Source organism: Elephas maximus, chromosome 3 (assembly GCF_024166365.1).
Source record: "Elephas maximus indicus isolate mEleMax1 chromosome 3, mEleMax1 primary haplotype, whole genome shotgun sequence".
NCBI lineage: Eukaryota > Metazoa > Chordata > Mammalia > Proboscidea > Elephantidae > Elephas > Elephas maximus.
In genome coordinates, this window is record NC_064821.1 from 216452832 (window position 1) to 216524920 (window position 72089).

At 40.8% G+C, this 72089-nt stretch overlaps 1 protein-coding gene across 2 annotated transcripts; it reads right to left on the minus strand.

The window, feature by feature from the left end:
• Window positions 1-11986: 11986 nt before the first annotated feature.
• Window positions 11987-43545, minus strand: TIPRL (TOR signaling pathway regulator). 2 transcript variants are annotated; one of them, XM_049881316.1, is made up of 7 exons: window positions 43317-43543; window positions 35663-35842; window positions 34907-35006; window positions 27818-27949; window positions 16142-16237; window positions 14079-14141; window positions 11987-12286 (listed from the first exon to the last, which is right to left on the minus strand). In XM_049881316.1, exons 1-7 carry the CDS (start codon window positions 43418-43420, stop codon window positions 12143-12145), a joined length of 819 nt encoding a protein of 272 aa, XP_049737273.1. In that variant the 5' UTR covers window positions 43421-43543; the 3' UTR covers window positions 11987-12142. The 2 variants fall into 2 exon arrangements, with proteins under 2 accessions (XP_049737273.1, XP_049737274.1); XM_049881317.1 differs by lacking the exon at window positions 16142-16237 and having other exon boundaries at window positions 43317-43545.
• Window positions 43546-72089: the final 28544 nt, after the last annotated feature.

Sequence of the window (72089 nt, forward strand, 5' to 3'; positions counted from 1 at the left end):
AATGATCGTGAGCATTTCCTCATGTATCTGTTAGCTACCTAAATGTCTTCTTTAGTGAAGTGTCTATTCATATCTTTTGTCCATTTTTTAACAGGGCTGTTTGTCTTTTTGTAGGTGTTTTTGCATTATCATGTAGATGTTAGAGATCAGATGCTGATCGGAAATGTCATAGCTAAAAACTTTTTCCCAGTCTTTGGGTAGTCTTGTTACTCTTTTGGTGAAGTCTTTGGATGAGCATAGGTGTTTGATTTTTAGGAGCTCCCAGTTATCTAGTTTTTCTTCTGCATTCTTAATAATGTTTTGTATACTGTTTATGCCATGTATTAGGGCTTCTAACCTTGTCCCTATTTTTTCTTCCATGATCTTTATTGTTTTAGATTTTATATTTAGGTCTTTGATCCATTTTGAGCTCATTTTTGTGCATGGTGTGAGTTAAGGGTCTTGTTTCATTTTTTTGCAGATGGATATCCAGTTATGCCAGCACCGTTTGTTAAAAAGACTGTCTTTTCCCGATTTAACTGTTTTGGGGCCTTTGTCAAATATCAACTGCTTATGTGTGGATGGATTTATGTCTGGATTTTCAATTCTGTTCCATTGGTCTATGTATCTGTTGTTGTACCAGTACCAGGCTGTTTTGACTACTGTGGCGGTATAACAGGTTCTAAAATCAGGTAAAGTAAGGCCTCCCACTTTGTTCTTCTTTTTCAGTAATGCCTTATTTATCCGGGGCCTCTTTCCTTTCCATATGAAGTTGGTGATTTGTTTCACCATCTCATTAAAGAATGTCGTTGGGATTTGGATTGGAATTGCATTAAATGTATAGATCGCTTTTGGTAGAATAGACATTTTTATAATGTTAAGTCTTCCTATCCATAAGCAAGGTACATTGTTCCACTTTTGCCTCTTTTGGTTTCTTGCAGAAGTGTACTGCAGTTTTCTTTGTATAAGTCTTTTACATCTCTGGTAAAATTTATTTCTATGTATTTTATCTTCTTGGGGGATACTGTAAATGGTATTGATTTGGTGATTTCCTCTTCGATGTTCTTTTTGTTGGTGTAGAGGAATCCAACTGATTTTTGTATGTTTATCTTGTATGCTGATGCTCTGCTGAACTTTCCTATTACTTTCAGCAGTTTTCTGGAGGATTCCTTAGGGTTTTCTCTGTATAAGATCATGTCATCTCCCAATAGAGATACTTTTACTTCTTCCTTGCCAATCTGGATGCCCTTTATTTCTTTATCTAGCGTAATTGCTCTAGCTAGGACTTCCAGCACAATGTTGAATAAGAGCAGTGATAAAGGGCATCCTTGTCTGGTTCCCGATCTCAATGGGAATGCTTTCAGGCTCTCTCCATTTAGGGTGATGTTTGCTGTTGGCTTTGTATAAATGTCCTTTATGATGTTGAGGAATTTTCCTTTTATTCCTATTTTGCTGACAGTTTTTATCATGAATGGTTGTTGAACTTTTTCAAATGCCTTTTCTGCATCAATTAATAAAATCATGTGATTGTCTTTTGTTTTATTTATGGGGTGGATTACATTAAGTGTTTTTCTAATGTTGAACCATCCCTGCATACCTGGTAAGAATCCCACTTGGTCAAAGTGAATTATTATTTTTTTTTATAACTTTTATTAAGCTTCAAGTGAACGTTTACAAATCCAATCAGTCTGTCACATATTAGTTTACATACATCTCACTCCCTACTCCCACTTGCTCTCCCCCTCTTGAGTCAGCCCTTTCAGTCTCTCCTTTCTTGACAATTTTGCCGGCTTCCCTCTCTCTCTATCCTCCCATCCCCCCTCCAGACAATAGTTGCCAACACAATCTCAAATGTCCACCTGATATAATTAGCTCACTCTTCATCAGCGTCTCTCTCCCACCCGCTGACCAGTCCCTTTCATTTCTGATGAGTTGTCTTCGGGGATGGTTCCTGTCCTGTGCCAACAGAAGGTCTGGGGAGCATGGCCGCCGGGATTCCTCTAGTCTCAGTCAGACCATTAAGTTTGGTCTTTTTATGTGAATTTGGGGTCTGTATCCCACTGATCTCCTGCTCCCTCAGGGGTCCTCTGCTGTGTTCCCTGTCAGGGCAGTCATCGATTGTGGCCGGGCACCAACTAGTTCTTCTGGTCTCAGGATGATGTAGGTCTCTGGTTCATGTGGCCCTTTCTGTCTCTTGGGCTCTTAGTTGTCGTGTGGCCTTGGTGTTCTTCATTTTCCTTTGCTCCAGGTGGGTTGAGACCAATTGATGCATCTTAGATGGCCGCTTGTTAGCATTTCAGACCCCAGATGCCACATTTCAAAGTGGGATGCAGAATGATTTCATAATAGATTTATTTTGCCAATTGACTTAGAAGTCCCCGCAAACCATGTTCCCCAGACCCCCGCGCTTGCTCCACTGACCTTTGAAGCATTCATTTTATCCCGGAACCTTCTTTGCTTTTGGTCCAGTCCAATTGAGCTGACCTTCCATGTATTGAGTGTTGTCTTTCCCTTCACCTAAAGCAGTTCTTATCTACTGATTAATCAATAAAAAACCCTCTCCCACCCTCCCTCCCTCCCCACCTCGTAACCACACAAGTATGTGTTCTTCTCAGGTTTACTATTTCTCAAGATTTTATAATAGTGGTCTTATACAATATTTGTCCTTTTGCCTCTGACTAATTTCGCTCAGCATAATGCCTTCCAGGTTCCTCCATGTTATGAAATGTTTCAGAGATTCGTCACTGTTCTTTATCGATGCGTAGTATTCCATTGTGTGAATATATCACAATTTATTTACCCATTCATCTGTTGATGGACACCTTGGTTGCTTCCAACTTTTTGCTATTGTAAACAGAGCTGCAATAAACATGGGTGTGCATATATCTGTTTGTATGAAGGCTCTTGTATCTCTAGGGTATATTCCCAGGAGTGGGATTTCTGGGTTGTATGGTAGTTCTATTTCTAACTGTTTAAGATAACGCCAGATAGATTTCCAAAGTGGTTGTGCCATTTTACAATCCCACCAGCAGTGTATGAGAGTTCCAATCTCTCCGCAGCCTCTCCAACATTTATTAGTTTGTGTTTTTTGGATTAATGCCAGCCTAATTGGTGTGAGATGGAAGCTCATCGTAGTTTTAATTTGCATTTCTCTAATGGCTAATGATCGAGAGCATTTTCTCATGTATCTGTTGGCTGCCTGAATATCTTCTTTAGTGAAATGTGTGTTCATATCCTTTGCCCACTTCTTGATTGGGTTGTTTGTCTTTTTGTGGTTGAGTTTTGACAGAATCATGTAGATTTTAGAGATCAGGCACTGGTCGAAGATGTCATAGCTGAAAATTCTTTCCCAGTCTGTAGGTGGTCTTTTTACTCTTTTGGTGAAGTCTTTAGATGAGCATAGGTGTTTGATTTTTAGGAGCTCCCAGTTATCGGGTTTCTCTTCATCATTTTTGGTAATGTTTTGTATTCTGTTTATACCTTGTATTAGGGCTCCTAGGGTTGTCCCAATTTTTTCTTCCATGATCTTTATCGTTTTAGTCTTTATGTTTAGGTCTTTGATCCACTTGGAGTTAGTTTTTGTGCATGGTGTGAGGTATGGGTCCTGTTTCATTTTTTTGCAAATGGATATCCAGTTATGCCAGCACCATTTGTTAAAAAGGCTATCTTTTCCCCAGTTAATTGACACTGGTCCTTTGTCAAATATCAGCTGCTCATACGTGGATGGATCTATGTCTGGGTTCTCAATTCTGTTCCATTGGTCTATGTGTCTGTTGTTGTACCAATACCAGGCTGTTTTGACTACTGTGGCTGTATAATAGGTTCTGAAGTCAGGTAAGGTGAGGCCTCCCACTTTCTTCTTCTTTTTCAGTAGTGCTTTGCTTATCCGGGGCTTCTTTCCCTTCCATATGAAACTGGTGATTTGTTTCTCTATCCCCTTAAAATATGACATTGGAATTTGGATCGGAAGAATTATTTTTTTTGATATGTTGTTGAGTTCTGTTGGCTAGAATTTTGATGAGGATTTTAGCATCTACATTCATGAGGGATATAGGTCTATAACTGTCTTTTCTTGTGGTGTCTTTACCTGGTTTTGGTATCAGGGACAGGGTGGCTTCATTGAATGAGTTTGGGAGTATTCCGTCCTTTTCTATGCTCTGAAATACCTTTAGTAGTAGTGGTGTTAACTCTTCTCTGAAAGTTTGGTAGAACTCTGCAGTGAAGCCGTCTGGACCAGGGCTTTTTTTTTTGTTGGGAATTTTTTGATTACCTTTTCAATCTCTTCTTTTGTTATGGGTCTGTTTAGTTGTTCTACCTCTGTTTGTGTTAGTTTAGGTAGGTAGTGTGTTTCTAGGAATTCATCCATTTCTTCTAGGTTTTCAAATTTGTTAGAGTACAATTTTTCATAGTAATCCGATATGATTCTTTTAATTTCAGTTGGGTCTGTTGTAATATCACCCATCTCATTTCTTATTCAGGTTATTTGCTTCCTGTGGTTTTCTTTTGTCAATATGGGCAGTGGTTTATCAATTTTGTTGATTTTTTCAAAAAACCAGCTTTTGATCTTGTTAATTCTTTCAATTGTTTTTCTGTTTTCTATTTCATTTAGTTCTGCTCTGATTTTTATTATTTGTTTTCTTCTGGTGCCTGTGGGTTTCTTTTGTTGCTCTCTATTTGTTCAAGTTGTAGGGATAATTCTTTGATTTTGGCCCTTTCCTCTTTTTGTATGCGTGCACTTATTGATATAAATTGGCCTCTGAGCACCGCTTTTGCTGTGTCCCAAAGCTTCTGATAGGAAGTCTTTTCATTCTCATCGGATTCTATGAATTTCTTTATCCCATCCTTAATGTCTTCTATAATCCAGTCTTTTTTGAGCAGGGTATTGTTCAGTTTCCAAGTGTTTGATTTCTTTTCCTTGCTTTTCCTGTTATTGATTTCCACTTTTATGGCCTTATGTTCAGAGAAGATTCTTTGTAATATTTCGGTGTTTTGGATTCTCCTAAGGCTTGCTTTATGACCTAATATGTGGTCTATTCTAGAGAATGTTCCATGTGCACTAGAAAAGAAAGTATACTTGGTTGCTGTTGGGTGGAGTGTTCTGTATATGTCCTTGAGATCAATTTGGTTGATCGTGGCATTTAGCTCTTCCGTGTCTTTATTGAGCTGCTTTCTGGATGTCCTGCCCTTCACCAAAAGTGGTGTGTTGAAGTCTCCTACTATTATTGTGGAGCTGTCCATCTCACTTTTCAATGCTGATAAGAGTTTGTTTTATGTATGTTGCAGCCCTCTTGTTGGGTGTATAAATATTTAATATGGTTATATCTTCTTGGTGTATTGTCCCTTTAATCATTATATAGTATCCTTATCCTTTCTGATGGATTTAACTTTAAAGTCTATTTTGTCAGAAATTAATATTGCCACTCCTACTCTTTTTTGACTGTTGTTTGCTTATATTTTTCCATCCTTTGAGTTTTAGTTTGTTTGTGGCTCTAAGTCTAAGGTGTGTCTCTTCTAGGCAGCATATAGACGGATCTTGTTTTTTAATCCATTCTGCCACTCTCTGTCTCTTTATTGGTGCATTTAGTCCATTTACATTCAGGGTAATTATGGATAGGTATGAATTTAGTGCTGTCATTTTGATGTCTTCTTTTGTGTTGTTGATGGTTTCTTTTTCCCCCTTTATTTTATGTGCTGAGTAGATTATCTTTATATATTGTCCTTTCCTCATATTTGTTGTTGATTTTGTGTCTGCTGAGTCTATATTTTTTTCTTGTATTTTATTTTGATGAGTAAGATAGTTTGTCTCCTTTTCGGTTACCTTATTATTTACCCTTTTCTAAATTTAAACGTAACTTTTATTTCTTTGTGTCACCGTTATCTTCCTCTCCATATGGAAGGTGTATTATTACATTTCTTAGTCCCTCTTTATTATTTTAATGCTGTCTTTTTTTATATAGCAACATCACTGTTACCCTGTTTAGAGCTTTTTTTTTTAATAATCTTGCTTTGTTTTTTTGGATTTCCCTGTCTGGGTTGACTTCTGATTGGTCTGCGCAGTGTTCTTGCCTTGGGTTGATACCTCATATTATTCATTTTCTAACCAAAGAACTCGCTTTAGTATTTCTTGTAGTTTTTGATTGGTTTTTACGAATTCCCTCAACTTATGTTTATCTGGAAATGTCTTAATTTCACTTTCACATTTAAGAGACAGTTTTGATGGATATGATTCTTGGCAGGCATTTTTTTTCCTTCAATTTTTTTCAATATGTCATCCCATTGCCTTCTTGCCTGAATGGTCTCTGCCAAGTAGTCCGAGCTTATTCTTATTGGCTCTGCTTCGTAGGAGACTTTTCATTTAGCCCTCGCTGCTCTTATAATTCTCTTTTTATCTTTGGTTTTGGCAAGTTTGATTATGTCTTGGTGACTTTAAGATCTACCTTACGTGGAGTTCGATGAGCATCTTGGATAGAAATCTTCTCATCTTTCATGATATCAGGGAAGTTTTCTGCCAACAAATCTTCAACAATTCTCTCTGTATTTTCTGTTACCCCTTCCTGTTCTGGTACTCCAATCACTCGTAGGTTATTTCTCTTGATAGAGTCCCACATGATTCTTAAAGTTGCTTCATTTTTTTTTCTTTTATCTGATTTTTCTTCAAATATATTAGTGCCAAGTGATTTATCTTCAAGTTCTGAAATTGTAGCTTCTACTTGCTCAGTTCTGCTCCTCTGACTTTCTATTGAGTTGTCTACTTCTGTAATTTTGTTAATCCTCTGGATTTCTGATTGCTGCCTATGGATTTTTCCAGCTTATTAAACTTTTCATTATGCTCCTGAATAATTTTTCTAATTTCTTCAATTGCTTTATCTCTGTGGTCCTTGGCTTTTTCTGGGTATTGTCTCATTTCCTTCCTGATGTCTTGAAGGGTTCTGTATATTAAACTTTTGTATTCTGCATCTGGTAATTCCAGGAATGTACTTTCATCTAGAAGATCCCTGGATTCTTTGTTTTGAGAGCCTGTTGAGGTGATCACGGTCTGTTTCTTCATGTCACTTGATATTGACTGTTGTCTCCAAGCCATCTGTAAGTTATTGTATTAGTTTATGCTTGCTTACTGTGTCGTAGCTTCTTGCTTTGTTTCATTTTGGTATACCCCTACGGGTTGCTTGAGTGAGCTAGCTTGATTATTTTCGCCTTTGGAGCTCTGGTATCCTGTCCCCAGCTGGCTAGAGCTGTTATCAGGTATATCAGTCTAGGAGTCCATTCAGTTTTCTTGTATGAATTCAGCTCAGGTTTCCAGGTAGCTGATCACCAAGTATGTGGTACAGGTTCTGTCCTACAGTCTTAGAGGGGCAGGTGTGATTGGCGTATATACCGGTATCTGATTGCAGCAGGGGCTCATGCTCTGAACAAGGCAGGGGGCTGAGAATGAACCCCCGAGTGTCTCTAAGGAAAGCGCATCCCTGTTCCCTAGAGCGTGCAGGTAGGCGGGTTCTGCAGATGGACCGTGGGCACCCAAAGTTTTTGGTTGTAAGGACTGGGAGGTACCAGTTATCTTTGGAACCCTGTCGCGGGTGGCTGGGTGACCTGAGTGGAGCTACCAGTCCTTAGGTCCCTGAGGTGGGTAGGTGGGGACCTTGTTTAATAGGCAAAGCAATGTCAAACATCAAACACCCACCTTTCCACCACACAGCTAAAATAGTTGGAGTTTGCCAACAAGGGCCTATTCTCCCGAAATAGACCCACACGGGTCCAGGCAGAAGGGAAAGGTGCTCAAAGTCCATGGACGGGTTATGTCTGAACAGAAGCTGCTTCTGTCCTGAGCTCCCCCAGTAAATGGAGCTAGCAAATTATCTTTTCCCCCAAATGCAAATTTTTTCCTTCCCCAAGTCCGGGAGGATGGCTCTAGGTGCTCAACAGTGCCTATCTCAGGCCCAGGGAATTCAGCCGCGGAAGCCGGTTTGCGGGGGGCGGGGGCGGGGGGTAGGCTTAAAATATATGCAAGTACTTAGCTTTTGCTAAGAGCACTGCTCTCCTCAGGTTCCGGAGGTGTGAGTGGGATGTGTGGTTGGCTGCTTCTCCCTGAGGAAACTGCGGCCGAATGCTCGTACTGGCCCGCCGCCACCGCCGCCATGGCTGTTGCTGCTCTGGGAATGGTGCCTGAGGGCTCCCCGCAATTCAGGTCCAGTGACTCCTCTCTGCTTCTGAACGGCCTCTTCCTCCCCCGCCTCTCAGTTCGTTTTCTAAGCTTGCCTTTGAAGCTCAGGGCTCCCAGCCTGTCACAAATATACTCGTTTCACTTGTTTTTTCAGGTCTTTGTTGTAAAGAGGGCTTGCCAGAAGCGCCTGTTTGTTCTGCCATCTTGGCTCTGCCTCTAAAAGTTTATTTTGACGAAGGCCATTTTATCAATTTTTTTCTCTTATGCCTTAGTGGTTTTCTTATCCTACTGAAGAAATTTTTGCCTAACCAAGGTCACTGAGTTTTTCTCCTGTTTATTTCCACTAGTTTTATAAGTTCAGGTTTTACATTAAGGTCTATGATCCATTTTTGAGTTAATTTTTGTACATGGTGAGAAGGTTTGACTTTTTTTGTGTGTGGATATCTAACTTTTCCAATACCATTTGTTGAAGAGTATCCTTTCTCTATTGAATTACCTTGGCACCTTTGTCCAAAATCAATTGACCTTATATATGTGGGTATATTTCTTGATTATCTATTCTGTTCCACTGGTTTATATGCATATCCTTACATGATTGCCACACAGTCTTGATTACTGTGTATGATGAGTCTTGACATAGGTAATCTGAGGTCTCTGGCTTTGTTCTTTTTCAAAATTGTTTTGGCTATTATAAATCCTTTGATTTTAGATTTTAGAGTCAGTTTATAAATTTCTAATGAAAAAGCCTGCTAGGATTCTGATTGTGATTGCACTGAAATTTGTACATCAATCTGGGGGGGTAACTGGCATATTAACAATAACATTTCATACTACATATGCTACTAGGTATGTTAGCATGTTAATCATAGTTGTTTTAAAGTCCATCCGATAGTTCCACCATCACTGTCATCCCTGAATCTGGTTGTTGATTGCTTTACCTCCTGATAATGGGCTGTTTTTTCCTGTGTGTGTATAGTAATACTTTTGTTGTTGAATGGCAGAGATCATGCGTGGAGCAGAAGGAACTGAAGTAGATCGTTTACACGTGAAGATGTGCACACTTCTGTCAGGCCATCAGTTTGTAGGCTGCATCAGTGTAGGCAAGAGTTCATCTGGGTTTGGACTGCATTGTTGCTATCGTCACCTTCAGCACCATAAGCTTCAAATTTCTCCAGTGGTCGACGCTGTTACCTTCTGTTTACAGTGCGCCCACCTGAACGATGGCCACCTCTCTCTCTCTCTCTCTCGTGCTCTTCCTAAGGTGAAACAGTTTGTACATTCCATATCTCCTTGGAGGGGCTTATCACTCTTTGGGATTCAGTTACTTGTTTGCCTCATGACCTTGACTCTCTGATACACTCAAGCAAAGCTGTATTTTGTAGATTATCCAGTTCTTTCTCCTTGTTAAACTGAGAGTGATGTTCTCTTGAGGCTTTCTACACCCTATTGAGAAGCAGAACTCTGACTACCTCTACTAAAGTTGATTTCTGTTATTCTAGCTCAGCATTATTTCCAGCATTGTACTTACTGAAATTTAAAATTACTTTCACTAGCCTGTCTCCTCTATTAGACTTTAACTACATGAAGACGCATGCTATTTCTCTTATTCGTTATTGTATTCCCCTATACCTAGTACAGTATCGGACACACAGTTCTCAAAACTAAATGGAATGATACATAGGACAGACGTATTTTCAAAAACAGAAAATTAACCCAAATACAGAAAACACTAAATAATTAAAACATCCAATAAAGTACTGGGGCAGGAAGTAGGATGGGAGGAAAGGAGAAACCAGAGCCCAAAGCTAAACTGGATGATTATATCCTGAGCTCTCTGCTAGATTTTTTTTTTTTTTTTTTTAATCAGCCTGCAGAATTTGGCTACAATGCTGACCAAGTGGACAAAACATAAAAGCACCAACAAGTATACCAAACCACTCTCCTTTAATTAAGCTCTAAGAATAACTGAAATAAATGAACAAATGAAACATAGATCAGTTATTCCTTATTGTTTATTTTCCTTTTACAAAAAGACACTTGGAACAAATAAATATAAAATGGCATAGGTCTTATTTAGCAATGGGGAAATACAGGTTTCTTGGTATTCTCCATAGTAATAAACTAAGGAAGTTTTCAGAAGTATACTCATCCTACCCCTCTTACCCTGGGGGTGGAGGCAATTCTTTTAATTCTCTACAATTGTTAACAATGGATTCTGAAAAAAAGTAATCTAAGACTGATTCAGAGACCAAGACATCTAAATCAACAAGTTAAAAAAAAATATGTATATATTTTTTATATACTGATTTACTTTCAAAGTAAAACCAAAATATGATATAGCCTAGAAACTCCAGCTGAGTACTTCTAAGTTTTTTCATTTCTTATAACTTGCACGAATAGTCTGTTCCATTCAAATCTGCATGGCAAATAAAGTAAAACAAAAAGTTGAGTACAAAATCTACACCAGCTGTACTAAGAGAAAACACTAATTTAAATATACGTATATTTAATACACAGCAGACATGCCACGTATTAAAGCCAACAAAATCTTGATTTTCTATATTTACAGGTGATAAAGCAAAAGGCAGATAAATACCAAAACCATTTATGATCAAATTTAGCTAATAAAAGACACTCTGCCCAGTTGGCTCACAATACATGATGATTATCCCAAAGTGTTTGTTGCATTAAAATTTATCTTCAGGCTAACACCTGAAGAGCTTTGCTAATACTTTCAATTAAATATTCTTATTTAATGATGTATCCATCAAGTGAATATAAGTACAACAGTAATTTCAAACTAGAAAAAAAGTGGTGAGCTTTTCCCCTGCCCTTTAAAAAAAATATTTTTAAAAGTCCATTTTAAGTAATTCTTTACTTGGTACTTTATAACCACTTTCCACTTTATGAAGACCATTTAGAAAGGCATAAGAGGATATAAACTGTTTAAATGGTCATCGTCAAAACAGCCAAATGGATTTTAAACTTATTTTTTTGTACTTTCTGTAGTACCTGGGTCCTGTACTAAATTATTACACTTTACTGGGTCCCCTATAATGTTAGAAACATGAATCTTAAAACAGAAAAACTGATTTTTATATTTTAAGATAAGCTTCCTCCTCCATACCTACCCCCTAAATATTCTAAGGAGAAAATTAATCTAATTGCCGTAGGGGCCGCTTTAACATTCGCTAAAAACAATCCCTGGTAAACTCTTCAAATTTTTTAGGACCAGTACCAAATTCGAGGCATCTATTTACTCTGAGGTTTTATGGAAAGTTGAAGTACAAAAATGTCAGTACAAGTAGAACCAAATGTAAGAAAAAGTACCCAAAGATGGGAAAAAGACAGCTGTGACACCCTGTCAGCAGTAAGCCATGGTTATGTGTTTCCACGGACATACTAGCCAAAAGACCTGGGGTTTTTTTTGGTTCTATGCCTAAAACTTTTTTCAAACTTGAAAAGCCAACTTAAATTTAGGGGGAAAATATATTTTTAAAAAGTTACGGGGGAAGATCATTAAGATCTGTGAATAACTTCCTACATGGCAAGTTACAATTCTCCACAGAGCAAGCAAACAATGAAAGGCCCAAGGTGAGGAGCTACTACATCAACAAGCACAACCAGGAGTCCTATGGAGTCACAACGTGCTGTGACTTGGGGATTTAAATTAATCTCCTTATGATAGAAGACAGTGTTTCATGATGTAAGCAGATTATGCCCACTGCTCACTGAGACATATACACAGCACTACTAATGAGGTCCCACTTTATGACAACTTAGAAATCTCAATTTAACTCCAGAAAATATAAATCTGGAATCCGAACTTGAAGACAGTACAAACATCAGTTGAGTGGAACCTGCCTGCAACAATCTTTTATTTTTCTTTCAAGGCTACAGAAAATCTGCACATAAACAAGGCAATTAATTTTCATAGTAAAAATCCCCTACAAACAGCCAAGATCTCCAGTCAGATTCCATGGTGAGTATATGGTGCACCACATTCTATTCCACAGGTTTATTTTCTTTTGAGTCTGCAGGGTTAAGATCAATTCCTTCTGGAAATATCAGCTTCTCACAAACCACCTCCTTTATCGGCAAATACTGTGATATTTCATTAGGTTCCGTGAAGAGGGAAGGTGAAACATGCTAGGAAATACATAAATCATATTAGTATCTTATATTCAGTGATCACATTGGCACATTTTGGAAACGTTTTGGTTCAAGCATTCATAAAGCATGACAGTTTTAAAATAAACCCCAAAACCAAACCCAATGCTGTCGAGTCATTCCAACTCATAGTGACCCTATGGGACAGAGCAGAACTGCCCTACAGAGCTTCTAAGGAGCAGGTGGTGGATTTGAACTGCCAACCTCTTGGTTAGCAGCCGGGGTCTTAAGGAGCAGCATTTAGTGCTCCTAGTAACAATAGGTATCTCCTGTTACTGAATCATTCAGGTTCCTCAAAGAACACCCGGAACCGTTGCCGTCGAGTCGATCCCGACTCATAGTGACCCTACAGGACAGAGTAGAACTGTCCCATATGGTTTTCGAGGAGCGCCTGGTGGATTCAAACTGCCGATCTTTTGGTTAGCAGCCGTAGCTCTTAACCACTATGCTACCAGGGTTTCCTCAAAGAACACAGGGTTATGTAATTTCTAATACTCCCATAAATGTCGTAAGAACTTAATACAGGTATCCCCCCCTTTCAGAAAGTTCCCTTTACTCCACTTCACTGTTAAGAAAGACCTACATTAGTGCCCGTTTTTGCTAACCTGAAGAAATCTGAAGAGGATTTTCACTTTTGTGAAAAAAAGGTGAAAAGCGGAAATAGGGTTAAGCATTTGTTTTGCAGCAAGCCACGAAGGAGGCAGTGCACACCCTTAGCAGTGAGAATGGCGTTGCTGAGCTCCTTCCCTGGGAACTACACTCAGCATCTCAGCTTCAAGCCGCCATAGCTTTGACTGTGAGCATGAGTGCTTTATTTTGGCTTATTTTGTGCATCCGTTAGCAAGATGCGTCCTAAGGTATCAGAAAGGCCTGTAAGAGAGCTTGTAAGGGTTTTGTGTGCTATTCGGTATGGTTAGTTTTTGGGTCTGGGAACGCTCAAAAACTTTTCCCATATAAATTAATGGTTATTGCTTCTTTGCTTTACGCCATTTTGGCTTACGAAAGTTGCACAAAAACGCTCTACTTTCAGATAGCAAAGGGTGGGGACCTTGTACACCTTAATCCAATTCCCTGTGCTTGCTGCTTTTGTATCTGGAAAGCACTGGCCTTCAGTTAGGGCCCAGTATGCAGTCTACAATAGAATATACATCTTTTTTCTGGATATATACTCTACACCCAGAGAAAAATTTGGATTCGTAAAGAGACGTAAGTATTAAGGGTAAAACAAGAACATCAAGTTTTCAGGGGAAGGAATCTCTTTCTAAGCAGCCCATTATAGAATCCTAAATTCCAAGGGAGCCCTTTACATGTCCCAGGGAAGCAAAAAATACAGCAGAATTATGTCAAAACAAACAAGCCATAATACAGAATCACCACATTTTAGGGAGGAAAAAAAAAAAAAAAGATCAGGTAGAAAGAAATTATAGAATGGTAAGGTAGTACTGAAAACATCCAACTGGTGTCAGCGGCAGCTCTACCACCAACCAGTTGTGACCTGGGGTAAGTCACATCTCTGGGTCTCAGTTTCTCCCCAGTAAAATGTGGAAACTGGATTGGATGATGACTAGGGTATCTAACAACCCCAGCTGTTCTTCTATTTGAGGTAAGCCCAGCAAAGTTATGCTCTGGTAGGATTTATCCTAAAGAGCTCTATTAAGTGAATGAACAGATTTAAGTATATATGTTCGGGGGGTGGGATGGGGTGGGAGAAGAACTCAATACTTAGAACATTATAACCTAACTACTAAAAACTGAAGTATAAATACTGTACCATTAAATTAGCAATTTTGCTCTCTCGTGATGTATATTCTCGTAACATGTAGGTCTTGTCGGCCTATGTTCAAAAAGAAGTCATAACAAGTTTATTTATATCGATTTACAAAATCTATTCTTTTAAACACAACTGTCTACATTATAGCATAGGTTGTAAGAGTAACGTGAAGTCTGGCAAGAATATCTTGTTCTACAGTGTATATATATATATATATATATATATATATATATTTTACTTACACTAATACCAGATATCTACGTAGACAGATTTAATAACTTCCACATCAGAGAAACACAAGCAAAAGTTTTATTTTGAAAGCAAACCAATAACATTACCTTGATAAGTGTAAATGAGACACACAAGAGATTTTAATATTACTTACTTCAAGTTGGGACTACATCTTTTCCCTAAATTATAGTATCATCTCCCTACATAATTGTGAGTACTTTTGTGTTCCAAAAAAACATGTTTTTAAAATTTTTTATTCTCTATTTCCACAAAATTCTTACCAAATTGTTTACTTAAAATCAATTTTTTGTTGTACTTCAATTTTTCCGTTTAAGATTTTATTACAATTTGGTTTTTTTAGTGAAACAGTTTTCAACAAAAGCTACAAAATTATACTGCCTTAAAATTTCAGTCATTTGTATAAAAAACAGATGAATGCTCACTATAAAAAAATGAAACAATATAAAGTATAAAAAAGAGTATGAATCATCGACAATCACGGCTCCTTGGAGATAACACTGTTTAATATTTAGAAATCTACGCAAAAACTTATATAAATAGGTTCATACTTGCTTTTCAAAGTTTAACACTGAAACATACATCTTTCCGAATCAATTAAACATAGCTCTCTCCCATCATTTTTAATAGTTACATATTTTTCTACTATATTGATGCAAAACAACTTACCACGCCCAACTGAAGGACATTCAGTGCTGTCCTCTCTCTCTTTCTCCTTGGCTCGCTCCCTTCCTTTATTTTTGCTATTATAAACAGCACTGCAGTGAACATCCATGTTCATTAAACTCTAGGTACTTGCCTGACTAATATTTGTGGATTACTAATTCCTAAAAGTCAGTACTACTGAATTAAAATGTAAACACTTTTAAAATTTAAATTTCACTCTTTCTGAAGGAAACCAGCCTGTTTTTAGTACTTTGCTATCATTTTTAACAAGGTCCATCCCAGTCATCTCATTATCTCAAGAAAAAGAAACCATCCTAACTTCAGGTTTTGGGAAAACACCAGTCCAATCCATCACTGGGTTCAAATCCCGGTTCTTCCTCCTACTAGCTGTATAACTTGGGCAAGTTCCTTAACCTCTCTGCCTCAGTGGCCTCAGCTATAAAATGAGGATAAAAACAGTATTTACTTCACAGCGTTGTTATAAGTTAATCATTACTGTGATCACTGTGACTAACACTGGTGGTCTCTTCTCTAACTCATCATTCCTGATGATCACAAATCTGAAGTTAGAAATTCATTCACAACAGATAACCAGCTATGAAGCTGCTAGAAGAATTTTCATAACTCAATTTAACCCTTTATTTTTTTCAACACTTACTTTAAAAAACCCTGTAGGTTAACAGTTCCTTCAGAAGCAGTACAATTCTCTATAGCACGCAGAGTTTTCAAACTATAGAACAGCTATCAAAATAACTATGCAATAAAAATTTCAGGAGGCCATGTGAGTGGTATTTCTAGTACCAGCACATTATATTAACGATATAAATACAGTAAACAGAGGTAAGAGTTAAGGTACAGTTTTATTAAACACAGATTTAGTACATTCAGGATTTAAAAAAAGCATCAGACCCTCCACTAAGGAGTGTCATTTAGAAAACACTTTCAGCCACAGGAACTTTTAGAAAAGAAGACGTAATGTTTCAATAACCATACACAATCAACAGTGAGTGTGAAACATCCAATTTATAGGTTAGAGGCATCTCCACATGATATAAGACAGTATTTGACTTCACATTTTCAGACTCCCAGTGAAACAGCATGAACAGGCCCAATATCAATTAGCATATTCATGAAATAAGAGCAGATACCTCATGGTAAAGTCTGGTGTCATTCATCCTAATAAGCACCCCATCAATTCTCAAGAAAAACCGCAACAACAGGAAAAAGCTAGAAGGCATTACTCTCTGAAAAAAAGTACATTATTGACATTTTAGTGAAGACTAAATATTTTAGTACTTTGCTAAAATAAAAATTAAGGGTTAAAAAAAAAAAAACCTTGAGGGTTGGTTAGCAGTATATAAAAGTCTCTGAATTAAGAGGTTCTTTGTCCCAGCTCCAACTAAGTTTCAAAACCTTGTGCAGGGATTTCCTGGGTGGCATTCAACTACTAGCCGAAAAGTTGGTGGTTTGAACCCGCCCAGAGGCACCTCAGAGGCACCGCACAGCCTTGGACGCCCTATGGGGCAGTTCTACTCTGCACACATGGGGTTGCCAGTTAGTCAGAAACTAACAACAATACTTCTTTGAGGGTTTAAGAAAATCTTGTACAAATTATTTAACATTCTAGTGTCAGTTTCCTACAACAGAAAAATGTTTTTCTACATCAAAAGATATTGAGGTTAGAAAGACTTAAAATATACCCAAGTAACATGAAAATTATAATGCTCATTTTTAAAAAGGCATGAGCAACAAAGGACAAAACAGGTAAGACGGACTTCATCAAAATAAGAACTTTTGTGCATCGTGAAGAGTCAACCTACAGACTGGGAGAAAATATTTGGGAACCATATATCCAATAAGGGTTTAATATCCAGAATATATAAAGAACTCCTACCTCAATTTAAAAATGGCTAAGGACTTAAATAGGTATTTCTTCAGAGAAGATATATGAATGGCCAAGAAGCACATGAAAAGATGCTCAATGTCATCAGTCATTAAAAAAGTAGATGCAAATCAAACCACAGTGAGATCCCACTTCACTCCTACCAGGATGGCTACTACCACAAAATACGGTAGATAGCAAGTGCTGGAGAGGATGTGGAGAAAACGGAACTCTCATTGCTTGCTCGTGGGAATGTAAAGTGGTGCAGCTGGTATGGAAAACAGTTTGGAGGTTCCTCAAAAAATTAAACATAGAATTATCATATGACTTAGAAATTCCACTCCCACGTATAGACCCAAATGACTTGAAAGGAGAGACTCAAACAGATACCTGTACATCAACGTTCAATGCAGTATTATTTACAATAGCCCAAAGGTGGAAATAACCCAAATGTCCATCAACAGATGAATGAATACACGAAATGTGGTACATACATACAACGGAGTATTATTCAGCCTAAAGAGAAATAAAGTTTTCATACATGCTACACATGGGTGAACCCTGAAAATATTATGCTAAAGTGAATTAAGTCAGACTCAATAGGACAAATATTGTGATTCCACTTATACGAAATATCTAGAACAGGAAATGCATTGAGACAAAATTTTATCAATGGTGACCAGGGGCTGGGGAGTTACAGCTTAAGAGATACTAAGTTTTTTTGGGGGGGTGATAAAAATTTTGGGGGGGAAATGAATAATGGTGATGGTTGCCCAGCATGGTGAATATGATTAATGTCACTAAATTTTAAGACTGGTTGAAACAGCAACTTTTTTGTTGATACATATTTTACCACCAAAAAACAAACAAGAAAACTAAAACTAAAAACAATAATTAGCCAAGATTTTTTTTTAAACAGTAGTACTAATAGAAAATTTCAACACCAGAAATGCCAAAATGAAAGAACAACTGGGTCCTCTGCTGCCACTCAACTTTTATTCACTTCACACAGAGTAACGATTAGAGGCCTTAAATGGTTACGTTCTGATTCAGTGCAACTGATTAGGCACTATTTCCTCTGGTCAAAGACTGGTTTATCAGAACATCATAATATGTCCTTGACAACTTTTATCTATACTGTATCTACGAATTTCTGTGCTCTCCAAGGATAACCACCGAAGAAAGCCAGAGACGGTGGAGATAGTAAGAAGGTGGGTCCTGGTGGTAGGGCTGGGTAAGGTGTGGGCTATTTAGGTCTTTAAAGAGAATATACCTGACCAATTACTGCATAAATACTTATTTTCTAACTGTCAAGTTCTTACTATAGCAGGTCTCGGATCTATAGAAATGAAAACAGACAATCCCAGTGTTCAGGAACTTTATCAACCAGGGAGACAGACTTAATAGGTCACAATAAACTGATTGGGAAGCCCCTGACACTGTGCTATTTATAATTTTTGAGAAAGACTGACTTACAACATTTCTTCGAATTTCAATATCAGTAACTAACAATTGCACTGGGCACAATGTAGGCAGCAATATTGTAAAGCAGAACCATCATTTCAGCATAGCACAGGGGAAAATCTAGGAATTAGGAGATCTGAGTTCTAGTCCCAATTCTACCATAGTTCAACTGTGTATCTGAGGGTAGTATTCTTCTACTCCCCACGTCTGTCAGTTTGTCATACTATGGTGGCTCATGTGTTGCCGTGATGCTGGAAGCTCTGCCACTGGTATTACCAGCAGGGTCACCCATGGTGGAACAGGTTTCAGCCGAGCTTCCAGACTAAGACAGACCAGGAAGAAGGACCTGGCAGTCTACTTCTGAAAACACTGGCCAGGGAAAATCTTATGAATAGCAGCAGAACATTGTCTGATATAGTGCCAGAAGACGAGCCCTCAGCCGGAAGAAGGCACTCAAAATATACCTGGAAAGAGCTGCATCCTCAAAGCAGAGTTGAGATTAATGATGTAAACGTAAATGGGACCTTCATTTGCCGATGTGGCATGACTCAAAATGAGAAGAAACAGCTGCAAACATCCATTAACAATCAGAACCTGGGAGGTACAAAGTATGAATCTAGGAAAATTGAAGTCATCAAAAATGAAATGGACCACATAAAGATTGATATCCCAGGCATTAGTGAGCTCAAATGGACTGGTATTGGCCATCATGAATTGGACAATCATAGGGTCGGACTGGTATTGGCCATCATGAATTGGACAATCATAGGGTCGGACTGGTATTGGCCATCATGAATTGGACAATCATAGGGTCTACTACGCCAGCAATGACATCTAGAAGAGGAAAGGTGTCACATTCGTTGTCATGAAGAACATGTAAAGATCCACCCTGAAGTACAATGCTGTCAGGGGTAGGATAATATCTGCATGCCTACAAGGAAGACCAATTAATACGACTATTATTCAAACTTACACACCAACCACTAAGGCCAAAGATTAGGAAACTGAAGTTTACCAACTTCTGCAGTCTGAAACTGATCAAACAAGCATTCAAGATGCATTGATAATTACGGGTGATTGGAATGTGTAAGTTGGAAACAAAGAAGAAGGATCAGTAGTTGTAAAGTATGGCCTTGGTGACGGAAACGCCACCAGAGATCACATGACGGAATTTTGCAAGACCAATGACTTATTCATTGCAAATATCTTTTTTCAACAACATAAATGGCGACTATACACATGGACCTCGCCAGGTGCAATACACAGGAATCAAATTGACTATATCTGTGGAAAAAGACGATGGAGAAGCTCAGTATCACTAGTCAGAACAAGGCCAGGGACAGACTGTGGAACAGACCATCAACTGCTCATATACAAATTCAAGTTAAAGCTGAAGAAAATTAGAGCAAGTCCAAGAGAGCGAAAATATGACCTTGAGTATATCCCACCTGAATTTGGAGGCCATCTCAAGAATAGATTTGGCACACTGAACACTAATGACCGAAGACCAGATCAGTTGTGCAAGGACATCATATGTGAAGAAAGCAAGAAGTCATTAAAAAGTCAGGAAAGAAAGAAAAGACCAAAATGGATGTCAAGAGAGACTCTGAAACTTGCTCTTGAACATAGAGCAGCTAAAGAGAATGGATGAAATGATGAAGTGAAAGAGCTAAACAGAAGATTTCAAAAGGTAGCTTTATAATGAAACATGCAAAGACCTGGAGTTAGAAAACCAAAAGGGAAGAACATGCTCAGCATTTCCCAAGCTGAAGGAACTGAAGAAAAAATTCAAGCCTCGAGTTGTAATATCAAAGGATTATACGGGGGAAATACTGAATGATGCAGGAAACATCAAAAGAAGATGGAAGAAATACACAGTCGCCATACCAAAAAAAATTGGTCAACAATCAATCATTTCAGTAAGTAGCATATGAAGAAGAACCGATGGTACTGAAGGAAGAAGTTCAAGCTGCACTGAAGGCACTGACGAAACACAAAGCTCCAGGAATTGATGGAACACCAACTGAGATGGTAAAAAAAAACAGACGCAGCGCTGGAGGTGCTCACTTATCTATGTCAAGAAATATGGATGACAGCTTCCTGGCCAACTGACTGGAAGAGATCCATATTTGTTTCTACTTGAAAGAAAGGTGATCCAAACAAATGCAGAAATTATCGAACAATATTATTAATATCATATGCAAGTAAAATTTTGCTAAAGATCATTTAAAAGGGTTTCCAGCAGTACATGGACAGGTAACCACCAGAAGTTCAAGCTGGGTTCAGAAGAGGATGCAGAATGGGGGATATCATTGCTGATGTCAGATGGATCTTGGCTGAAAGCACAGAGAATACCAGAGAGACGTTCACCTGGGTTTTATTGACTATGCAAAGGCATTCGGCTGCGTGGATAACAAATTATGCAAAGAATGGGAATTTCAGAACACTTAATTGTGCTCATGAGGAACCTGTACACAGACCAAGAGGCAGTCATTCAAACAGAACAAGGGGATACTGCATGGTTTAAGTTAAGAAAGGTGTGCACATCAGGGTTGTATCCTTTCACCATACTTGTTTAACCTGTATGCTGGGCAAATAATCTGAGAAGCTGCACTACATGAAGAAGAATGTGGCATCAGGATAGGAGGAAGACTCATTAACAAGATGAGTCACAGATGATACAACCTTGCCTGCTGAAAATGAAGAGGACTTGAAGCACTTACTAATGAAGATCAAAGACTACAGCCTTCAGGATGGATTGCACCTCAACATAAAGAAAACAAGAATCCTCACAACTGGACCAATAAGCAACATCATGATAAATGGAGAAAAGACTGAAGTTGTCAAGAATTTCTTTTCACTTGGATTGGGTCAAGGAAGCCTTTCTTCTGGAAACCCTGGTGGTATAGTGGTTAAGAGCTACAGCTACTAACCACAAGGTTGGCGGTTCGAATTCACCAGGCGCTCCTTGGAAACCGTATGGGGCAGTTCTACTCTGTCCTATAGGGTCATTATGAGTCAGAATCGACTCAATGGCAACGGGTTTGAATCCACAATCAATGCCCATGGAGGCAGTAGTCGAGAAATCAAATGATGTATTGCATTGGCCAAATCTTTTGCAAAACATCTCTTTAAAGTGTTAAAAAGCAAAGATGTTATTTTGGGGACTAAGTTACAGCTGACCAAGCCATGGTATTTTCAACTGCCTCATATGCATGCAAAAGCTGGACAGTGAATAAGGAGGACCTTAGAAGAACTGATGCCTTTCAATTGTGGTGCTGGCAAAGAATATTGGATCTACCATAGACTGCCAAAAGAACAAATGTATCTGTCTTGGAAGTAGTATAGCCAGAATGCTCCTTAGAAGCAAGGATGGCACCACTTCATCTCACATGTTATCAGGAGGGACCAGTCCCTGGAGAAGGACTTCATGCTTGGTAAAGTAGAGGGTCAGCGAAAAAGAGGAAGACTGTCAATGAGATGGACTGACACGGTGGCTCCAAGAATGGGCTCAAGCATTACAACGATTGTGAGGGTGGCACAGGATTGGGCAGTGTTTCATTCTGTTATACAATAGGGTCACTATGAGTGGGAACAGACACGATGGCACCTAACAACAACAGTTTTTTATTGTTCAGTACTGCCTCCATGGAATGATTGGAAATTTGTGGGATAATATTTAGTTGTCATAACAACAAGCTGGTATTTAGTTGGTAAGTTCTGTAATGCAAAGGATGACCTTATACGACAAAGCCTCACAAACTTTCCAAACATATACCCTAGTATTAATGCAGATAAAAACCGTATTTATAATTATCTGACCCTAGAGCCTAATTCCATCTTACACATATAGTCATGTACCACATACATGTTTGGGCAACATCTGACCACATATGTGTCCGTGGTCCCACAAGGTTATGAAAGAATTCAGAAATCCCAACTAGAGAGTGAAACGTAGGAAATTTAAGCATGTTGCATATATCGCACTGGACAATCTTGACGACCCTCAAAAACAAAGAAAAAATTCTCCAAAGTGTTAAGGGATGAGCTCCACTGAAGGCTAACAAAAATGCAAGATATGGATAAACTGCTAATGATGTGGACTGGGGACCAAACACAAAAGAAAAATTCCTCTCAACATGTTGATGATCACTACTAATGCATCGAGCTGTTTGAGATGCTTAAAGAAAGAGCAGGACCAGACTATAATACTGAGTTTAGAACTAGCTCTGGGTGGTTCAAGCACTTCAAAGAACATTTTTTACTGCATAATATCAAAGTGAGTGATGACTCTGCGAGTGCTGATAAGAAGGCAGGAGAACAATTTGTTGAAATCTTAGATAAACTAATTGTAGAAGGAGGCTATTTGCCCTAGCAAATTTTTAATAAGGATGAAACCTACTTATTCTGGAAGTGAACGCACAACGTCCAAATAACGTAAAACGTCCCATTTCACGGAACATATTGCGGACATTAAGCAACGCACAACTGGAAATACAAAATTTACTCATTATCCAGTAATGCAACTAACCTTGTAAATCAAGGGAAGATTATATATTTTGTTTTGTTTAGAACTTCATTAAGAGTTATTTAACACAGTGGAAAATTACATCCCCGATGGCAGTGCCACATGTGTCATCTTGGTCACTGCCTGGTACCTAACATCCCTGTCCATCTGTACTTGTATCTGTCACATTCACAGTGGCTTAATGTGCAAATACAAGTATCGCCTACTTCACTGTGTCTCTTGTTAAGTTCTATCAGCCATTTACATATTGAAATACATACCATTTATTCTAAATAATTTCCTTTTGTTTTATAATTAGGACATTATGATAATTTTTTAGAAAGTAGGTAGGTTACATATTCTATGAATTTCATTTCGGGGTAGTAAAAGGGGAGCCTTCAAGTATTTGGTAAAATAAAAAACAGAGCAACGAGTCTGCTAAAACAGAGAATCACAAACTTAGAGCAATTTACTGAACCAGTCAAGGTCTCAAATTACTCATCTATAAAAAAAAGGAGGATGTGGAGAAATAATCTCTCAGGCCCTGTCTCTTTGTAAAATTTGACAATTCTATATGTTTTTTTATATAACTACGTTTCTAACAAAAGCTACCCACGCACAGGTATTACAGGACTCTAGGTACCACGGAGAGGACGGGTATACTCCTGCCCAGCACACTCAGAATCTGGGTAAAGCGTGAAAGCAGAAGGGCAGCAACATTCGTTCCTGACTCAGTTCAGAAAGGAATTAACCATTAGCTGTAAAAGCCATTACAGAACACCACAGCACTGCCAGTATTGGGCAGACAGAAAACTTTCTTTGAAAGTTAAAGACTAACATACTAGCATGAAACCGATCCTCTTTGAAGACGTTACTAGAGCACAGCCCTGAAAGTGGTAAGCCCTATCAGGAACAGGAGAATGTTAGGGTCACAAAATTCTAACCTAGAAACAAACATTACTAGGAGAAATTAATTTAAAATGCAAAAGGAAAATTAATTTCTGAAATAAGTATCTTCCAATTAGATACAGGTAATGCCACTCACACAAAGTTATCAAAGTTCATGGTAAACTCATGAAACAAATCCAAGACACCCCAAGCCTCACTGTGCATAAAACCCTAAATCTACTCTTTCTCCTTGTGGGATCGCACTACAAGAAAGTCGTGATTTTTTAAAATATAAATTGCCTAGGTTTGGAATTGAAAACATAAGGTGGGAAAGCCGCTTTGAAACAACGAAAGAGTCCAGTAAGTTAACAGGAACCTAAGGGGCTCTATCCAACAATACCAGGAATCTGAAGTAAGACACTTGTTTACATAAGCAGCTTTCATGTTACAACAGCATTTCTTTTCAGAGTACTTTGTAATCATTATGTAATCATAAACAACCATTCTTCTAATTCTAAACCAATTCAATTCTTTTAGGAAAAAATCTTTGGCAGTTTTCCAGCCAAGGTTAAAACACAGTAAAAACACGACACTCCTGTCACCCTCAGAGGGTTCCAAGACCATTTTCAAAGTGAGGTGATGCAAAGGGGCGGGGGGGCACCCACATGTGATAAATAAGAAAAAACTCATTTCTGTACATATTCCCAATCAAACTTTTAGCGATAAAAAAATACAAGGTAGTCCTTAAAAATAAATACTTTTTTTTAGAGGTTTCTTGGAAAGTTTTGCTAATAACTAAAAGCATTCTGTGGTGGTATAGATTTTATTTGAAACTAACTGGGAAAACGTAGATTTTAAGTCAAGAAAAGCTCTAGAAAAAAAGGTGAATGACCTCCTGAAGAGAGCTCTAAGTAGAAAGCGGCTGGCAAGGGCTTTGGAGATGACCGCCATACTTCATTTTCTAATGGTGGCCAGTACTATGACAGGTTGAATTGATTAGCAGCTCTCAGAAACCTCAAGCTCAGGAAACACATCAATGATCACCTTATTCTAACACCAGGCGCCTTCCCAGTCTGGCTCGGGGGGAGACTTACACACCTGAAATGTCCATCAGGCACTACCTCCTCTAAGAAGCCTTTGCTGGCCTCTATCCCTACATGTGTCTTTCCATCTTTCCAGCCAACAAACATATAGCAAGAGTGCCACGTGGAGTCAAATAAAAAATACCCCTTGCCACATAGTGTTAAACAACGAAATCTCTCATCTAGGTAATTCTGAAAAACTGCAGGTTTCGGAAGCACTGTGGCAGAAGCACATTTACCTACATTCTGTTCCTTTCCTCCTGTCATCATGGAAGAAGTATCTTCCTCTTTTCCCGTCTTAGGCTAATCCCTTTACCAAGATCTAGATCCTAGGCATATGAGCAGGGACAGAGGGTCAAACTGATTCCCTTTGTGATCTTGGGCAAGTTACTTAATATCTCCTTACTCTGTAAAATACAGACAAAGATATTCACTACATAGAATGTCGATGAGGATTAAACAAGGTAATGTAGTTAAGTATTTAGCACCAACCAAAAACCAAACCCACTGCTGTTGAGTCAATTCTAGCTCACAGTGACCCTGTAGGACAGAGTAGAACTGCCTCACAGGGTTTCCAAGGCTGTAATCATTACGGAAGCAGACTGCCATGTCTTTCTCCTGCAGAGCGGCTGGTGGCTTCAAATGGTTGAAATTTCGGTTAGCAGCCAAGCACTTTAACCATGGTGCCGCCAGGGCTCCTGAGTATCTAGTACAGTGCCTCACATGTAGTAAAGGCTCAAAGACTTCCTCTTCCTCGCCTGAGACCTGACTGCATTCACCTTCCCCGCTCTCTAGAGTGGCTCCTTCCAGAGAGCGCATAAATGTACTAAAGTCTTCCCCTTATTAAAATAACAAAACCACATGCAGACAGCTCTGCCAACCTCTGGTCCTCTCTTAGCCATGTCTGTTTCTTCTTCTAGCTTTTTCTGAATGGCTGGTCTACACCTACACTTTCTCTCTACCTCCACATCGCTTATTCATCCTCTAACCGTGTAACTTAAACTGCTCTGCCAAAGTCAGTAACAATATCTTAAGTGTAAAACCAAAAAACAATTTTTAGCTTATTTTTTAGTCCAGTGAGAACCATCCCATTCCAAGCTTACAAGCCTTCTTTCTGTACAGCCTGGTACTGACCTTTATGCTCTCCTTCTTATCAACTTCTCCCTGAGCTTCCCAGGTACCACATTCCTAGTTTCCAGCTGACGCTCATTAAGCCAGTCCTTGCTTGTATAGAAGGGAACTTCATTTGTCCACACCCATTGACTCTAGGCCAGAAACTGTGACATTTATTTTATTTAAAGCACTATCTGGTACATTGTTAGAAAGGACACAATTCTAATAAAATCCTTCTGGGCATTCTTAAGGTAAACTAGGGAATAAGTAAGCACATTTTAAGACGATACTACCCTTCAGTTTGAGACTTTCTGACTCACACATAATGCATTTATGTCCATTCCCTCTCCATCTTCTTCCTCCACAAAAACACATTTGCTCCCCCATACCTATCACCCACTTAACAGACATCATCTATACAGCCACCCACCTGGGTACAAATGCACACTGAGATATGCAAACTCAGAGCGAGCATTCATTAGACTCAATTCAGTAGGTGGGCAGAAAAGTGGAAAGGTAGGTGACTGGATGAGTGGGTGAGTGAATACATCTAAAATGACAAAAGACAAATCAGAGGAGTTATAGGTGAGCCAGGGAGTAAGGCATTAAGAAAACAATTATATAATGCTAGAATAATGTTATGTGGCATATGGTTCAAAGAAAACTGTATCATTAAATGGTTTTACAACCTTGGATAAACTAATCTTTTGGCCCTCATCTATAAAATATGGAGCCTGAGCTAAATAATTTTCTAAAAATCCACTATTGTTCCAAAATTCTGTGATTCTACAGAAAAACTTGACTTTAAAACAAATTTATTGCTGCTTTTGTACCGTCGTCTTCATTTTTTATCATTGTTTAAATCACAACACTGACGATCACTACGCTCCAGGCACATCTAATGCTGGGGCTCCAGCTTTGACAGACCTTACAATAAGTGCTACAATTGAAAGATTTAAAAAAAGTACTTATTGAAAAAAAAAAAAATGGAAAAGGGGTGTTTAACTCTGCTTTGGGAGTCTTGGAAGGTGTCACAGAGCAGGTAACATTTCAGATGGGTCTTAAAGGATGAGACATGAAGTAAAAGGTTTCAGTTGAGGTTTTTATGGAAAACGTTAGAAACCAAATACAAGCGAGTAGTAAACCAATGCAAATAACTGCCAGTGGCCTATTTATTATTGTTTTTAAGCATGTGACACCAACAACATTGCTAATGGAAGTAGTCTGTCCTCTACTGATAGAAAAGAATACAAAAGAAGGGAAGTTATTATACTTGTGCTTTCTGTTTTTTACTTCTACATTAGAAATTGAAGTCGTAGTTTAATGGTACACTGAAATCCTGACTCAAATCCAAACCCACTGCTGTTGAATTGATTCCGACTCACAGCGACCATACAGGACAGAGTAGAGCTGCTCCATAGAGTTTTCACGGCTGTAAATCTTTATGGAAGCAGACTGCCACATCTTTCTCTCACAGGGTGGCCAATGGGTTCGAACTGCCGACCTTTTGGTTAACAGCTGAGCGCTTTAACCACTTCACCACCAGAGTTCACTGAAACCTGACACATTGGTGATTTCTTTAAAATGACATTCACCTTGCTGTCTTCAGATTCTATCAACATCAGTATTTTAAAAAGTGAAAATTAACTTCATTCAAGTTAAATAATAAACACACAACAAAATGGCCAGGTCTACTAAAAAAAATGCTTTGCTAAAATAAAGTACTAACAATACACTAAGATATCCTTTAACTGTGAATTTGGCAATAGATACTCAATAAGATAAACTATAGCCATGATACCATGCTTAGACTCATTGGGATTTGAAGTGAGTCTTATATTTCTACCCAATAGAAGAAAGAAATTAAACAAAAATTCGTAGTACTCACAATTTTCACACTCAGGCTTGAAACTCCATGATCATGCAATTCATCCTCGAACAGGAGAACTTCTTCAAAAAACTTAATTTGTTCTCTAGCTTTCAATTTCTCCGTGTCTATATGATCTGTTGTAGGTACAACCTGGAAGAAAAACATTGAAAAACAAAACTAAGGAGTTACAGAGACATAGAAAAGTAGTTTTTCCTTCCTCATTTCTATACAGCCATAGCACACAGTCCTAAATTTGGGTGTCATTTGTAGACATGAAAGATCAGATATACACCTTGCCAATGAAAAACTTAACCACGGACAGCTGATGTTATAGCTACACACACAAAATAAAGTAAAAATTTCACTGTCTTTCATACTGGTCTGATTAAAATCAAGTGCTCTGTTGTGACTACGAGAAAATTAGTGTGGTGAACTGCTACTATCATATGAGTTCAAAGCAGTTCAGGGCTGTGAAATTCTACTTTTAAGACAGTCACTTGGATCTTCAAAATAGTTTTCCATTAGAATAATGTTATTACCAACCTAGCTCCCCAAAACCTACAAACAAGATATCCTACCATCCCCCACTGCAGATGAATCGATTTCAATTCACAGCAACCCCATAGGGTTTCTGAGGCTGTAAATCTCTTTGGAAGCAGACTGTCACATGTTTTTCCTGTGGAGTTGCTGGTGGTTTCGAACCACCGACCTTTTGGTTAGCAGTCAACTGCTTTAACCACTGCACCACAAACAAAATACAGTGCTTTAAATAACAAGGCAGGAAAAAATATTAGAGAAATTCAAAGGGACACTCTGGCATTCTAAAGGGCTTTGGAGGATGCTGACAACTTTTTCCGACATATGATTTTGTAGCACACACACACACAAAATCCAACAAAACCATCAAAAACCCCAAGGCAGGTCACAGCAATAGCTCACTAAATCCAAGTATCTCCTAATAGTATGAACTATGACACATTCTTTATTACATCCAATTTCACTACAAAATGTTCAGCTTTTCTACTCTTGACATGGTTATATCATAAACAAATACAGCAATGTTTCTCAAACTGGAATTATTCAATAACTAATAGCTACTATTTTGCTTTACTTAACAGCCATGATTAAGTCATTTGTTTGACCCATGAATAGAACTACTAGGTGGTGATTAGCTTGAGATAATTGAAAAAGAATTAGACAAAAATGGTGTTCAAGAGACTGCATAGATTTGGGAAGAAAAAAATGGCCTGAGAAAATGTACGTGGGAAAAAAAAGATTGCAATGAAAAGAAAGTGCAGTTTGTACTTGATTCCCAAGAAGTGAAAACTGTCCCCATTTCTTCCATGTTCAGTCACAGACGACACTGTCAGCCCTCTGCGATTTTATTCCAAAATGTGCCTGCAGCAGGCACGGTGCCCCATCTGAAGGTGAAAACTGGGGTGGGGACAGCAGGTATGAGAGGTAGGGACATGACAGCACATAACCAGCCCTGTAAAAAGATTCCTGGAATGTTTGTGATGATCTACTTACGACAGAAGTTAGTGTCTTTAGGACTGCCTAGGTGCATAAAACTTCGGTAGTTAATATGAAATAACCACAACTGCTAAATTCCTTTTTATCTAGTTTCAGTTCAAAGGAAGACATCAGAAGATCCTTATGGATGCTTTTGACTTTCAAAAAATTAATCAATCAGTATATGAATTTTCTCATTAGTAAATAACTACTTCACTAATTTTCATCAATTCCATCAGTAAGTGATTGGTCAAGATGCATTCATTATGAGGATATTCATTATATTTATATATACTATCTTCTCTCATTTGCAAGGACAAGGACTGTTTAAAACTTCCTATTTCTCATCCCTGTCTCTTCCCTATTCCATTTAACTCCTCCCCGAACTCAGGCGTCTGAAAAAAAGAAAACAAACAAGCAAAATCCAGCTCAGCTTAAAACACACTGAATACTTTTGGCTTCCCGTATTGGTAGAATGGAACCCTGGGGGCGCAGTGGATAAGAGCTCAGCTGCTAATCAAAAGGTCGGCAGTTCGAATCCATCAGCCGCTCCTTGGAAACCCTATGGGGATGTTCTACCCTGTCCTATAGGGTCGCTGTGAATTGGAATCGACTCGACAGCAATGGGTTTGGTTTGGTTTTGGTTATTGGTAGAATAGGTACTCCAGACAAACCCTCTTGCTGAAGACAATGATGAAACAAATCTTCCTAAAAGCATCAAACGATGAAGGCAGTGAACATTACTGAACTAAGATCTGGAAGGGGAATGAGGCCCAGAAGAGTGAGCCAGCTGTTGGATGACTTTTGCCCTGAGGCCTCAGCATGGCTTATCTGGAGGGGAGGCTGGGCTCTGCTAGCTTTTGGCGCCTTTACTACTGAATTCCCTGTCCTGCTCCTAATCTGGGGGTGACATCCTAAAGAGCTACAATAGTTTTCCTGGCTTCTTAGCCACAGGTTTAACAAACCTCAAACTCTGGTCCAAACTATAACCTGCAGGCCAAAATTGGCCTGCTGCCTATTTTTGTATGGCTCACAAGCTAAGAATGGTTTCACATTTTTAAATGAAGATAAAAAAAATTAAAGAAGTATTTCATGACACATAATTATATGAAAAGTCCTCTCAGGTGGAAGACTGGAACAAAAACAAGGAGGCATGCAGAAGTTCAGGTATCACAGACCAGAACCAGCAGAAATAACAGACAATAAAAGATCCCAGGGACTCCAGCTACTGAAATTATGAGGCCTAAACTGTGAAACAATAATGTCAACTAGTTCCAAGGAAATAAAAGCTAAGGTTGAAAATTTTAGCCAGACATTACCAAACCCAGCGCTGTCGAGTTGATGCCGACTCACAGCGACCCTATAGGACAGAGTAGAACTGCCCCATAGAGTTTCCAAGGAGCGCCTGGCAGATTCAAACTGCTGACCTCTTGGTTAGCAGCTATAGCACTTAACCAGTACGCTACCAGGGTTTCCAGCCAGACATTAAAATACTATTTAAAAATATATATGACCAGTTACACTCATGCTGGCTATCCATGTTCTATTTCTTTTCCTGGATGGTTACGTTTTGCAATTCATAAAACTCAAATCAGCATAACAATTTCATGGTTCACCCATGCTGCAGCCTGTGTCAGCACTCTTTGATGACTGAATAATATTCCATTATATAGACACACCAGATTTTGTGTATCCACTTATCAGCTAATAGACATTTAGGTGGTTTCAACTTTTCAGCTATTAGGAGTAATACTGCTGTGAAGACTGAGCTATGCTACCAGGAACTACACACAAGTTTCTGTGTGGACTTACGTTTTCAGTATATACTTAGGAGGAGAATTGCTGGCTTATACGGTAACTCTGTTTAACATTTTGAGAAACTGCCAAATTGTTTTCAAAAGCAGCTGCATCATTTTACATTTCCACTAGCAATGTATCATGGCTCTAATTTTTCCATTCTCCACATTCTCACCAACACTTGTCATTATCCTTTTTTTTTTCTCTTAATTATAGCTATCCTAGGGGTGGAAGTGCTTCAATTCACTTTTTTAAGTTTAAATATTTTATTTATACCAATACCAAAATCTATTACAATTTTACTTTTCTGACTATAATGGAAGCAAACTCATTAATAATATTTTTAAAATATACTTCTTAGTTTATAGTTTTCAACTGAAAGGAATGACGTTTGACAAATTCTCAGGGCACCACGATAATCTTAAATAATTTTTGACTTATTTCAACTTATTGAAAATTAAGAGCAAACGAATAGTATGTATGTATCTATAAATATTTCACCTTGAGGACTAAGGTGCGCCTGACCCAAGCCATGGTGTTTCCAACCGCCTCATATGCATGTGAAAGCTGGACAATGAATAAGAAGACCCAAGAAGAACTGACACCTTTGAATTGTGGTGTTGGTAAAGAACACTGAATATACCATGAAGTGCCAAAAGAATGAACAAATCCGTCTTGGAAGAGGTACAACCAGAATGCTCCCTAGAAGCAAGGATGGTAAGACTATATCTCACATACTTTGGACATGTTATCAGAAGGACCTCCTGCTTGGTAAAATAGAAGGTCAGCACAAAAGAGGAAGACCCTCAACAAGATGGACTGACACAGTGGCTGCAATGGGCTCAAGCATAACAACGATTGTGAGGATGGCACAGAACCAGGCAGTGTTTCATTCTGTTGTATACACAGGGTTGCTATGAGTTGGAACCAACTCAATGGCACCTAACAACAACACATCACATAGATATTTCTGTACGTAGCCATCTGTATCTATGTTAACTTCTAACTGGTACCCCAGCTCTGACCCATTACCACACGCAGCATTCTCGCCTCCACCCCTTGTAGATCTGCAAATTTCTGCTCTAATGGTGGGGAGCCTGGGTCCTACCCTCCTCCATCACCCACTGAATCAATTCTTCAATTTCACTATTCATGTATAGCAATACTAGAACTCTTAACCCAGCGTACAATATTTATGTGTAATTCCTCTGCCTTTACTCTTACACACTCATTTCCAAAGTTACTTAGATCATCACCTTTCTCCCTAGATTCACTCTTAAAAGTTCAAGATATTAAACCATATTGAATGAGTTGGGCAAATGTTCCAAAGGTTTTAAAAGAAATGCCTTTTTAAAGGCATGAACAGTACACGTTTTATTCTTAAAAGGTGGTGCAAATGAGAGAGGCAGCCTCTCACTTCTAATATTCCATAGAGTCAATTTACTTAACAGTAAGAAAGAAAATGACCATCTATTGATCGGCTTCTATGGGCCAGGTACAGTGTTGGGCATTTGACCTATTTTCTCATAATATTCTCATGTTGTTCTTGTTGTTCGGTGCCATCGAGTCAGTTCTGCCTCACAGCGACCCCTGTGTACAACAGAATGAAACACTGCCCAATCCTGGGCCATCTTCACTATTATGACTATGCTTGAGAACATCCTTGCAGACACTGTGTCAATTCATCTTGTTGAGGGTCTTCCTCTTTTTCACTGACCCTCTACCTTACCAAGTACGATGCCCTTCTCCAGAGACTGGTCCCTCCTGATAACATGCCCAGAGTAAACAAAGGAAGTCTCACCATCCTCGCTTCTAAGGAACATTCTGGCTGTACTTCTTCCAAGACAGGCTTGTTCATTCTTCTGGCAGTCCAGAGTATATTCAGTATTCTTTGCCAACTCCACAATTCAAAGGAATCAATTCTTCTCTGATCTTCCTTATTCACTGTCCAGCTTTCCCATGCATATGAGGCAACTGAAAATACCATGGCTTGGGTCAGGCACACCTTAGCCCTCAAAGCAACATCTTCCCTTTCTAACACTTTAAAGAGGTCTTTTGCAGTAGATTTGCCCAGTGCACCACATCATTTGATTTCCTGACTGCTGCTTCCAGGAGTGTTGATCGTGGATCCAAGTAAAATGAAATCCTTGAAAACTTGTCTTTTCTCTGTTTATCATGATGTTATTCATTGGTCCAGTTGTGAAGATTTTTGTTTTATGTTGAGATGTAATCCACACTGAAGGCTACAGTCTTTGATCTCCATCAGTAAGTGCTTCAAGTCCTCTTCACTTTCAGCAAGCAAGGCTGTGTCATCTGCACACTGCAGGCTGTTAAATGAGTTTTCCTCTAATCTTGATGCCGTGTCCAGCTTCTCGAATTATTTTGATGAGCACACAGATTGAATAAGTAGGGTGAAAGGATACAACACCTTTCTTTAAACAACACAGTATCCCCTTATTCTGGTCGAACAACTGCTCTCTGGTCTATATACAGGTTCCTCATGAGCACAATTAAGTGTTCTGAAATTCCCATTCATGGTATCCATAATTTGTTATGATCCACATACTCAAATGTCTTTGCACAGTCAATAAAATACAGGTAAACATCTTCCTGATATTCTCTGCTTCCAGCCGAGATCCACATGACATCAGCAATGATATCCCTTGTTCCATGTCCTTTTCTCATCTAGCTTGACTTTTTGGCAGTTCTCTGTCGACATACTGCTGCAAATGCTTTTGAATTATCTTCAGCAAAATTTTACTTGCGTGTGATATTGTTTGATAATTTTCACATTCTTTGGAACAGGCACAAATACGGATGAGATGATATCAAGGACATGACACACAAAAGAACCAAGGTCATTAAAAAGACAGGAAAGAAAGAAAAGAATAAAATGGATGTCAAGAGACTCTGAAACTTGCTCTTGAACATAGAGCAGCTAAAGCAAATGGAAGAAATGATGAAGTAAAAGAGCTGAACAGACAATTTCAAATGGTGGCTCAAAAAGACAAAGTAAAGTGCTATGATGAAACATGCAGAGAACTGGAGTTAGAAAACCAAAAGCGAGGAACACGCTTGGCATTTCTGAAGCTCAAAGAACTGAAGAAATAATTCAACCCTCGAGTTGCAAAGCTGAAGGATTCTATGGGCAAAATATTGAGTGACACAGGAAGCATCAAAAGAAAATGGAAGGAATACAAAAAGTCAGTGCACCAGAAATGACTGACGTTCAATCATTTCAGGAGGTAGTATATGATCAAGAACCGATGGTACTGAAGGAAGAGGTCCAAGCTGCACTGAAAGCACTGGCAAAAAAACAGGGCTCCAGGAACTGATGTGATACCAATTGAGATATTTCAACAAATAGATACAGCACTGAAGGTGCTCACTCGTCTGTATCAAGAAATTTGTTTAACAGCTACCTGGCCAATCAACTGGAAGACAGAGATCCGTATTTGTGCCCATTCCAAATAAAGATGATCCAACAGAATGTGGAAATTATCAAACCATATCATTAATATTACATGCAATACATAATTTAACATTTCTTATAGTGATGATAACATTACGGCAGGTTACCATGACTACCAACTACACTTTTAAGGACAAAGACAGTTCAACTACGAACTTCTTTTATTTTCTGCTAATAAACAACAAACAAAATCCCCTTATATTAGGTTTTGGTACCTGCAACAATAGAAAATAAGTAGTGGCAGTAAACAAGCTATTACCAGAAAGCTCTGATGATGGGACTATTCAAGATAATTAATGACTAAAAAAGCAAAAGATAAGATTTACCTTTAACTTAAGTTTTTCTCCAAGTAATGTTCCCTTATAATCTGTTGTATACGTCCAATCATACGGTTTAATAACTTCTTTAGAGTGTTCACCCTCCGTCCTCAAATACCAAAATGAGAAGGGTCAGATTCAGTGACGCAAGATATAGATCTCTTGTGTTCATATATCACACCAAATTACATTCTACAAATAATATGAAACACCTGCTAAATACACATACTTGTCATAATTCGCTAGTACAACACCTTTAAGTTTTCTGTACATTTACTGTTATTTAACTTGTCACGTGCTGATACAGTCTCTCCAGTTACACCGTACATTGCCTTAGGGACACGGTTTCAAGGCTTACACTTCTTGGAATCCTCCCAGGTATCTAACGCATAAAAGGCACAAAGTAACAGTTGCTGATGTGATGACCCAAAAAATATGTTTAAAAAAAATTCAATGCTCCTCAAATTTTTAACGTAAATCATATGTAAACACTATTTTTTCAAAATCAGTGTACTGCCTATTCACTAAAGAATACTAAATGCTTGAAAAAGTAAACTCTACATAGCTCAGCTCAATTGTAATTCAATTTAAAAAGTATTCAAGTAGTAGGATAACTAACCTCTGTTTTACGGAGGAAAAAAATGAAATGTAGAATGATTTACCTATAAAGTTTGTAATGCCAGCCCTTCATTCTAACCAGATACACATACTGTGACGATTCCTTTCAACCTTTTTTGTTTAACCCATAGCTACCCAACTTCTCACCTGCTTTCCTGCCACTCTTCGGCACAGGCCACCTTAAGCATTCCTTGGTAGTTGTTTACACATCTTAAGGCATCTGTAGCATTGAACTCAATTCCAAAGCCAGAGCAATGCTGGATTCGCAGAACGTTGTCTCCAAACATCATTTCAGGGAGAGACGGCATGTGCAATTCCTCAGCTAACCTACGTATAACCAAAAGTCTGGTAAGATTATTTTATGGCACTCTTGGTACTTGTATTTCCTTTTCATCCCAACACAATCCTTCCTACATTACCGAATAAGTTAAATAATATATAATTTAACAAATATATTTGTAAAGTGCATAAAATGGTTTTACTACCCATTCTCTCTATGTATATCTTCATGGCACTGTACTAGATACTGGGCTAAATAAGACAAAGAAATATACAAATAAATACATAACACAAGACAGCTAACAATAAATGATATAAGGAAAAATAAAGCAAAGTAAAAGTGGGAAGGGAAGCTATTTTATAAAGAATGGTCAAAGGTCATTTGTCATACAGTGAAATTTGAGCCTCAAAACTACCCTGTGTGAGCTAAGAAAGGCTCAGAGAGTTTATATGACTGATTCAAAATCACAGAGCTAGTAAGTGATAACACCAGGCCTTTTTCCATTATACCAGACTGGGTTCTCATTTAGTGAGCCTCTGTAGAGAAGAAAGTTAACCAGATAAGCTAAAAGGTCAGGATCACAAATTGTTAATCCACAGGTGTGTTTTGATTGGTCTGCACAATATTTAAAAAAAAAAAATTGAAATCTTTCCAACAACTACTGAGAGATTAAAAAAAAGAAAACCCATTTCCTTCAAGTCGATTCCGACTCATAGCAATCCTACAGAACAGAGTAGAACTGTCCCACCGGATCTCCAGGGAGTGTCTGGTGGATTCAAACAGCCATCCTTTTGCTTAGCAGCCGAGTTCTTAACTACTTTACCACCAGGGCTTCAATTGAGAGATAGCTGCCAACAAAAACAGAGAGATTTTATATAATGTGGATTTCTGGTTTATCTCAAAAAACAATCAAAGAAACGAAACTGAAAGATCTGGCAACACTGGACCTGCACTGTCACGTGGCTCCAATTGGCTGGAGCTGACCAGAGGTCACCCCCTGAGTGGGGTGCGGGCTCTCCACTTCACAGGTCCCCTTGGCCCTTTAGAAAGTTGAGTTTGTAACCCCTATTATGAAGCTTTTAAGTGGCTGCCAGTTGGTGACTTTTGAAATCAGGTGCTATATATATAGGTTACCATGTTTTGTGCTGTATGACCTTACCTCTGTCACAACCAGGGCTTTAGACTGAGGAATGAAAATCCAGCATTGCAACCAAAGGCAATTACCTATGGGCTGGTCTGAAGCCCTGAATCTTAGCCTGGGAATTCTGCTCAGTATGCTCATGTTGAACTCAGTAACGACCAATTAACTCACTCTTGACTCTCTCTTTTCAGAAGTCTGAATGACAGCCAAGTGACACACAGCCCAAGTGTCACAGAAAAAGGCTGCATGAAAGCAGAGCCATGAAGCAGAAAGGAAGGAAGAGTGCTGTTTAACAGCAACAGAGGCAGAAAGAGCAAAGACTGAGAAATAACAGTAACAAGAAGAGTAGAGACTTTTATAGTTCAGGGGGCCACGAGGAATTGCCGTCCATTTTCTAAGATAATCCCTGTGTTATTTCCTCATGCAGTATTAAATTCCCATCACTTAAGGCTACCTGAGTCTCTGTTCCTTGCAAACTGAAAACAAAACTAACACAGAGGTTCCATGGAAGGGAATTTTCCAGTTTACCTTATACACCCAATTTTTCATTTTATTGATTTTGGAAACTTCTCAAAATGATTTATAGACTTCGCTGTATTCTTAAAAGAGAAAATATAAACTGCTATTTTACCTTTTATCGATATCAGAGATCACCATATTCAACACTCACACAGGACAATGTTCTCTAGCTGCTACAGAATGTAGGTATCTGCCCGAAGCATGCCTTTTCCCTCTAAATTTGGTTTCTAATCTATTACAGCCTGAAAAGTCAACTAATCACACTTCTTAAAATTGCATAATGAATAAAAACAGAACATGAAAAATAATTTATTCATCAGGGTGAAGGGGTTGTAGGGAACTTTTTTTCTTTCTCACATTTCCAGTAAGGTCACAATAAGCGCATAATAGAGTCAAAAGTTTCAGTAGACTCTGAGTGAAGTAGTGCCCCCAAAAACCCAAACTCATCTGCCACTGAGTCGATTCTGACTCATAACGACCCTATAGGACAGAGTAGAACTGCTCCATAACGTTTTCCGAGGAGCAGCTGATGGATTCGAACTGCCGACCTTTTGGTTAACAGCCAAACTCTTAACCACTGTGCCATAAGTACACCAAACCAAAACCCGTTGCCATCGAGTCGATTCTGACTCACAGCGGCCCTACAGGACACAGTAGAACTGCCCCATTGAGCTTCCAAGGAGCAGCTGGTAGATTCAAACTGCTGACCTTTTGGTTAGCAGCCGTAGCACTTAACCGCTATGCCACCAGGGTTTCCCATAAGTCCACAATAGAGTCAAAAGCTTCAGTACGCTCGGAGTGAAGTACTAAGGGACCCTGAATGCTGTACAGGATTTTAGTGGAAGTGCTCTATGACAGTTCCTCGAATGGACCAAAAGGCTTTCTTTCCTTTTCATTTTTAAGATTTCTGGATTTTTGAATATTTAGCTGTAATTAGTAGGGAAGGTAAGGAGCCACGGTGGCGCAGTGGTTAAAGCACTTGGTGCTTTGAACTCACCAGCTGCTCTGCAGGAAAAAGATGTGGCAGTTTGCTTTCATAAAGATTACAGCATTGGAAACCCTAAGGGGCAATTCTACTCTGTTCTATAGTGTCACTATGAGTCGGAATTGACTTGATGGTTGTCATGGATTGAATTGTGTCCTCTCAAAATATGTGTCAACTTGATTAGGCCATGATTCCCAGTACTGTGTGGTTGTCCTCCACTTTGTGATTTTTTTGTGTTCTAAATCATAATCTCTGCCTGTGGTTTAAGAGGATTCCAGTGGGATTGTAACACCCTTGCTCAGGTCGCATCACTGATCCAACGTAAAGGGTGTTTCCCCAGGGCATGTCCTACACCACCTTTTATCTTACAACAGACAAAACGAAAGGGAAGCAAGCAGAGAGTTGGGGACCTCATACCACCAAGAAAGCAGCACCAGGGGCAGAGTGAGTCCTTTGGACCTGAGGTTCCTGCACTGAGATGCTCCCAGGCCAAGCGAAGGCTGATGCCAAGGAACTTCCTCCAGAGCTGACAGAGAAAGAAAGCCTTCCCCTGGAGCTGACGCCCTGAATTTGGATCTGTAGCCTACTGGACTGTGAGAGAATAAACTTCTCTTTGTTAAAGCCATCCACTTGTGGTATTTCTGTTATAGCAGCATTACACGACTAAGACAATGGTGATGGAGTTTTTAGTAGGTAAAGTAAATATCAAAGAATATATTCTTATATCAAGACAACAAATGATCCATGCGTATCTCAAGTCCACAATTATACTCTTTCCAATTGATTTAAATTCTATTTCCAATCAGATGCACCAAACAGGTCTTTGTGTCTTTGTATATATAGTAGACAAATATACACACATGCACACATAAAACAAAAATCCCTGCATGACTAAATTAAACAACTTAGGCTTTAGATGAAAAAAATACTGATCATCAAAGACCCATCACTTTGAAGACTAAAATGAGTTCTAATCTGTTGTAACTAACTAGATGGCTTAACGTACCAGCCCCATGTTTCCATAGGCTGACATTTCTACTGAACTTTTTAATCCCACATAACAACTGTATTAACAACAGCTATAAAAAAAAGATGGCAGTTAAAGATCCTCTAGCTTGTACGAAAACAATTAACTTTTCCAGTAAAATCTCAACTTGTTACAGCCTTCAAAAGGTAATAATGAAGAAAGCAAAGCACTCAACACTGGTAAGGTAGGGGAACCGGCACTTGCTCACGCGGCTTTCCAGAAGAACTGTGCCGACTTCTGTTCCATCCTGGGGCAGCAGTTAGGCAATAAGTGCCAAGAATCTAACCAAATTTTGATTCTTTAACACAAAATATCGGCTTTAGGAAATCTGTCCTAAAGAAATAATCCAAAATGCAGAAAAAAATCTATGTACATTAATATTCATGACGACCTTATTTATAATAGCTGTAAAGAAATATGATGAATAACCATTTATAAGGAAATAAATGGTTATGTAGAGTATATCCATAGTATGAAATATCCTGAAACCACGAGAAATCTTTAAAGAGAGAACATAAGAACGTGGGAAGAAATGCTCACAGTTGAAACGAAAAACAATGGGACACATGGTGTATTTCTTAGATCTGTGTGTGTATGTATATGTGCACATTATCAGTGAGCTAACATTTTTGAATTGTACATCTTTAGGTTAACATCTAATATTAATTTCTGACCATAAATTTAAGTAAAATTTCATTACTACCCAAAAAAAAAACCAAACCCACTGCCGTTGAGTCGATTCCGACTCATAGCTACCCCATAGGACGAGCAGAACTGCCCCATAGAGTTTCCAAGGAGCTCCTAGTGGAATCAAACTGCCAAACTCTTGGTGAGCAGCCATAGCACTTAACCACTACGCCACCAGGGTTTCCACTCTGTTAGGACAGAGGAAATATTAAATACTTATAAGATTAAATAAGATGAAGACTGACTGTAATTAGAATACTTTATAAAATGACTTGATAAAATACATTTTTACTACTTTACTGAATAATGCACAGCAGTAAGTAATATAAAATGTGGTTCTGTGGATCTTATCCAATGTACCTGGGAAAATCTGGTAGTCCTACAAAATACTCCAGTTATATATGTAAAAGAATCACTGTCACTAACTTAACATTGCTTCAAACATTCTCATTTCAGAGTATCTTAAACACAGGCCCAAATACGCTATTTCTAACATCAAGCGTTGCTCTTAACAAACAGGCTGCTATTGTCAATGCTGATTCACAGTGTCCCTATGTGTGCAGAGTAGAGCTGCTCCACAGGGTGACTGTGACTTTTCAGAAGCAGATCACCAGGCCTGTCTTCTGAGGCACCTCTGGGAGGGTTCGAACTGCCAACCTTTCAGCTAATAGTTGTGTGCGTAACAATTTGCACCACTCCGTGACTCGACAAATAGGTATAACCAGTTATATGGCAGGGAAATTATGAAAGCTCCTATGGGTTTAAAATGCCTTAAATATTTATTAAAGAATGCTTCCTCAAACCAATATTTAACCTAATAATTTATTTAGCACTCTAGAGGTTTTTATACCCTAGAGCAGTGCACCGCTGAAAAATTTAGGATAGGTGAGGGTAAGGCTCTCCTATGTCATATGGAAGGAAGACGAAGTATATTCAGATAGATATATTTTAGAAATAATACAAAAAGAAGTTAAAGATCTGGAATTTGAATTCCTTAAAACTCTCCATGGATCCAGCACCGCTAGGAGAGTCTGCAAGTAAATTATAAATGCTGACTGCTTTATAACCACTACAATTACATACGGTGTAATGCATAACAGACAAAGTAACTCAAAGAGTAACCCAATCTGTAGTAGGATGAAAATGAATTTTTTCCCCTTCTTTTCTGTATTTTCTTAACAAGTCTGCAAAAATGTTACAATTTTTTTTCCTTTTAAATTAGGAAGCAAAACATCCTGTCAGGACTGCCTTCCCTGGTAACCACCCTCCACCTGAATCACAAATGCCAGTGCTCCCTAGAGTTCCCTCTCAGGACCTCTTCTTTTCCTTCGGGTGATTTCCAGATGATCTTACTCCCAGGGCTCCAGGTACCAATTATAAACTTATGGTTCCCAAACCTAAACTCACAGGCAAGTCATCTTTTTTGAGCTTCAAGATAAATACAACCAAATGCCTACTTTATGACCACACACACTTCCCATTTTGGTATTGTTATGAATTATGTCCCCCCAAAATATGTGCTGTAAATCCTAACCTCTAGGCCTGTGGTTATAATTCTATTTGGGAATGGATTGTCTGTTATGTTAATAAGGCAGGATTAGGGCTGGGTGTGTCTTGAATCAATCTCTTAAAAAATATAAAATGAGCAGATTAAGCAAGCAGAGGTGCCAAGCCACATGGATATCTCCAAGGAACCAGGAAACAGAAGCTGAAGAGACAGACAATGGCCTTCTCCCAGAGCTGACATAGAGAGAAAGCCTTCCCCTAGAGCCAGCACTCGGAATTCAGACTTCTGGCCTCCTTAACTGTGAGAAAATAAATTTGTTTGTTAAAGCCATCCACTTGTGGTATTTCCATTATTGCAGCACTAGGTAATTAAGACAAGTATTTTCAAAACTAAATTTATTCTCTATCTAACTGCTCACTTGCCCTATCCCCAATCTGCTTCTGTATTTCCCACCTTGTTTACTGGAGATAATATTCATGCAACAGCCCAAGCTGGAAATCCGGACATCGGTACAGATTCCTCTCCTTCCTTCTCTTCTCCCAGCAACTGGCCATCAAGTTCAGGAGCTCATCTCCTCAAACTTCTCGTCTCTCTCCTGCCATCTGACTGGTCTCCTTGCCCTACAATCCCTCCAGTCCACCCTCCACATCACCTCCGTAACAACCTTTCAGAGCGCACACTCTGATAACATCACTACTCTGGATAAAATTACATACGGTGGTTCTAACAGGGAGCCCTGGTAGCACAATGGTTAAGAACTCAGCTGTTAACCAAAAGGTCAGGAGCTCGAATCCACCAGCTGCTCCTAGGAAACCGTATGCGGCAGTTCTACTCTGTCCTATAGGGTCACTATGAGTTGGAATCGGTCGCAAAGAGTTTGGTTTTACTTGGTACACATCTCTAGGACCCCTGGTGGTGCAGTGGTTAGGAGCTCGGCTGCAGTTTGCATGCACCAGGCGCTCCCTGGAAACCCTATAGGGCAATTCTACTCTGTCCTACAGGGTCACATGGACAGCAACAGGTTTGGATTTTTTTTTTGCTTTGTTTTATACATCTCTATCATAAACAGTTATTCACACTGTCTGGTAATTGTTCACTTGTCTCTCATGAGACTGCGAACTCCTTGAGGCAGAGGACATCTTTCACCTTCTATATCTTAAGTACTGGGCTGGGTACCTGATTTGCTAAAAACTAAACATTTCTAGCAGCCCCGTTGTTAACCCCCGGAGCCCTGGTGGCCAGTGGTAAGAGCTCGGCTGCTAACCAAAAGGTCGGCAGCTGGGCTCCACCAGACGCTCCTAGGAAACCCTGTGGGGCAGTTCCACTCAGTCCTACACAGTAGCGACTGGCTGACAACCAGTTAGACTGTTGTGGTTTGGGGTTAACCCCCAGGAAAGCAGGCCACAACCATTAACAGAAACAGGCCGACGGCGGCGGCGGCTGGAGCGGGAGAGACGTTCGGCGGGCAAAGTCCGTCAGAGCCGTCACGCTGCGCTCACGCCCCGGCGCCTGGCGAGCCTCAGCCGACCGTGGGGGGGTGGCGACACGACTAACGTGCTGTCCGTCACTCAAAGGTCCCACCCGGGGAGCTCGCCCTGCCTCTCGCCCGGGCCCAGCTCCCGGGCCGCGTCCCCACCCGAGCACCGGGGCCTCACTTCTCCACATCCGCCGACTTCATGATGTGGGTCTTGGCAGCTGTCACCTTCCAGGGCCCGAAGGCGAAGTCCTGGTGGCTGCTCTGGAAGCCGTGGATCATCATGGCTGAAGCGGGGCCCGCGACGGCCGCACGGAGCAGGCTGGAGCGGCCGCGGCGTCGGGCACCGGTTCCCCCGCCTCCCTCAGGCCCAGCCCCACGGCTTCCGAGCCGTTACCATGCCCGGCCCCGCCCCCAGCCTGCCGCCCCGGACGCGGGACACTCCTTTTCCGCCTCCTCTCCGCCCTTTCGCTTTTCCTTCCGGGTCCCGTTGTCAATGCTGCGTGACCCACGTCTTACGTCACGGCGTACCGGGGTGGGGAAAAAGGGAGCAAAGGCTGAGGGGTAGGGCTTCATCTGCAGGGGGTGTGGTCAGAGGTGCACCGTACTCTTCTGCTCTTCGGAAGGCGAGTCCAAGATGTGATTGTTGTTAAGTGCCTCTGAGTCCGTTCTGACGCATAGCGACCCTTTGCACGCCCATTGTCGTCACTCCACTTCGTGGAGAGTCTTACTCTTTTTCTCTGACCTCTGTTTTACCAAGCATGATGTCCTTCTCCAGGGGACTAATCACTCCTGACAAGTCCAAAGTACTTGAGACAAAGTCTCGCTATCCTTGCTTCTAAGGAACATTCTGGTTGAACTTTTTCCAAGACAGATTTGTTCCTTCTTATGGCAGTCCATGGTATAGTCAATATTCTTCTCCAGCACCACAATTCAAAGGCGTCAGTTCTTCTTCAGCCTTCTTTATTCATGTCTAGCTTTCACATGCATAGGAGACGATTGAAAACACTATGGTTTGGGTCAGGCAAACCTTAGTCTTCAGGATGACAACTTTTCTTTTTAATACTTTAAGGAGGTCTTTTGCAGCCAATTTGCCTAATTAAATGCGTCTTTTGATTTCTTGACTGCTGCTTACATGAGTGTGATTGTGAATCTGAGAAAAATGAAATCCTTGACAACTTCAATCTTGTCTCCGTTTATCATAATGTTGCTTACCGGTCCAGTTGTGAGGATTTTTGTTTTCCGAAAAAAAAAAAAAAAAAATTTTTTTTTTTTTTTAATGGAAACCCTGGTGGTGTAGGGGTTAAGTGCTATGGCTGCTGACCAAAGGGTCGGCAGTTCGAGCCAGGCGCTCCTTGGAAACTCTATGGGGCAGTTCCACCCTGTCCTGTAGGGTCGCTAAGAGTCGGAATTGACTCCACGGCACTGGGTTTGGTTTTTTTTTTGGTTTTATGTTGAGGTGTAATCCGTACTACAGGTTGTGGTCTTTGGTTTTTATTAGTAAGTGTCTCAAGGCCTGTTCCCTTTTAGCAAGTTAGGTTGTGTTATCTGCATAATGCAGGTGGTTAATGATCTTCCTCCAATCCTGATGCCCCGTTCTTCTTCATATAGTCCAGTTTCTCGGATTATTTGCTCAGCATACATATTGAATAGGTATGGTGAAAGCATACTACCCCAACGCACACCTTTCCTGACTTTAAACCACTCAGTATCCTCTTGTTCTGTTTGAACACCTGCCTCATGATCTGTGTACAGGTTCCTCATGAGCACAATTAAGTGTTCTGGAATTCCCATTCTTCGCAATGTTATCCATAATTTGTTATAATCCACACAGCCCAATGCCTTTGCATAGTCGAAAACACAGGTAAACATCCTTCTGGTATTCTCTGCTTTCAGCTAGGATTCATCTGATATCAGCAATGATATCCCTGGTTCCACGTCCTCTTTGAATCTGGCTTGAATTTCTAGCAGTTCCCTGTTGATGTAATGCTGAAGGTGCTTTTGAATGACCTTTAGCAAAATTTACTTGCGTGTGATATTAATGATACTGTTGGATAATTTTCGCTTTCTTTGGAATAGGCATAAATATGGCTCTCTTCTAGTGGGTTGACCAGGTAGTTGTCTCTGAAATTTCTTGGCATAGACAATGAGCACTTCCAGCACTGCATCTGTTTGCTGAAACATCTCAATTGATATTCCGTCAATTCTTGGGGCCTTGTTTTTTCACCAATGCCTTCAGTGTAGCTCGGACTTCTTCCTTCAGTACCATCGGTTCCTGACCATATGCTACCTCCTGAAATGGCTGAACATCAACCAATTCTTTTGGGTATAGAGCCTCTGCAAGTTCCTTTCATCTTCTTTTGATGTAATCCTTAAAAACAACAACAACAAAAAAAAACCAAACCCACTGCCGTCAAGTTGATTCCGACTCATAGCAATCCTATAGCTCCTTACAGACCTCTTAAAGCAATGTAATTACCTTTTGTATTAGAGAATTGGTGTAAAGAGTAAGTGCCCAGAATTTTCCTGTTGAGGCACAAAAAAGTAATTCTTTAGAGTGCAGGAGGTCCAGCATCACGTGATTTAAAAATGGCCATCTAGTCACTATTAACTAAGATAGACTCCTGTCAAAAAATTTCATCTTTCAGGTATTCAAGGCTGCCCATGGTCTAGCTAGTCCCTAAACACCTGATATAGTGGAAACAATACTGGAGACCCGGGTGCTAATTCCACTTTTGCAACTCTACAGCTGTGCATCCCTGGTAAACCACTTAACTATCTTTAGGCCTCAGTTTGTTTCCTCAAAATGCGATGGTTTGATGCTAGGTCATCTCCCAAATCTAACTTTTCAGCCTTTTTTCCAGCAGTTCTAAACCCTACCCACCTATACTTGGCCCTATGGCTGAGCTCTTACTCTTTCTTTTCCAGCTGCCTGAGAGTCATTTTCAAACCTGTCATGTTTTACACACAACCTAGCAACCTGTTAAAGATATAGATCTTCAGGCCTAGAATAACCTGCTTTGCATTTGTACTCCACCTCCAAAAGGCTCTCCCTGGCCCCTGTAGCTGGATTAGATCACTTCTTCCCCTGAGCCAACATGTCAGTTTAAGCCGACTTCACTCATTCCAGTTACCACTGTCCATTCACTCATCCAAATGAATGCCAAAACAGAGCACCTGCTTTTTGCCAATCACAAGTTTTATCATAAAATTGTATTCTCATCTTTTCTTATAACAGATTGACAATGGAGTTCCAAGACATTGTTTTAGTGATAAAAGCAAGGCTCCCTGTCCCTTAAAATGTATATTTTCTATCTGTCCAATTTCATCTAAAATTTCAACTGGTTTTAGATATACAGTACCAGATCGCTGATTAACTCAATCAGTCATTTACATCTTAGTGTAAAACATTTGGAGCCCTGGTGGCACAGGGATTAAGAGCTTGGCTGCTAACAAAAAGGTTGGCAGTTCAAATCCACCAGCTGCTCCTTGGAAACCCTACAAGGCAGTTCTACTCTGTCCTTTAGGGTTGTTGTGAGTCCCAATTAAGTTTGAGCTCTTTTTTTGGGGGGGGGGGATCATTACATCATTTTCTGCAATCTGGCCTAAATAGAAAATTGCCAGGCCACCGAATCCAGTGCTTTCCTACCTACCCTCCCAAAATATTTGTCCCTGATTTTCCTGGATAAGACATGATGAAGACTTCCTTTTATACGGGTATTTTTATTTAAGTATAAAATCTATCAATTAAGCCCTGACGTCTCTACTGGAGAATTCTACCAAACTCACAGAGAATAGTTAACACCACTACTACTAAAGGTATTTCAGAGTATAAAAAAGGATGGAATACGCCCTAACTCATTCTATGAAGCCAGCATAACCCCGACACCAAAACCAGGTAAAGACACCACATGCAAAAAAGAAAATTACAGACCAATATCCCTCATGAACATAGACGTGAAAATTATTACCAAAATTCTAACTAATAGAATTCAACAACATATCAAAAATAATAATTCACCATGACCAAGTGGGACTCATACCAGGTGTGCAGGGATGGTTCAACATTAGAAAAACAATCAGTGTAATCCACCACATAAATAAAACAAAAGACAAGAACCACATGATCTTACCAATTGACGCAGAAAAGGCATTTGACCAAAGCCAACACCCATTCATGGATAAAAGCTCCTAGAAAATAGGAATAGAAGGGAAATTCCTCAGCATAATAAAGGGTATTTATACAAAGCTAACAGCCAACATCATCCTAAATGGAGAGAGTCTGAAAGCATTCCTCTTGAGAACAGGAACCAGGCAAGGATGCCGTTTATCACTACTCTTATTCAACATTGTGCTGGAAGTCCCAGCCAGAGCAATAAGGCAAGAAAAAGAATTAAAATGGATCCAAATTGGTAAGAAAGAAGTAAAAGTATCTCCATTTGCAGATGACATGATCTTATATACAGAAAACCCCAGAGCATCCACAAAAAAAAACTACTGGAACTAGTAAAAGAGTTCAACAGAGTATCAGGACATCAGATAAACATATAAAAATCAGTTGGATTCCTCTATGCCAACAAAGAGAACATCGAAGAGGAAATCACCAAATCAATACCATTTACAGTAGCCCCCAAGAAGATAAAATACTTAGGAATAAATCTTAACCAGAGACGTAAAAGACCTATACAAAGAAAACTACAGTACACTACTGCAGGAAACCAAAAGAGTCCTACATAAGTGGAAAAACATACTTTGCTCATGGATAGGAAGACTCTACATTGTGAAAATGTCAATTCTACCCAAAACAATCTACAGATACAATGCAATCCCAATCCAAATTCCAGTGATGTTTTTTAAGGAGATGGAGAAGCAAATCACCAAGTTCATATGGAAAGAGAAGAGGCCCCAGATAAGTAAAGCATTACTGAAAAAGAAGGACAAGGTGGGAGGACTCACTCTACCTGATTTTAGAACCTATTATACTGCCACGGTAGTCAAAACAGCCTGGTACTGGTACAACAGATACATAGGCCAATGCAACAAAATTGTGAATCCATATGTAGAGTCATCCACTTATGAGCAGCTGATGTTTGACAAAGGCCCAAAGTGTGTTAAATGGGGAAAAGAGTCTCTAACAAATGGTGCTGGCATAACTGGATATCCATCTGCAAAAAAATGAAACAAGACCCATACGTCACATCATACACAAAAACTAACTCAAAATGGATCAAAGACCTAAATATAAAATCAAAAATGATAAAGATCATGGAAGAAAAAATACAGACAATGCCAGGAACCTGTCTCAGTCATTTAGTGTTGCTGTAACAGAAATACCACAAGTGGATGGCCTAACAAAGAGAAATTTATTTTTTCACAGTCTAGTAGGCTAGAAGTCCAAATTCAGGGTATCAGCTCCAGGGTAAGGCTTTCTTTCACTGTTGGCTCTGGAGGAACATCTTTGTCATCAATCTTCCCCTGGACTAGGAGCTTCTCCGTGTAGGAACTACAGGTCCAAAGAATGGGCTCTGCTCCCGGCACTGCTTTCTTGGTGGTATGAAGTCCCCAACTCTCTGCTTGCTTCCTTTTCCTTTCATCTCTTGTAAGACAAAGATGGTGCAGGCCACACCTCAGGGAAACTCACTTTACATTGGATGAGTGATGTGACCTGAGCAAGGGTGTTACATTCCATCCTAATCCTCTTTAACCACAGGCACAGAGATTATGATTTAGAACCCATAGGAAAATCACAAAATGGAGGACAACTGCATAATACTGGGAATCATGGCATAACCAAGTTGACACATATTTTGGGGGAACACAATTCAATTCATGACAGAGCCCAAATACATGGCATAAACAGAATACAAAACATAATTAACAATGCCCAAGCACCAGAAGAGAAACTAGATAACTGGGAGCTCCTAAAAATCAAACACTTAGGCTCATCCAAAGACTTCACCAAAAGAGTAAAAAGAGAACCTACAGTTTGGGGAAAAAAAATTGGCTATGACATAGGCATCCAGGGTCTAATCTCTAAAATCTACAAGATACTGCAAAACTTCAACGACAAAAAGACAAATAACCCAGTTAAAAAATGGGCAAAGATATGAACAGTCACTTCACCAAAGAAGACATCTAGGCAGCTAACAGATACATGAGGAAATGCTCACAATCATTAGCCATTAAACCAAAAAAACCAAAGCCAGTGCTGTCGAGTCAATTCCGACTCATAATGACCCCATACGACAGAACAGAACTGCCCCGTAGAGTTTCCAAGGAGCTCCTGGCAGATTTGAACTGCTGACCCTTTGGTTAGCAGCTGTAGCACTTATCCACTACACCACCAGGGTTTCCTCATTAGCCATTAGACAAATGTAAATCAAAACTACAATGAGATACCAAATCACCCCGACAAGGTTAGCATTAATCCAAAAAACATGAAATAATAAATGTGGGAGAGGTTTTGGAGTGACTAGAACACTTAACACTGCTGGTGGAAATGTAAAATGGTACAACCATTTTGGAAATTGATTTAGCTCTTCCTGAAAAAGCTGGAAATAAAAGTACCATGCGATCCAGCAATCCCACTCCTTGGAATATATCCTAGAGAAATAGGAGCCGTCACAAGAATAGATAGATATCTGCACACCCATGTTCATTGCAGCACTGTTTGAAATAGCAAAAAGATGGAAACAACCTAGGTGCCCATCAATGGACGAATGAATAAACAAATTACGGTATATTCACACAATGGCATATGACACAACTATAAAGAACAATGATGAATCCACGAAACATCTCACAATATGGATGAACCTGGAAGGCATTAGGCTGAGCAAAATGAGTCAGTTGGAAAAGGACAAATATCGCATGAGATCACAATTATGAGAACTCAAGAAAAGGTTTAAACACAGAAGAAAACATTCTTTGATGGTGTTATGGATTGAATTATGTCCCCCCAAAATTGTGTGTATCAATTGGGCTGGGCCCTGATTCCCTATATGTTGTAAATCCTGCCTCTATGATGTTAATGAGGGAGGACGGGTGGCAGCTGTGTTAGAGAGGCAGCACTCAACCTACAGGATTGGATGGCATTTTGAGGCAATTTCTTGAGATATAAAAGATAGAAGCAAGCAGAGAGGTGGGGGGCCTCATACTACCAAGAAAGCAGCACCAGGAGCATAGCGCGTCCTTTGGACCCAGGGTCCCTGCACCTGAGAAGCTCCCTGACCATGGGAAGATTGAAGACAAGGACTTTCTTTCAGAGCCAACAGAGAGAAAGCCTTCCCCTGGGGCTGACACCCTGAATTTGGACTTTTAGCCTACTATACTGCAAGAAAATAAATTTCTCTTTGTTAAAGCCATCCCACTTGTGGTGTCTCTGTTATAGCAGTACTAGATAACTAAGAGAATTTGGTACCAAGAGAGTGGAGTGCTGCTCTAACAGATACCTAAAACGTGGAAGCAGTTTTGAAGCTGAATGGATAGAGTTGCGACAGCAGCAGTGGACCAGAGCAGCAGAGAGTCTGCTTCCGCAGAGAAGGAGCAACTGCAGAGAACCAGTAGCAGCAGAACCAGGAGGCTAGTATGAGAGGGTGCTGGAGCCGACCTACAGAGCAATAGAGCTGAGTGCCTGTACGCAGGAGGCTTCCTGGCGAAGTGGGGTGCCTCTGGGTACTTATTGGTGGAGCTAGACTTTCTGATCAATGGGGCCAGAGAGTTGAGTGCCTGTATGCAGGAGGCTTCCTGGTGGAGTGGAGTACCTCGGGGCACTTATCCGTGGAGCTACAGAGCTTTGGAACACTTGCCCCAGCAGGGCAGATGCGGGCATGAGGCCCTAGGAGCCAAGAGGCCAAGAAACCATGAAACAGAAGCTGAAGAGACAAGGAACACAAGCTGAGCTGCCTCAGTCTCAGAGGGTATGGCCATGACCTCAGGGGTTTCAAAGGGTGGAGCCATGGCCTCTGGTGTTTCTAAGGGTGGAGTTGCCACTCATGGACTAGGAGATTGGTCCATCTAAAGCTGAGGGAGCAGAGTTGCTGTCCCAGTGGGCCTGGAAGATGGAGCTGAAGCCCAGAGCCCAGGAGCCTCCACTCAGAATCTGGGGAGTGTGGCCAATACCTAGAGGCTGGAGAGCAGGGTTGTTGCATAAACCGTCTCAGAAAACAGAGGATTATTTTCAAAGCTTTCAGGGCTAATGTAATGTGTTCTGCTGGCTTGCTTGGTGCCTATTATGCCTTCTTTCCCTTCAGTTTCTCCCATTTGTAGTGGAAATGTCTAGCTTGTGCCCATTCTACCTTGTGCCTTTAGAAGCAGATAACTCGTATTCTAGATTTCACAGATGAAGAGAAAGTCTTGGATTTTGGACTTGGAGTTAAGACTTCTGCTATGATATGATGGAATGAATATGTTTTACATGTTGTAAAAATGTGATTTTTGGGGGTGCCAAAGGGTGGAATGTCATGGATTGAATTGCGTCCCCCCCAAAATGTGTTATCAACTGGGCTGGGCCCTGATTCCATATGTGTTGTAAATCCTGCCTCTATGATGCTAATAAGGGAGGATAGGTGGCAGTTGTGTTAGTGAGGCAGGACTCAACCTACAGGATTGGATTGTGACTTGAGGCAATCTCTTGAGATATAAAAGATAGAAGCAAGCAGAGAGACAGGGGACCTCATACCACCAAGAAAGCAGGACCAGGAGCAGAGAGCATCCTTTGGACCTGGGGTCCCTGTGCCTGAGAAGCTTCTCAACCATGGGAAGATTGAGAACAAGGACCTTCCTCCAGAACTGACAGAGAGAAAGCCTTCCCCTGGAGCTGACACCCTGAATTTGGACTTTTAGCCTACTATACTGTAAGAAAATTAATTTCTCTTTGTTAAAACCATCCACTTGTGGTATTTCTGTTATAGCAATAATAGATAACCAAGACATATGGTTACAAGGGTGGGGAGGAGGGAGAGGGGAATTCACTAGATAGTAAAAAAAAAAAAAAGAATTTTTTTTTTTTTTTTATTATCTTAGGTGAAGGGAAGGACAACACACAATACAGGAGAAGTCAGCACAAATGGACTAAACCAAAAGCTAAGAAGTTTCCTGAACACAACCAAACACTTCAAGGGACAGAGAGTAGCAGGGGTGGAGGTCTGGGGGCCGTGGTTTTGGGAGATATCTAGGTCAATTGGCATAACAAAGTTTATTAAGAAAATGCCCTGCATCCTACTTTGGTGGGTGGTGTCTAGGGTCTTAACAGCTTGCAAGCAGCCATCTAAGATGCATCAATTGTTCCCAATCCACCTGGAGCAAAAGAGGATGAAGAACAGCAAAGACATAAGGAAAATATTAGCCCACGAGACAAAAAGGCCTCATAAACCAAAAATTCCATCAACCTGAGACCAGAAGAACTAGATGGGGCCTTGCTACCACCAATGACCACCCTGACAGGGAGCACAACAAAGACTCCCTGATGGAGCAGGAGAAAATTGGGGTTTGAGTTCTGTACCCCAATTTTCTTTTCTTTTGTTTAAAGAAAATTGGGGTACAGAACTCAAATTCATGTGAAAAGACCAGACTTAATGATCTTGAAACAGGCTGCTCAGCCATACTGAAAACCCCAATCAACACCCCTTCCCCCCTCTCTTTGTCTTGCTAACCACACGCTTGTTTTGAGCAGGAAGTTGTAGCAGGTAGTGGCTCCGCCCACTGACTAGCCCTAGTTACACCTTGAAGCATGCGCAGATCGAAATCACATCCTTCAACTGATCACCCCCCCCCAAATATACACATGGGAGGGCTAAAGGCAGAAAATTCCGGGTACCAAACCCAACCCCTGACACCATTGGAAACAAAAAGCTCCCAGCCCCCTTAGTCAGCGAGCACGTGGCCTTAAGGTCACTAGACCCCATGCGCTCCTTGTACGCGCAGACAAACTTGCCACTTTCTGTTTCCGTTGCAATCGGTGTCCTTCTTATTTCAATCGGCTAATAAGACAGGACAAGGACAAGAACCTGAGTGGCGTTTGGTTACAATCTGACTGAGACTAGAGGAACCCCAGGAGACGTGGCCCCCAGACTCTTTGTTAATGCAGAACTAAAACCATTCCGAAAGCCAACTTTTTAGACAAAGATTAGACTCGACTATAAAACATAAAATAATACTCTCGAAGAGTGTGCTTCTTAGTTCAAGTAGATACAAGAGACTAAATGGGCAGCTCCTGTCCGGAGGTGGGATGAAAAGGCAGAAAGGGATAGGGATAGCTGGTTGAATGGACACAGGAAACCTGGGGTAGAAAGGGGGAGTGTGCTGTCACATTACAGGAATTGGAACTAGGGTCACATAACAATATGTATATAAATTTTTGTACGAGAAACTAACTTGAATTGTAAGCTTTCGCCTAAAACACAATTAAAAAAAAAAATCTATCAGTTAAGCCTATTATCTCTATGGTTCCCAATTCAGTAAATTACTAGAGGACTTTAAGACTAAAATTCTTTGAGGGTACAAGGACATGAATAAAGGCACGATTTCAATTTCAAACATTAGAAAGATATTTGGCAGAGTATTCTCAGTGCTCGTTCAAGTACCATCATGTAACAACATCTGGTTTGTAAAGCTGGTTCTTGGAATGGGGAGTAGAGATAACGTGAGAATGCCTGGGACCTGAGGGAGGAAGGGGGATTCATTTTCAAACAAACTGGGAAAAGGAGGACGGCTACCAAATCAAAACATCTACTGTACCAATTTTTCAAGATTCAGTGCTAAGAATAACCAAGTGGCTATTATAGAAATTTGCTCATTCAGTAAATATTTTTTGGCAGTTTTATTGTGTGTCTTGAAGCTACACTATAATGGAGAAGACAAGGAATAAACACGTAAACACACAAATAAAATTTATAATTTCAGAGAGCAATAGATTCCGTGCAGAAACGTAAGCAAGTTAAGTGGCGGGAGTGTGTGTCATCGGAGGAGCCCTTTCTGTGGAGATAACATTCAAGCATACACCTGGTGGTGAGAAGGAAAATCCACGAGAAATTCTGAAGGAAGAGCGTTCCAGGCAGAGGAAGCATCAAGTATGCGGGCCCAGAGAGGGCAATGGGCTTGTCACGTTTTAGAAAAAGCAAGAAGGCCAGGGGGGCTGGAGTGGAGGGAACTGGGGAGAGTTCAGAGGGGCAGGCAGAGGCTCAGTCATACAGATATTATAGGCCATACCACACCCTTTCTGGAACAATCTTATCAAATGAAGGCACAGACTTTTATATTTTTGTTAAGCAGAAAATCACTGTTTCTAAATAGCCTATGCCATTTATGGTTGGAATGTTCTCACTTAGGTAAAGCCAAAATCTGCTTCCTTATTGCTTATATTATTTGAACCTGAGTTTCCCCTCTGGCGTACCATGGAACAAGTCTATTTCCCATTCCACATAATCGTTATTATTATAAAACAACTTTAATGCCTTGCCTTTCTCTTCTTTTCATTCATCCATTCATCTATCTGTCCATCCATCCATTGTTTATTTATTCAATGAATATTTACATTTCTAAGGTACAAGTCACAGTACTCAGAGAGAGGCATTACATTGAGCAATATGAATAAACTGCGATATTCTCCAGTCTCAAGCAATTTTGTTCAAGTCACCAGTGCCAGGTGGCAAGGATATGGAGATAATAAGACATGGCCTCTAATCTCAAGGAGCTTGCACTCAGTATGACAGACAAAGGAAACAGATGCACATAATACCATATGACGTCTGGGCAGTAAATAGACATGGTACAGAGGAAGGAATAATCAGTTTTCTGTGGAAATCAGGAATGATTCACAGAGGAGCTGGTCCCTAAGTGAGGTATCAGATAGAAAATAAGATTTCATCAGGAGGTCCACTTCACGGAAGAGGCAGAGCGGGTACATAGGCAAGGAAGCATGGAACAGCATGGGCTGAGAAAGGAGCAGGAAGTAGCTGGGGAATGCTAAAACACAGGGCATTGCTGGGAGAGGGGGAGGAGATGAGTCAAGGGCCAAAACATGAAGGAAATGGATGATGTGCTAAAGAACTTGGAATTTTCCAATAGGTGATTAGGGGCTACCACCTAGATGAGACACTGTGGTGGCCTAAACTTGGATCCAAGAAGCCCTGGTGGTGCAGTGGTTAAGTGCTCAGCTGCTAACCAAAATGTTGAAAGTTCGAATCCACTACCTGCTCTGTGGGAGAAAGATATGGCAGTCTGCTTCCATAAAGATTAGATGTAGAAAACTCTATGTGGCAGTTCTACTCTGTCCTATAGGGTCACTATGAGTTGGAATCAACTCGATGGCAATGGGGTTTTCAAACTTGTATCTTCCAAGCGAGACTCATACATCCCAGGTTGTATACAAAATGCACTGGAAAGGACGAAGAAGACACTTGTACTTCTGTTTATACTTATCTCATCTCTTTTAGTTCTTTTTCTGTGTATGTTTCATAATATGCATAATATATCATATATTCACACGCATTTTATTTGTAAAACAATATTGGGATGCATGCTCAATTTTTTTTTTTTACTGATATTAATGGAGTCTGATCAAAACACCTTATAGACCATTGGCCTAACTTGAAAGCAGTGGCAGAGAAGTTAAAGAGAAGAGGACAGATATGGGGCTGGACTAGGTGACTGATTGGACATAAAGGGAGGAACATCCAACTGTAGCCTGGTGACCACAAAACCGTAATAAGGATATTGGTTTACAGACCTGTGTATTCTGTGATGATGAAGAATACAGGAACTATCAGGAGAGAAGATATAGCCATATAACAAGATAGAAGAAAAGGGGATTTTCTGAGGAAGAGCCTTGTGGAAGCAATGTTTCAGATCTGCCTGAACTCCCTGTGTTCCCTGCATGTGAAGCTTCCTGTCCCATGTGTATAGGCGGCAAGCGCCCACACCTGAAGGACATTGTTCAGGCCTTTATAGGAAAGCAACCATGTTCAGATTTCTATATAGCATTAGTTATATTTTGGTTTAACTCTGTCTCTTCCATCCTGGAATGATTCCTTTCTGCACAACACTGTAGCATGTGATCAGAGAGAGACTGAAAATGTTAATAGTTTGACCAAACGGTCCTTCCACAAAGATATCCAGCTTCCCCTTCATTCAAGGGGTCCAGGGCCTGTGAACGAACTCAGGTCTGAGGGAGGGGCCATAACATCCATGGTGACTGTCTTAAAACGGAAATACTACAAGTGGATGGCTTTTAAAAACAGAAATTTACTCTCTCACAGTTTAGGAGGCTGTAAGTCCAAATTCAGGGCACCAGTTCCAGGGGAAGGCTTTCTCTGTCAGCTCTGGGGGAAGGTCCTTGTTATTAATTTTTCCCTGGGTCTAGGAGCTTCTCAGCGCTGGGACCCTAGGTCCAAAGGACACACTCCACTCCTGGTTCTTCTTGCTTGGTTGTATGAGGTCCCTCTGTCTCTGTTTGCTTCTCTCTCCTTTAACTCTTGTAAGATAAAAGGTGATGCAGGCCACACTCCAGGGAAACTCCCCTTACGTTGGATCAGGGTGTTACATTCCACCCTAATCTTCTTTAATATAACCTAACCTTGCCTCATTAACCACAGGCAGGGATTTTTTTTTTTTAACCTTGCCTCATTAACCACAGGCAGGGATTACTATTTACAACACATAGGAAAATTACATCATATCACAGAATGAAGGACCACCACACAATAGCCTAGCCAACTTAACACATATTTTGGGGGGACACAATTCAATCCACGACAACAACTCAAACCATTTTGTTTTACTGCACTCAGGGTTGTGTTGGTAATACAGATTAGTAGAAACTGAGTGTACTCCCTATCTGTTTCTGACCTAGGGACCCTTCATCAATTGCCCCTGCCCAAATCTTTGTGGGTCAACCCATTCTGATTGTCACTCTGTCCTTATTGTGGTCCCTATTATAGTGACTGTGCTCCATTGCCTGCAGCAATTGTTGTTGCGTGCTGTGGAGTGGATTCCAACTCATAGCAACCTGTAGGACAGAGTACAACTGCCCCACAGGGAGCAGATCTCCAGGTCTTTTCTCCTGTGGAGCGACTGGTGGGTTTGAACTGCCGGCCTTTTGGTTAGTAGCCAAGTGCTTAACCACTGCACCACCAGAGCTCCTTCTTTGGCAATTAAGTGTTCCTATTTGTCTTTTCTGTCTCTCTGTCTGTTTGTCTTTTGCCATTGTGGGCATCCCAACATCCCCCATCGAAATCAAGGAGGCTATTTCAATGCAGCATCTCCTACCCTCATCCCTGGCTTATAGGGGATAGCCAGCGAAGCACTTTCCAAAGATGCTTCACCGGTATACTTCTCAGTAAAGTACATGTTTGCTAGGCCTCCTAGGGGACATAACTAGGAGGTGGGTGAGAAAATTGCATGTGATAAATCCACCCCAGCATTCCTATCTCTGTTTTTTCCCCCAAAACCCACTGCTGAGTCAGTTCTGCCTCATAGCAACGCTATAGGACAGAGTAGAACTGCCCCATAGGGTTTCCAAGGCTGTAATCTTTATGGGAGAGACTGCCACATCTTTCTCCCACTGGAACCGCCGGCCTTTCTTTTAGCAGCTGAGCACTTAACCACTGCACCACCAGGGCTCCTTCATTACTTCTACACTAGACCAAGAAAAAGCTGTGTCTCCATTTGGCTCAGCAAAGGTCATGGCTAAGTCCAGTTTTCAGCCAGCCTGCTGAGCTATCCCAGCTGTTCACACCAGCACGCTGAATCAAGGATCTCTGTTAAGTGAAACGCAGCAGTTCGTTCAGCTCAGAATAAAGTACATTCTCCCCTTCCTGGACTAGCATCATCAGATTTTATTTCCCCGCATATTTCCCAGGATTTTGTCAATATAAATTAGCAAAATATTGCAATTCATTGGCTCTTTATGAGTTTTCTCCTGGATTTGACTTTGCAGCCTGTCCCTGGGTGCCTCTGGAGGCACTGAGAAGTGATAGGAACAGGCACAAGGAAAATTGGCACTCTCTTGCAACTTGTCTGCCCCAGATGAGGTCATCTTAGAGTCTTCAAGGAAGGCAGGACCAACTTCATTAGACAGGAGAGGAGGGAAAGGGGGCTAGAGGCTTAGGGTATGGTACTTGGAGTCCTCTCAAATGTTACTACTACAACTCTAAATTTCCTGCTTTTGGCCTAAAAATGTCCTAAATTTCACATAAACCCCAGTGCCGTCGAGTCAATTCCGACTCATAACGACCCTATAGGACAGAGTAGAACTGCCCCGTAGAGTTTCCAAGGAGCGCCTGGCAGATTCAAACTGCCAACCCTTTGGTTAGCAGCCATAGCACTTAACCACTACGCCACCAGGGTTTCACATAAATAAGAGAACTACAAACCTATGCTCAATTTCAGCAACCTGCAGGACTGTGATGCTAGGTTATTTTCTGCTATGTCAGAGATGCCGGTAACAGGCATTCATAGAAACTCCCTAGTTTTCTGGATTCCAGTGCACTAAGTCAACGATTTAAGTTATATATTCTATTTCCATTTCCCCCACTTATATTTTTTAAACATGCTTCTATTAATCCGTTTTAGTACCCTCCTCCCAAACAATCTAAGGACCTTAGAACGCTTTAACTCTGACCATTTATCTCATTTTATGACATTTTCATCCTGTGAGAGTTAAGAGCCAACTGCTTGAGAAGTGAGAGGGAACACAGTCCACACAAGACTGCCCTCACTTCTGACACCAATTGCAATTTTCAGGGGGTTTCCCAAAACTACCCTCAGGTTTCTAGACAGCTCACAGAACTCACCACAAGCAATTACACTCACAGTTGTGGCTTACACAGGCAAAGGATAGAGAATAAAATCAACCAAAGAAAGAGCAGGTGGCGAGGATCCAGGGAAGTAACAGAGAGCTGCTGTTGCCCTCTCCCCTTGGAGCTGGGAGGAGTTATCTTCCTGATGTGTGACAACACACACAGAATATTACCAAACAGGAAATCTCACCGAAGGCTCCGAGTTTTTACTGGGTCTCCACTATGTAGGCATGATTGATTGTCCATGTGCTTGATCTCAGTCTCCAGGGGACCTTACATAGAGCCTGACCCAAATTCCCACCCTAAGTCACACCGTTGCCTTTTGGACTTGGCCAGACCGCTCCCCCTTAAACCCATTGCATTTATCCAGTGTAACCTTACGTCTTAGGCAAACAAAGACACTGGAGATTACCTCCAAGAAGCCTGGGGTAAAAGCCAGGCATTTCATTAGACAAAACTCTTTACTAAATGCTTCCCATGTCTTTTTAAAAATCCACTTTCTGACTCCTTGTTTTCACTAGCTGTCTAAACTAAAAAATGAATCCTCAAAAGGAATTGCGCTGATCTCAAAATGAAACCAAGGTGGCAGCATTTGGAACCCTTGTGTTCTGAAGTAGGCCAAGGAGAAGAAAACTTACTAAGAAAAGAGAATAGAGACAGCAGTGGAGCCCTGGGAACAGGGAGAGTGCTTAGTAGCACACAGGCAGTTGGCCCGGGACCTAGAAATGTCTCCAGAAATTGCCTGTGGGAGCCCTCAGTACCCCTCAGTTTACTGTGGATGAGAGCACTAAACACAAAACACACCCCTGAGGGGGTACTTAGTCAAGTTACTTTTGGTTGAAAGTAATAGGAACCCTCTTCAAACTAGCTTTAGCAAATGAGCCTATTCTTAAAAAAGAGAATACATTGAAGGATTTGGGGTTACCTCAGGAAATACAAGAAGGCAGATAACAACCAGGCCTCAGGAAGGAAAGGATCAGGAGCTGGAAAGCCTGGGGTTCGTGGTCAGCCCTGGGCTGCCTCCTCACCCCCCGCCCTCCCTCCTAGTCTCTCTTTTCCTCTCTCTGTTTCTCTTCCCTCTCTCCCTGTCTCTCTCTCTCTTCTCCCGTCTGCATGAATGCTTCCTTTTTCTGTCTTTGCAGATTAGATTTTTCTGTTTCTCTTTGTATTGCCCCCACCCCCAGGTCTCCCTAGTAGATAACTTGCTAGCCATCCCTTGATGCATATTTCAAATTCCCAGAAGAGAGAATCTGATTGAGGCAGACTGAGTCAAGTTTCCAGCATAGCCCAACCAACCACGACTACACCGGGCGGTGCTGGCACAACCCCACGGGGTTTGGCAACAGTGGTTCTCAGACACAGGCATACACCCTCCTCCCTAACGTCTATTAACACTGGGCTTTGTGCTTATTAGGGAGGAACAGAAGGTTTAATATGTCATACTGCCAGAACAGGAAAGCCCAATGGGAAATATTAACTTGGCCGGAAGTATTAGCAGAGTAGAATCCGAGAAGAGAAAGATGAAATTGAAAGAGAAGTTATAAAATTTAACCATTACCTGCCTTACAGTTGCGTGTGTGTTTGTGTGTGTCCGCATGTGCGTGTGTGGGTGCATGTGCACGTGTGTGTGTGTGTGGCCAAGAGGAGACATAATGTCCAACCAGAACCTTGGTACAGTTTGAGGACCCTCAAAGGATGATTTAAAGCCAGCATCATGGTATTTCTGGGTGCAGTTGGAACTGTAGCCAAAATTCAAAGTTAAAATTCCTGTACGTAGCTCACCAAATAAGCAAAACAGGCAGGATATCCACCTATAGATCAGCCTCTAGGTCTTTTATATCTAAAGTCATGACCCAAGGCACACCCATTTGGATGATGAGAAATTGATTTATGACAATAAATACTCCTACTTTGGCTTATGAGGCATTTCTCAGAACTTACCAGGGCGGATATCAGTTTTTACTTCCCTGAAGAACGAACTGCTCAGCACCAGAAGCAGAAGCCCCCCAGTGGCCATCTTCACAGTGGTCGCTGGCTTGTGTTGAAGTTAGCTCTCTTGTTGCTGTTGTTGTTAGGTGCCATCCAGTCGGTTCTGACTCGTAGCGACCCTATGCACAACAGAACAAAACATTGCCCGGTCCTGCGCCATCCTTACAATCGTTGTTATGCTCATTGTTGCAGCCACTGTGTCAATCCACCTTGTTGAGGGTCTTCCTCTTTTCTGCTGACCCTGTACTTTGCCAAGCATGATGTCCTTCATCCAGGGACAGATCCTTCCTGACAACATGTCCAAAGTATCTAAGACACAGTCTCACCATTCTTGCTTCTAAGGAGCATTCTGGTTGTACTTCTTCCAAGACAGATTTGTTCCTTCTTTTGGCAGTCCATGGTATATTCAATATTCTTCACCAGCACCACAATTCAAAGGCGTCAGTTCTTCTTCAATCTTTCTTACTCACTGTCCAGCTTTCACATGCATATGATGCAATTGAAAATATCATGGCTTGGGTCAGGCGCACCTTAGTCCTCAAGGTGACATCTTTGCTCTTCAAAACTTTAAAGAGGTCCTTTGCAGCAGATTTGCCCAATGCAAAGTGTCTTTTGATTTCTTGACTGCTGCTCCCATGGCTGCTGATTGTGGATCCAAGTAAAATGAAATCCTTGACAACTTCAATCTTTTCTCCGTTTATCACGATGTTGCTCATTGGTCCAGTTGTGAGGATTTTTGTTTTCTTTATGTTGAGGTGCAGTCCATACTGAAGGCTGTGGTCTTTGATCTTCATTAGTAAGTGCTTCAAGTCCTCTTCACTTTCGGCAAGCAAGGTTGTATCATCTGCACATTGCAGGTTGTTAATGAGTCTTCCTCCAATCCTGATGCCCTGTTCTTCTTCATATAGTCCAGCTTCTCGTATTATTTGTTCAGCATACAGATTAAATAGGTATGGTGAAAGAATACAACCCTGACGCACACCTTTCCTGACTTTAAACCAATCAGTATCCCCTTGTTCTGTCCCAACAACTGCCTCTTGATCTATGTAAAGGTTTCTCACGAGCACAATTAAGTGTTCTGGAATTCCCAGTCTTCGCAATGTTATCCATAATTTGTTATGATCCGCACAGTCAAACGCCTTTGCATAGTCAATAAAACACAAGTAAACATCCTACTGGTATTCTCTGCTTTCAGCCAGGATCCATCTGACATCAGCAATGATATCCCTGGTTCCATGTCCTCTTCTGCAACAGGCCTGAATTTCTGGCAGTTCCCTGTCAATACACTGCTGCACCCGTTTTTGAATGATCTTCAGCAAAGTTTTGCTTGCGTGTGATACTAATGATATTGTCCTATAATTTCCACATTTGGTTGGATCACCTTTCTTGGGAATAGACCTAAATATGGATCTCTTCCAGTCAGTTGGCCAGGAAGCTGTCTTCCATATTTCTTAGCACAAACGAGTGAGCACCTCCAGTGCTGCACCCGTTTGTTGAAACATCTCAACTGATATTCCAACATTTCCTGGAGCCTTGTGTTTTGCTAATGCCTTCAGAGCAGCTTGGATTTCTTGCGTCAGTACCATTGGTTCCTGATGATATGCCACCTCTTGAAATGGTTGAACATGGACTAATTTTTTTTGTATAATGACCCTGTGTATTCCTTCCATCTTCTTTTGATGTTTCCTGCATCATTTAATATTTTCCCCATGGAATCCTTCACTATCGCAACTCGAGGCTTGAATTTTTTCTCCAATTCTTTCAGCTTGAAAAACGCCAGGTGTTTTCTTCCCTTTTGGTTTTCCATCTCCAGCTCTTTGCACATGTCATTATAATACTTTACTTTGTCTTCTCAAGCCGCCTTTTGAAATCTTCTGTTCAGTTCTTTTACTTCATCAGTTCTTCCTTTTGCTTTTTAGCTGCTTGACATTCGAGAGCAAGTTTCAGAGTCTCCTCTGACATCCCTCTTGGCCTTTTCTTTCTTTCCTGTCTTTTCAATGACCTCTTGCTTTCTTCATGTATGATGTCCTTCCACAACTCATCTGGTCTTCGGTCACTAGTGTTCAATGCGTCAAATCTGTTCTTGAGACGGTCTCTAAATTCAGGTGGGATATACTCAAGGTCATATTTTGGCTCTCTTGGACTTGCTCTGATTTTCTTCAGTTTCAGCTTGAACTTGCATATGAGCAATTGATGGTCTGTTCCACAGTCGGCCTCTGGCCTTGTTCTGACTGATGATATTGAACTTTTCCATCGTCTCTTCCCACAGATGTAGTCAGTTTGATTTCTGTGTGTTCCATCCTATCACTCCATATCCGGCATTGTTTCTATCACTAAGGCCGTATTTTCCAACTACTAATCTTTCTTCTTTGTTTCCAACTTTTACATTCCAATCACCAGTAATTATCAATGCATCTTGATTGTATGTTCGATCAATTTCAGACTGCAGCAGCTGATAAAAATCTTCTATTTCTTCATCTTTGGCCCTAGTGGTTGGTGCATATATTTGAATAATAGTCGTATTAACTGGTCTTCCTTGTAGGCATATGGATATTATCCTATCACTGACAGCATTGTACTTCAGGATAGATCTTGAAATATTCTTTTTGACGATGAATGCAACACCATTCCTCATCAAGTTGTCATTCCCAGCATAGTAGATTATATGATTGTCCGATTCAAAATGGCCAATACCAGTCCATTTCAGCTCACTAATGCCTAGGATACCGATGTTTATGTGTTCCATTTCATTTTTGATGATATCCAATTTTCTTAGATTCATACATTGTACATTCCAGGTTTCAATTATTAATGGATGTTTGCAGCTGTTTCTTCTCATTTTGAGTCATGCCACATCAGCAAATGAAGGTTCCGAAAGTTTTACTCTATCCACGTCATTAAGGTCAACTCTACTTCGAGGAGGCACCTCTTCCCCAGTCATCTTTTGAGTGCCTTCCAACCTGGAGAGCCCATCTTCCAGTGTTTCACTGCTATTCATAAGGTTTTTACTGGCTAATGCTTTTCAGAAGTAAACTGCCGGGTCCTTCTTCCTAGTCTGTCTTAGCCTGGAAGCTCAGCTGAAACCTGTCCTCCATGGCTGACCCTGCTGGTATCTGAATACCAGTGGCATAGCTTCCAGCATCACAGCAACACACAAGCCCCCACAGTACGACAAACTGACAGACATGTGGGGGTTATTAGCTATCTTAGAGCACCCTATACGTTTAGAGTAGAGATGCTCTCGGGAATCGGTAACATCATTTGCACTAATTTTTTTTTTGTCTTTGACTTCATTTTTTGCATTAAAGTTTTAATTACATAAACACTGTAATTTTTTGTTGCTCGACTCGATGGCACTGGGTTTGGTTTTTTTTTTTTTTGGTATATATATACACATATGTATACACATACATAAAAATCACCCAAGTGTCCTTTGAAATGTAACAGTGTACATCATGTAATGGTGGCAAAAGAGCTGATGGAGCATAAGTAAATAGTCCCATTTTAGAACCATTTATAAAGGGAAACTGCTGCACTCTTACATTAAGTAATGTCATTGTTACAATAATGTCAACTACTGAAGTAATTAAGGAGCCCTGGCAGTGCAGTAGTTAAGATCTATGGCTGCTAACCAAAAGATTAGCAGTTCGAATCCACCAGCTGCTCCTTGGAAACCCTGTGGGGCACTTCTACTCTGTCATATAGGGCTGCCGTTGAGTTGACTCTAGCTCACCAAACTGACAGGTTTAGTGGAGTTTTATTGTTTTTGGTGGCGCTGTGGTTAAGTCCTTGGCTGCTAATCAAAAGGTTGGCGGTTTGAAGCCACCAGCCACTCCGCAGGAGAAAGATGCGGCAGTCTGCTTTCATAAAGATTACAGCCTTGGAAACCCTATGGGGCAGTTCTCCTCTGTCCTATAGTGTCGTTATAAGTTGGAATTGACTCGAAGGCAATGAGTTTATTGAAGTAATTGTGTCCATTTTATAAGGAACTGGTGTTATTTTAGCACAAATGAACATTCACTGGGGACTCAGGAAAATATAAACACATGAAAAAGACCTTGATTCAAATGTTTCCTTTAAGGTTGTGAGAAAATGACTGGATAGTTACCTAGTAAGACCTGCTCTTCAGAAGAGTCAATTTTATAGCAATAGACTCTGATGAAGGATGGGGTGTGTGTGCTTTAATTTAGGCCGGAGAAATGCCAAGCTGTAAGACTTGAGGGGCTATGCAGTATTACTAAACAGACCATTGTACGCTGATTTCTAAAGCCTGAAGTGAAAGGGGTGAGTCAAGGATTTATAAAAAAGCTACCTGAGAAACAAATGAAAATAAAACCAAACAGAAAAACAGATCAATAATAGGAATTCATGCTCTTTTTTGTCCATGGATGGACAACATCTTTATTTTCCTTGCTTCTTTTGAAGAGGAAAGAGAATTAAAAAAAAAAAAAAAAAAAACTGAGGCAATTTACACGCAGACAACTTGAATGGGAAAACGTCTTTCTGAAGTGAGAAAATTAAATTTGAATTCAAAGTTTGGAGATGGTTCCTGGAAAGGAGTTGGTGGAGGGGAACAAGGAAAGACAGGATTGAGACCTAAGTGAGTTCTCGGTGGGGTCAGCCCTCTCTCTGTGAGCACAAGCAGGAGGCTTTTCATGTAGGGGTGGCTGCGAGTCTGGAAGCAGAGCCTAGGCTGGGCTGAAGGGTAAAACATCACTGAGCTGTGAGTTCCACCATGGCTGATGTTAAAAAGGAACAAAAAGAAAGACCTCAGGGATTCCCTGCTGTCACGGGGTAAGATCAGGCAGACCAAGCCAAGCAGGGAAGAAAAAAACGTTAGGATTTGGTAAGTGTATCCTCAACCTTCACCTTGAAATGAGAAAAGTCTAACCAAGTTCTTGGGGAAGAATCTAGGTGGATAAGCATCAGGGTGGAGTTAGTCTCCCTGCTTCATCTCTTGGCTTCCCCACTTACTAGGTGTGTGACCTCTACCAAGGTACTTAACTTCTCCAAACCCATTTTCCTCATCAGTTTCCCTATTAACAGTATACCTCGTGGGGTTGTCAGGACAATTAAATGAGATAACATATACAAGTACCTAGCACAGTGCCTTGCAAAAATGTTCACCCAGTAACTGTCCTCATCGGTAGCAGCAGTGATTCATGTACGGTGGTGGATTTAGAGTGATCTGTTTCTCAAACTGAGGCCCCGAGACCACATGCACCAGAATTACCTGGAGTGTTTGTTAAAAATCAGATTCCTGTTGCCCCACCCAGAACTACTGACTTGGAATCTTTAAGAATGGGCTCTCATTGCTGGAAAGGTCTTCAATTCTAACAAGCTTCTCAGGCTAATCTTGCGTACACTACACTTTGAGAATCTCTAGACTGAAGCAACTCCAGAGGCTACTTGAAAGCTAGTGCTTTCATCAGAAAGACAGGGCAGAGGAAGGCACTTGGATAAAATGAGATGTCCCCACAAGTTGTTGGGTGGTGTGTGGGGAGTATGTGTGGTGGGCATTTGTGTGTAAACAACGTGTAATTTCAGGAGAGAAGGGTTGGAGGTTGATGATAACAATAACTATGATAACTGACTTATCAGGCACTTATTCTGTGCCAGACACCTGTGTTAAATGTTTTACAATGCGAGTTCACTTAATTTTTAACGTGAATAAAACAACTCATTCTCTTCCTTTGTGTCAAGACATGCTATGATCTCATATTCAGCTAACCGTATTTGTGAGACACCTGGCTGCTATTGCCACAAGACCATGACCAGGTGCCCTGCCTCCCCAGTAGCAATTTACCCTAATTGCAGCTAAAGAAAAAAAAAATTGCAGCTAAGTGGCTACAAATTATTAAAATAGCTTCCGGAGATGTCCAGCTAAGGTGTTGGATGGATGGACTGACTGTTGGACTTTGAAGTCACCCAGGATGATGACAGGACTTAGGAAAGGAAGGCAGTAACAGGCCAGTTGCCAAAGCCTTCAGTCAGGCCTGAAGATGACAGAGAGGAGGAGGGCAAGAGAGGGGTACACTTGGCTGACGTAGGGGGCTTTATGTGGGGGTAGAAAAACAATGGCGCTAATGCATTGTTGGGGAGTGAGGAAACTAAAGCCCACCACCATCTTGGAGCTACGTGGGGAGTCAGAGAATGAGCTTCCCCACTCGAGAGGGCTGAGAGGGAAGCAGAGTCCCCAGAGAGACAGATTTCAATTAAGGTAGGAATTTGAAAGCAGCAGTCTATCGACAGCTTACGGATTTATGTAAGCCTTTGTTTCCAGAAGATAAGGGCTCTGCAGGACCCAGAAGGTGTTTGGGTCGGGGGCGGGGAGAAAGCACAGAGCAGGGTCTGGACGAGAGTATCACAGAGAAGCAATGACCTGAGGACTGTAACTGAGATGACTGGAGGCTGGTGGGATTGAAGGCATCACAGTTGCAAGCAGTTCTCAGCCGAGCATGGCCTCACTGGAGATGCCCAGGTAGAGTGGAGGCCCAGAGGCACCAGCAGCCACACTTCCTTTGTAGGTGCTGTGAACCCAAGAACAGATCCCAGTTGGCTAAAGCCTCTTCTATACAGGCAGTCCCCAGGTTATGGACGCCATCCGTTCCTAAGTGTGTCCTGTGTCGATTTGTAGGTAAGTCAGAACAGGTCCATTTGGCTCTTATTTAGCCTTGCTGCACTGCAAGAAAAGGCTCAAAGCCTTTCCAACGATGTACAAAAGCTGCAGCTGCAGCAAGTGAAGGTGATTGTGATGAGGAATTTGTTGTGAGTAGGGGTTGGTTCAGTAGCTTCAAAGTGAGGGCAAATTTACATTTTTTTTTTTAAAGGGGAAGTACTAGTTGCCCCTAAGTCAGACGTTTGTAACCCGGGGACTTAATATAATTGTTGCAAGCAGAGGCCCCCTGTGAGTGGAGACCTCAAATGTGGACACTGACACTATTGTAGGAACAGGTCCTGGTGGCGGGAGCCTTTGTCATTAAGTTCTCCATTTCCTATCTTGGTGATCAGCACCTTCACTCCATCAGTCACCCAGGCCAGGATCCTGGGGAACGTTGGTCAGGTCGCAGTCCTCATGTGTGACTCCACTGCCTTAATATCCCAGGAAGGAGCCCTGGTGGTGCAATGGTTAAGCACTTATCAAAGCTGCTTATCAAAAAGGTTGATGGTTCAAACCTACCCAAGGACTCTGAGGGAGAAAGATCTGGTGATCTGCTCCTGTAAATATTATAGCCCAGAAAACCCTACGGGGCAGTTCTACTGTGTCACATGAAGTCACTACAAAAATCTACTCAATGGCACCTAACAACAACACTATCTCTGGAACCTGTCCACCTCTCATCATCCTATTACAACTTTGCTTCAGGCCCTTATCGCTTCTCTCCTGGATACTGCAGCAGCCTCCTAAATGTTCTCCCTATTCTTGCCCCCCTCCAATCCATTCCCTCAGTGGTCCTTTTAAGTGCAGCTGTGAGCATGTTGTTCCTTTGCTTACAACGCTTCAGTGCTCTTAAGATACCGTAGACTTCTAAATATGGTTCAAAGATCTATACACTCTGGGCTGGACTAGCCTCTCTAGACTTACCAGGTAGTTCTTAACTAACTCTAGGATCCCATCATATAGTACCATCTCGGTTTCCCAAAATGATATTATGATTCCCTCTTCTCTCTCATCTCTCTCTCATGCACACACACATACACACACACACACACCTCTTTGGGTCTTTGCACAAGCTCCTTTCAGGGCTGAAAATGTCCCTTGTCCTATTCCACCTGGCTTACATATACACATCCTTCAGAATTCAGCCCAGATATTATGTCTTCCCCAACTATTTCCTCTCCTCTGCCCTCCTCGTCCCAGTAAGGGTGAGATGTTTCTCCTTAGTCCTCTTACCGTACTTTCTATTTAACGTTATCAAAGCTCTTATCTCATTATGTCAACAGGTATATATGTGTGATTGTTAAGGTTGTATGATCACCTCCATGATGGGATCTGCTGTGAGTAGCCAATCAGTTGAAAGGGAGTTTCCTTGGGTGTGTGGCTTGCATCCAAAATATGTGGACTTTCTGGCAAAGCTTGTTGGCTTTCGCTCTGCTCTGGATCCTACATTCAGCTTGTCTGCATCTGACCTACAGTTCTTAGGACTTGAGCCAACAGCCTGCCTGTCTTATCTGCCAATCTTGGATTCATCAGCCTTGGTCACAGCTGTGACCCAGCAGTCTGCTGTCTAACCTGTGGATCTTGGACTCCTCACCCCTGCAGCCACGTGAGTCAGGAGAAGCCTCCAGCCTGACACCTGATGCCTGACCTATGGACTTGGGACTTGCCAACCTCTACGACTGTGTGAAACATTTTCTTGAGATAAATCTCTCTCTCTATGTATACATAATACATACACACACACAAAATATATATAAAAAAATTTTTTTTAATATATATATATACATACATACATATATATATACACACACACATACTACACTGGTTTTGCTTCCCTAGAAAACTCAGCCTAAGACATCTGGTACTGAGAGTGTTCTGGAAACAAAACTGTAAGGATGAGTTTTCTAAGTTGCTTCTCAAGTCTGGTTAGTCTTAAAGATGTTGATGACTCTGCCTCCAGTCGTAAATAAGGCACTGCTAATCCATGGTGTGAGGTGGCAGTATAAATATGCAAAATAACACCACCAATAGATGAGGTATTAATGAGAGGTGAGGCCCTGGGGGATTGCATGTTTGATATATTTCATCAAAATAAGAAGTATAAGGAAGCTGGTTGTTTGGTCCCACTTTCGCAAGACAATGTGGTGGAAATAAAGAGATAAGTTTAGGGTTTCAGAGGCAAAGCTCAAGTGCAATATAAAGGACCTCAAAGTTCCCACTTGTGCTTTGAAAGAAAGTCTTATTTCTTGTAGTAATAGAGCTGATATTGCTGAAAAACCAAACCCTGAGTCTTATGTTAAGACTGGCTGAATGACAATGCCAACTAATTCCCAACATTGAGAAGTGTCTGAAGTTAAAGTGAGGGCATTGATTGAGAAGAAATTGAATCCTGAAACGTGGGATGAGGACATATGGGCAGGTAATCAGGAAGTTGGGAACACTGAGCCCCTAATTTCTGTTGAATCACTCCTGCCAACAGAACCAGCCCTCTCACTCCCATCTGAAGAGATTACCCCATCTTTGTCTGGTAGGCCACCCTCCCCAGCAAAGCTATTAGCCTCTTTACCCCATCTGATGAGATTAACCCAGTTGTGTGTAAAAAGCCTTTGTCTGAGTCACCGCCTGGGGCATCGCCTAAGGCAGATGCCTTACAAGACATTGCCAAATATTCTCAGAATAAAACCCTCACCACCCATTTTGGCTTCTAGATCTGTAACTAGCCTTAAGTCCCAGTTACTCCCATAAGGTAAAGTACAGAATATGACCCAAGAAGAGGTACACTACACTATACTACAAAACAACTGCTTGACATTTCTAATACAGATGAAGAAAAACCTGGGGAATATGTGTGGGAATGGCTATTAAGGATGTGGGATAATGGTGCAAGGAATATAAAGACGGATCAGAATGAGTTCACTGATGGGGCCCACTAAGCATAGATTCTTCACTCAGTGCTTCAGCTTGAGAGGTTAGGAAAGAATCTAACAATTTATTCGGTTGGGTCATTGAAGCATGGATTACACGGTGGCCTATGCTTAATTGAGTTGAAGTACCAGACCTGTCTTGGTATACTTAGAAGAAGGTATCCAAAGGCTTAGGGAAATTGGCATATTAGAGCGGATTTATCGGGTTAGACCCACAGACACACACATAGAGTGCCCAGAGGGCATGCCATTTACCCCAATGATGAGGAAGAAATTTGTGAAGGGACCTCCAGCGTCCTTGAAGAATGCCGTGATTGCTTTTTTATGTAAGTCAGAATCGACAGTGGGAACTGCCCTAACTGAATTAAGACACCTAATTACAATGCGGCTGACTGGACCCTGTGGTGGTAGGGACCAAGTAGCAGCACTCAACTGAGAAAGACAAGGTGGGAATGGTTACTGTCATGGACAGAGAAATCAAAACAATAATCAGAATAATCTGACTCCTGTGGATTTCTGGCTTTGGTTACTTAGTCATGATGTCCTTAGGGGTGAAATATACTGGAGATCTACTAAATATTTACTTGATCTGTACAAGTGGAGGAGTTTTAGGTCAAGAGAACAGCAGTCTAACTCAAATCACCCGAACAGAGAGTCACTCAAGTCAATTCCAAGACTTGAGCGAGTTTACAAACCCTCAATTCTTTGAATAAAGAGGAAAGACATCATACACTGTAAAAATTTGTACCGTTAATTTTTCTGCCAGCCTTACCCAAAGGGATCGATGGCTTTTTATGAGAAGGACTGCTCATTAGGGAAAAAGGAAATAATCAGTCTTTTCAGGGATTACTGGACACTGGATCTGAACTGACACTAACTCCAGGAGATCCAAAACATCACTGTGGCCCATCAGTCAGAGTGGGGGCATATGGAGGTCGGGTTATTAATGGAGTCTTAGCTTATGTTCATCTCACAGTTGGTCCACTGGGTCCCCAAACCCATCCTGTAGTGATTTCCCCAGTTCCAGAATGCATAATTGGAAGAGATATATTCAGCAACTGACAGGACCTCCACATTGCATCCCTGACAAGTGGAGTAAGGGATATTATGGTAGGAAAAGCCAAGTGGAAGCTATTAGAACTACCCTTAATTGGGAAAATAAACCAAAAGCAATATCACATTCCTGGAAGAATTGTAGAGATTACTGCCACCGTCAAGGACTTAAAGAATGCAGAGGTCACCACCACATCCCCATTTGTGTTAGTCATCTAGTGCTGCTATAACAGAACTACCACGAGTAGCTGACTTTAACAAATAAATGTTTATTCTCTCACAGTCTAGTAGGCTAGAAGTCCAAATTCAGGGTGCCAGCTCCAGGGAAGGCTTTATCTCTCTGTCAACTCTTGAGAAAGGTCCTTGTCATCAGCCTTCCCATGGTCTAGGAGTTTCTCTGTGCAGGAACCTCGGGTCCAAAGGACATACTCTGCTCCTAGTGCTGCTTGCTTGGTGGTATGAGGTCCCCATGTCTCTCTGCTTGATTCTCTCTTTTATATCTCAAAACAGATTGGCTTAAGACACTGAAT

Excerpts from the sequence above, each read along its gene's own strand:
- TIPRL (XM_049881316.1), bottom strand. The coding sequence starts at position 43,420 with ATGATGATCCACGGCTTCCAGAGCAGCCACCAGGACTTCGCCTTCGGG. Across the intron at positions 27,950-34,906 it reads GAGAAAAACTTAAGTTAAAG|GTTGTACCTACAACAGATCA; the intron begins GTAAATCTTATC and ends TTTTTCTTCCAG. Across the intron at positions 12,287-14,078 it reads GCAAAATTGCTAATTTAATG|CATGTTTCACCTTCCCTCTT; the intron begins GTACAGTATTTA and ends TGTATTTCCTAG.